Consider the following 72,089-nt stretch of genomic DNA (forward strand, 5'->3'; position numbering starts at 1 on the left):
TACTTTTTGGAGTAAAACCATTATTTCTTGGGATCCAAGGATCTGTCCAAACATTTATATTTTTCCCATCAGATATCCTCCACCTTAGTTTAGTAACTAATAGATCTCTTCCCCACAAAATACTTCTCCAGCTCCATTATCCAGTAGATGGTGTAGAAGCGTCAAGAAAAGTTGAGTGTGGAAAACTTTTGCTTTTAATTACTCTTGCTAACAACGAATCCGGGTACGACAATATACGCCAAGCTTGTTTAGCTAACAAAGCCATATTGAAAGCCTTTAAGTCCCTAAATCCTAAGCCCCCTCTTGATTTAGAATCACATAATCTTTCCCATTAGTCAAAATGCATCTTCCTTTTATCCTCGGTTTGTCCCCACCAAAAGTTAGAAAAAAGAGATGTAATCTCCTTGCACAGACCATCAGGGAGTTGGAATCAAGACAAGGCATAGGTAGGGATTGCTGCAAGTACAGATTTAAGCATTACTTCTTTCCCTACTGTACTTAAAAGATTTCCCTTCCATCCTTTTATTTGTGTCTTGACTCTATCCTTAATAAACTCTAACATCTTCTTTTTTTAGCGTCCCACGATAGCTGGTAATCCTAAATACATACCCATCTCATTTCTTTGTTGTTGTCCAAGTAAGGAACATATCTCTACTTTCTCCACCTCCGTTACATTTTTACTAAAACAAATAGCTGATTTATCTAAATTAACCACTTGCCCAGAACTTTGCTCATACTTTCTTAGAATCTCAGCTACATGGACTACATTGTGAGCGTTAGCTGAACAGAATATAAAAGAGTCATCTGCGAAAAATAAGTGAGTTAAGCTCGACCCGTGTCTATTTAACTTTAAACCTTGAATTTCATTTTGAGTTCCAGAAATCTTCAACAAAGTAGAGAAACCTTCTGCACATATTAAAAATAGATAAGGTGATAGCGGATCTCCTTGTCATATTCCTCTAGTTGTCCTAACTGATCCAACTACCTCCCCATTTATATTAAAACTATAAGTAGGGGTAGAAATACATTGCATAATCCATTCTACAAATCTGGCATGAAAACCCATTTGCAAAAGCATTTTTTGGATATATATCCATCCAATTCCATCGCCATAAATTTCTCTCTACCTCTGTGTTTATCTTTTAGAAAATACATAAATTCATGTGCTAAGATAATATTATCAATTATTTGTCTACGTCCAACGAAAGCTGCTTGAGTCGGAGATATAACCTTAGTTAAATGATTTTTCATTCTCGTAGCAAGAATTTTTGTAATAATTTTATAAAGAGTAGAACATAAACTTATGGGTCTAAATTGCGATACCAAAGTAGGGCTTTTAACTTTAGGTACTAGAGTGATTAAAGTATGGTTCCACGAAGGAATTAGGTATCTTGTAGTGAAGAAACTATTAATATCTTCATAAATCTCCTTTTATATAATATTCTAATATCTTTGAAAAAATAAAGGAGTCATTCCATCTACACCTGGGGCTTTAAGAGGATGCATAGCGAATACCGCATTCTTTACTTCCTCTTCACTAACATCTTTTATGACTCGATTTATAGAGTCACTAATCGTTACATTGACATGATTTAGAATACTTTCGAAATTTGTCGGGTTAGATGTAGAGAATAATGTATCATAATATGTCTCAACTTCTTGAACTATTTCAGTTTGATCATTCATCCACCTCCCTTCAGATGTTTGAAAACCCCTAATTATATTTCTTCTTCTTCTTTGTAAGGTTGCCATGTGAAAATAGGACGTATTTTTATTGTCATCCAGCAACCATAAGGCTCTAGACTTTTGTTTCCAGAAAATCTCTTCTTCTTTGTAAACTTGGCTTTGTTGGTTTAAGACTGTGTAAGCTTCCCCACTTCCAATCATTCTTATTCTTTTGGTTTTCACTTCAACCCCCTAGAATTACAACAGCATCGATCATTCCTAGATGGCACATGCCTTCTTTATCTCAAATGGTATTTTATGCAGAGATTCTACTTCAAATTTATAGGTTTTGAACAATAAGAGAAAAGTGACGTAGAATTGTTTTATAATTATTTTTCTCTGACTTCTCTCTATAATCTCTCTCTAAGCTACAATGCAATCTACTGGCCTACCCCGCCCACCTGCCCCACCTAACCCAATTCATAATATTTCGACAACTCACCTACTCAATCCTACTAACACCAATCTCCCACCTACAAACCTTCACGTAACGGATATTACCACCGTGACAAACCAAATATCCACCATCTCACCCAAAGCAACAGAGACCACCAGAAATAGGACCAATACAACCAATGAGACCAAAAATCACCCCACATCTTCACCTTAAATAACTTACCAGCCCAACCAAAGATTTCTTCAAACTTTGATCGACCTCCTCCACAGACTGACAAAACCTTGGAGAACACTATCGATCAACACCAGCTAGCCCCTCAAACTACCAATACACAACCGAATGAGAACCCACCAGTCCAAAATTCTTCACAGAGTAACATGCAGCTTGGGAGAGGCCCACCTGTGGGTTACTGTTCAGACGAAATTGCCATTACTGAACAACGGAAATCCACCAATCGAAATACGACAGGGCACTCATTTAGGTAAACCTGCGGGTTTTTTTTTCTACCGAGGATTACTTTGTAAATCTAGCAAACGAATGCAAACTTACTATTATAAGTAAGTTTTATAGAGGGAAACCTACAATGGAGGAAATCAGAAAAGTTTTCATCCAGCAATTCCATTTAACTGGTTCAGTTAAGATTGCTTACTTTGATCCGAAACATGTGTATATCAAATTTTCCAATGAAGTTGATTACAAACACATCCTCTTCAAGGAATACATTGATATTGTAGAGGCTCCAATGAAAATCCTAAAATGGACTCCAAATTTTAAACCGGAGGAAGAGACGTCCATTGTTCCAGACTGGATTTTAATTCACCAGCTACTATGGCATTTGTTCAACTAGCAAGTTATTTCAAAATTAGTAACAGAGGTGGGAGTTGTAGTTGCTCCTGATCAGGCGACATATTCTAAGTCTAGAGGAAATGTCGCCAAAGTAAAAGTTGAAATTAATTTGTTGAAACCAAAATTGGATCAGATATGGCTTGGTTACAAAAGGCTTGACGGATCAGATGATGGAAAATGGCTTGAAATTGAATATGAAAAGGTTTCAAGCTACTGCTTATATTGCAAGATGCAAGTACACCACGAAAGTCAATGTAGAAACAATATCAGGGATGAGAGGATAAAATTACAAAGGGAAGAACAAACCAAAAAGGAGGAGAATGTGAACAAAGATGAAGATGATTTTCAAACTGTCAAGAGTAAAAGAGGATCAAAGATAAAGAATGTAACTTCAAACTATCGGTAAGGCACAGGAGTGAATCGAAATAATTCCTCACATGATGAAGTAAAGGGGCAGACAATTCCATCAGGACAACAACACAACATGGAAGTTAACAGAGGTAGTAATGTTCAAGAAGTACCAACCAACCATAACAATAAGCAAAATAAGGGTATTACCATTAAAGAACATAGCATTCCTCAGCAGCTCCCTCGACTTGAGGAGGTGTCTGGAAAAGGAAAAGAAAAATGTGGAGAAAAAGTAAGAGCGGCCACTCAGGAGATTGTGGGTTGTACCAAGAAAAAAAGAGGAATAGAAAGAAGAAACCAGTTAACGAACATGAGATAGGTGGAGTGTTGGAACTGGAAGGAGATAAAGACCAACCAGATCCCATGAAACAAGATATGAGCACAAAGAGTGATAAAATTGATAATGTGAAACAAATGGAAGTGGCGCAAACATCAAACCAAAAAGAGAAGCCAAATGTGTTCAACTCACAAAATGTTGAAGCAACCTATGACATAGACCGCGGAGAAATCCAAAGTAATTATTTGAAGCTTATCAGTGGCACAAACTTGGAAGAGGAGCAGAATAGTAATTATGTATATGATTTAAAACATGGACAACAATCTGATTCTTCAGAAGAAGAAGAAGAGAGTAGCTCAAAAGACATGGACTATGCTGATGAAGAGAGCTCAGAAGCAAGTGAGGAGTATGCTAGTGTTGACAGTGAAGAGATATACAGTGATGATTAAGCTGATACTCTGATGGATCCTCCTCGAGATAATAGTGATGATCATGCAGACATTCTAGTTGATACATTTTGTACTCAATCATTAGTGGATATTGTTGTGACATCAGAGTTGGACACCATCGATAACAAAGCTCATCTTTCGACTAGGGGTAGAGGTAGGGGAAGAGGCAACACTAGAGGCGGCAGAAAAACAATAAGAGGAAGGGGTGGTAGACACTCTACACATCAGCTTGTGAAAACCTCATAGGAACTACACCTTTCCAAATAATTTAATGATTAAGTCCCTATTTTGGAATATCAGGAGCATCAATTCTAATGGTTCTCTTGAGAGACTTAAGCAATTGATTAGATCACAAAAACTTCCTTTTGTAGCTCTATGTGAACCTTTTTGTAAAGCTACTAAATTGGACAAATACAAAAGAATTTTAGGATATGCAAATGCTTATGCCAACAGTAATAGTCAAATATGGATTTTTTGGGATGAGCTACTGGAATGCAGGGTTATTGAAGAGAGTGAGCAACAAGTTACATGTGAAATCAAGTAGAATGAAGATATAATTATGATATCGTTTGTTTATGCTAAGTGTGATGATGTACTTAGGGAAGATTTGTGGGATAGCTTAAGGGACATTGCAGAAAGGTACAGACTACCTTGGCTCATTGTGGGGGATTTAAATTATATTGTGGATCCTGGTGAAAAGAAAGGAGGTAAGCCTCACGAAATGTCCAAAACTTATCTTTTATACAGTGTATTATGGATTGTGAACTCATTGATCCAGATTACTCTAAATCTATCTTCATATGGCGCAATGGATGGTGTCCAAAAAAGAGGATATGGAAAAGATTGGATAGGGTCTTGATCAATCAAGAGTGGTTGAACCTGTTTGATTTAACTAGTGTCAATCACTTGATCAGGACTGTGTCGGATCATTCTCCCCTATTTGTCATTGCCAAAACTACACACTGAGAACCTATTAGGTACTTTAGGTTCTTGGATTTCTGGACCGAAGAAGCAGATTTTAGCACGGTGGTAGAGCAAGCTTGGAATATGGAGGTGCAGGGATCACCAATGTGGAAGTTCTACATGAAGCTGAAAAATACTTGCAAGAAACTGTCTAAATGGTCCAGGAATACTCTAGCCAATATTTTTGATAAGATTGAAGAGCTAGAACACAAAGTAGAGGAGATGGAGACCAACATCATTGTCGATAATAATGAGGTGAATAGAGCTAGCTTAAATCAGGCTAATGTTTTATTGGTGAGAGCTTACAAGAAAGAAGAGTCCTTTTGGAAACAAAAATCAGGGGTTAAATGGTTTGTCGAAGGAGAAGTTAATTCTAAGTTTTTTCACTCTGTTGTTAAAGGAAGAAAGAAGTGGTTAACTTTGAAAAGATGAGAAAGGAAGATGGAACGTAGGTTGAGGGTGATGAGGAAATTGCTCATGAAGCAATCTCTTTCTTTCAGAATCAGTTTACAAGGGAGAACTTTGACAACGACTTCTCAGTTATAGGGTGTATTCCTAAAATTATTGATGATGCAGATAATGAAAAACTTATAGCAGTCCAACCATGGAGGAATTAAAAGATGTGGTATTTTCAATGAGCTCTCAGAGTGCACCAGGCCCTGATGGTGTCTCTGGGATGTTTTATCACTCATTCTGGGAGATAATAAAAGAGGATTTACTACTAATGGTTCTTGATTTTTTTGCAGGTAATCAAATACCTAAGGCATTTACTCATACTTGTCTGGTCCTAATTCCTAAGGTGGACTATCCACAATCTTTCACAAAGCTAAGACCAATTAGTCTTAGTAACTTCTCGTGCAAGATCATGTCCAAGTTGGTGAACCAAAGACTAAGTCCCTTGATGCAGAAGTTGGTGTCTCTTAATCAAACAGGATTCATCAAGGGGAGATCAATTACTAAAAATATCATGGTGCACAATATTGTTAAACCATCTGCAAGTGGGAATGTGGTATTGAAACTGGATATGGCTAAAGCATATGACAGAGTTTCTTGGGAATATCTTTGTCAAGTACTTAGACAGATGGGTTTTTCAGAAATCTGGATTGATACTATATGGAGACTTATGACTAATGTTTGGTACTCTATTAACATAAATGGAGTTAGACATGGTTTTTTTAAGTCTAGCAGAGGAATCAAGTAGGGAGTTCCTCTCTCTCCATCCTTGTTTGTCATTGGTGCAGAACTTTTATCTAGGCTTATGGACAACCTAATTGACTCAGGATTCATTCCATACTCAGTAGATAAAAAGTGACCTAACATATCTCATTTATGTTATCAGGATGATACTATCCTCTTTTATTCTGTTGATCCTACCTTATTAATATTAATGATGTCTAAATTGGAAGTCTATGAGAAGGTTTCAGGTCAGATGGTAAACAAAGGATTGGGTTCTATACTTCATTGAAAGAGGGTGATACTAGAATTATAGACATTTCGAGGATCACTGGTTTTTCTTATTGTCAATTTTTGATGATATATCTGGGGTGTCCTATTATGTAGGTAGGAAAAAGGTGGTGTACTTCAACAATATGGTGGCCAAAGTTTCTAATCGGATGCAAGGGTGGCAAGGAAGATTATTATCCTATGGTGGGAAGGCAGTCCTAATTAAATATGTATTGCATGCACTTCTTTTGCATCTACTATTTGTGGTTCACCCTCCTAAAATAGTGTTGAACTAGGTTGATAAAATTATTGCTAACTTCTACTGGGGAAAGGAGGATAGTAGAAACAACAGGCACTGGATAGCTTGGAGTTATTTATGCTTTCCAGTGCAAGAAAGGGGAGATGGTTTTACGTCTTTACAAGACACTTGCAATACATTCTCTGCCAAACTCTGGTAGAATTTTAGGACTCAAAACACCTTGTTGAAGAAATTCTTGAAGGCTAAATATTGCAAAAGATCTCACTCTATTGCAAAGAAATGGGTCTATGGTCAATCTCACACTTGGAAAAGACTAATGGACATAAAAAAAGATGTTGAATCTGCTATTTTTTGGAAGATCGAAAGAGGTCAAATTTCTTTTTAGTGGGACAATTGGACTGGTCTAGGAGCTTTAGCTAATCTAGTTCATGTTATTAGAACACCCAAGAATACTTTAGTGAAGGATTTCATTCAGGTGGGTTCTTGGAGACACGAGAAATTACTAGAGGTATTGCCTCTCAATGTGGTTAACGTAGTTCAGAAAGTGGATATCAATGAATTGAGGAATGATTGCCCTTACCGGATGCCGGAAAATTCTAGAGTCTTTACTTGTAAGTCAGCGTGGGATATTGTTAGGAAGAAAAGGGGGAGTCTCTGACATGTAAGAAGATCTAGCATAAAAAAATGTCATTCAAGATCTCATTCTTTATGATGAGACTTCTATAGGCTAGGATCCCTACTGATGATGTTGTTAAGAAATTTGGTATAATGATTCCGTCAAAATATTATTGTTGTAATAATCATGATGAGGAAACCATTTCACACCTTTTCAGTAGTAGTCAAATAGCAATACAGATATGGTCCTATTTTTGCAATGCTTATGGCATTAGTTCTATCAAGGATCAAACGAGGCAAACTCTTATGAATTGGTGGCTAGCTAAGGAAAGAAGCTTAGTTCACTCTATAGTTCTGTAGTGTTTACCTTCAGTTATCTGTTGGGAGATTTGGAAGAATAGATGATCAGCAAGATTTGAAAATATTCACATGTCAAGATGGCATATTATTCAACAAGTCTCTAATTTCTTATCTTTGATGCTTAACTGTCAATTCCCCAGTCTTACTCATCCATATATATGGCTAGAAAAGTGTAGGACTATAGAGAAGATTTAACATAGTATCCATTCTCAAGCAGTTTGGTGGAAGAAACCAGATAGAGGTTGGGTTAAACTCAATGTAGATGGGTGCAGTAAAGGTAATCCTGGATCAGCTAGAGGTGGAGGTATTATTAGAGACCAGTTGGGGGATATGGTGAAAGCCTTTACTGAATTTTATGGACATTGTAGCAATAACATGGCTGAAGCTAAGGCAGTTTTACATGGTATCAAATTGTGCAATAGCTTAGGACTTCAAAATGTTATTGTGGAGACAGATTCCCTGTTAATTATTTTTATTATCAATAGAAGGATGAAGCCACTATGGCGAATCAAATATATTATAGAGCAGATTTGGGAGATAACTAGTCCAGGTAATTTTAATTTTGTGCATACTTTTAGAGAAGGAAACTATGTAGCTGATCAACTTGCTAACCTGGGTGAAAATACAAAGGATCACATTATCTTCAATGAAGTTGTTTCTCTTCCAAGACAAATTAGAGCTTCTTTGCAGTTAGAACAAGATGACCTTCCGAATTTCAGATTCACAACAAGAAGGAACCAATTTACAATTAATGATGCTATTACTTGAGAGTATTTTGGTTCGGGCAGATGTGACAAACTTGTATGTAATAGCAGTTTTTGGTGTTATGTACATGTCTATAGGTAAGGAGATTGCCTCCATTCTCTGTCCAAATTGTTTTTTGCAGTTGTATAATAGATTGGCCTTAGTCAACCTACACTACGTAATCGAGGCTGAGGTTCATGTCCTCCTCCGTGTAATAGTTATTTTTGAAATATACAGGTTGGAGTCATGCCTACCTCCTCCATCTTGATGATGGACTTTAAAAAAAAGGTTTTGAACAATAAATTATTTTCTTATTGAGTTCCGAATAGATTGTTTATGCATATTAAATGAATTTTTCGTTGGATTAGTTAGTGTTTGATGGAATTATTTGAGAAGAAGGTGTTTCGTCCCTCATTGAAAGTAGAGAATTATCTTATATAATTTGAATATTTTGAAGGATGTTTTGGAGGGAAATTAAAATCTGGCTATATTATTAATAGTCAATATTAGGCCAATTAAGTAGTCTAAAATTAATATTTTAGCCACCTATTATTTTTATTAATTGATTAAAAATGTTTTTAAATTAATTTCATAAAATGTTTTAACGGTTTTTTATTTTTAAAATTCAAAATAGGTGACTATTATTTTTTAAAGAGGTGCATGTTCATGAAATGAGTCTGTTAATTCCAATAGACTCCTAAAGGTATTATAAATACTCGTATCTTCTCCGAAAGGAAATATAACTTTAGATTTCTATCTCTTTCTCTTCTACCTATTTTTGCAGCTCACAAAGCTTCTGTTCTTGTGGGAAATTCGATTTAATTGTTGATATTCAAATTTTAGTGGCTTTGTAAAATCCTGGAGGAATTATGATATTATTCCAGCAGCAACAAAGTGGGAAGCTTAAATTCCTTAAAGACATTAATTATACTTTCGAAGCCAGATTATTTTATCCCATTATTTTCTAACTTTTAATATAAATATAGAGTTTAAGCAAAAGATATTAGATTGTGAAACCCATAACTTCTATTGTGATCCGCCCTTGCTCTAGTCATTCTCTGCATTTTCAATATAAGTATTGGTAGTTTTATTTTTGTTGTTTAAATTTAAAGAGATTTGATATATTCAAACGTCCACTTGATCTCTTACCATTCGCTCAGCTCTTTGATAGACATGATTTTTAGCTTTTATCAATGAAGATAATATTTTCTAAGAATTCCTTCAACTAAAAACAACATAATGTGACTCCTGAGTCCTGCCACTTGCTTTTTTTATCAGGTAACTCACGGATTAGGCAAAATCAAGTACACTGCTTTGTCGTTTGGCTTTGAGAAATATTTTATTTTGGTTTTTTACGATTTAGTTGACTAAACGAATGGTTACGGATGTTTCTTCAGTGCAGTAACGTTTAGATTATTACTAATAATGTACTTAGGAGTTGTTGACTGGCAATAAACAAACAAATTAGCAGTTACTTCAATAAAAATACAAAAGACACAAAAAGGAGTAATCACCATTCAATGGTCAATTAGTGACCGCTTAATACAATCAGTTTAAATATTCTGCAGTTGAAAGTTACATAAACAAAATAACTTGCTTTTAAATAATTAGTTTAAATATTCTGTTTATACTTCGTATATATACGAGATTTTAAACTTATTTATCCGATTTTGTCTAAGTTTTTCTATTTACAGAAAGTAACTAAAGTTTTTTACAAAATATATACAAATCAGGTCAAAATCTACAAATTATCTACAACTTGAATACAATTTTTTTGTACAGAAATCCAGTCAAAAACTACAATTTATCTACAACTTGGATACACAACTTAAATACTTTTGGATAGAAAATCCGGTTAAAAACTAGAATTTACACACAACTTATATATAATTATATTGGTTGTATATATTTTATATGCCGTTTCTACACTCGACATACAAAATATATACAATTTATTTATGTTTCTTTTCGAGTTTCAATATGAAATTCTAATCAAAATCACCTCGAATCTTTACCAAATTCTCTTAAAATTGAGATATAAACTACAAAGGATATTTGCAATCATTTGAACTAATACCCAATCCAAATAAATAATAATTTCACAATGGGTTGAATCTAGCATACGCCTAGTTAATTTAAAGGTGATGTTTCTTTTCTTCTGCTTCACATTTTGATAGCTTCGTCTCTATTGCTTCGTCAAGTGCACTGAATTGATGAAGTTTCCTTGGCCTATTCATCCAGATTGAGAGAGACAGTATCACCGTACTTCAATGCAATCCACATTCGGGTGAATTCTCAGATAAATCTAAGCCCTTTCACCATTCCTATTTCATGGGGCATGCTCAAGAGTAGGAGTGGCAAACGGGCGGGTCGGGTCGGATATGATTCGGGTTGAAAACGGATAATGAAAAAACATATCAATTATTCGATCCGATCCGTATTTAATACGGATAAAAAATAGGTTAACCGGCGGATAATATGGATAACCATATTATCCATGACTTCTAGCATATGATCACTTTTGGGAGAATTTTTAGTCTCCCTAACTTGAGAAACCCTCAATTTGAGGCTTTATAAATATAAAAGTTAGACTCATTGGTTATCCATCGGTTACCCATTGGTTATCCATTTTCTACATGAATAATATGATTCTTATCCATATTTGACCTGTTTTTAAAAAGTTCATTATTCAACCCATTTTTTAGTGAATAATATGGGTGGTTAATTGTTTTTTTTTAACCATTTTGTCACCCCTACTCAAGAGATGTAATTAAAAAGACAAATAGAAGGGGAAAAGAATTTGATCGTAGCATATGATGGAGAGAGGAAAGACAACCAGTGAGTTTTTTCATCGGAGTATTCCAGACGCAATTTGAAACTTGGGGAAGGAAGAAGAGGGAGAAAAAATGGATAAGATTAAAGTCTAATATATTATTTTGTATATAAATAGTAAATTGTATATGCTAATATAATTAAGTAATAATCCTTTTTAGGAAGGGTGAATCAATTTATAATATACATAGATAGGAAAAATCTCAATCATATAATGGTTACTTGATATAATAGATTATTAGTGCACTTGTTAGTATATATGGGCTCGGGCATCACAGCCCGGAGCAGTTAGCTACTCAAACTGGATAATTATTGGAAAAATTACGCGACACATCAAATATTTACATTGTATTTATTATTCGTAGTTACACTTTCAGCTAATTTACCATTAGTAGCTATATTTGAATTTTATAGTTAGCGAAGGTCTTGAGTTCAACTCTCAACAAGAGTATTTTATTTTTCTGTATTTCGCCTTAGTTATATTCGAATGAATATAGCTTGTATACACCTTGTATACAGTCGATACAAGTTGTATCATTTGTATATACTCTTGTATTTCGCCTTGGTTACAGTTGGTACATGGTGTATTCATTGCGAATGAATATAATTGCGCGAACGAATACAATTGATACAGGTTGTATTCGTTGCACGAATGAATACAGTTGACATATGTTGTATTTGTTGCGCGTTTGAATACAAGTAATACAAGCTAGTAACAATTGAACAGTAGCTAAGAATAATAATTAGGCAAACTTTAGTTACTAGGTTCTAAACTATAGTGCTTTGTGAAAATTCCTCACAATTATTTGGAAGTGAGGCTCCTGCAATCTTTTGTATTTGTCAATACACTACCCTCTAAATGAACATTATTTGTGTTCAAACGTACAAAGTTAAATTTATATACATTCATAGTATAAAGGTTTTACATTATCAAATTATTTCTACTGATGGTAGGTAATCCGCCTTTTATTCAATATAAGGATAAATTTCACTTTTTATGAAGGATCATCCACAGATATCTTATACGTAACTTACATAGCCTTCGAGAAATGGAGATTATATCTAAAAAGGTAAATAGAAGAAAGGATTGGAATTTGGCAAATAGAGAACACTAAAGAATTGTCGTACTATTTGAAAAGTATAAAGACCCCGTTAAATTTGTCCAAAATACATGTTTGAACACCAAATTAAACGGGTAATTTTTTACCCCTAAACTTATTTGGAGTGAATTATTTTCTCCTTTGAAATACTAGTATCTGTCTCGCAATATGAGGTGTTTTACACCCGCACACCATGTCAAAACTATGTCAGTGCCACATCAGAACCATGTCAGCGCCACATCAAAAATCTTTTATTTTTGGTATTTCCTATTTTTCTTTTTTCTTGCTCATAATTTTACACTAATAATCTTAATTAACCATTAAGGTTTGTTTCATCTCTCAGTCAGCAGAGAGACAAGAGAGCACCAAGGGAGAACAAAGATTTGTTGGTTCAGTAGTATCTCATGAAAGATTCACCATTGTTTCCTTTTAGCTTTATTTTTTAATTACAAATTTATTACCACCAGTAAATCACCCTTCTCCGCCCAAAGAACCCCCTTACCTCTTTGTTCATGTTGGATTATTCTACGTGCAATTGTATTTGCAAAGTCTTGGGTTGTGATCATTTCTCAAGAAAAATACTGTATATTCCGGCGAAGATGAGAGATTGAAGGATGCTTTTAATTGGGGTGAACTGTTGTTGGGATGATTTTATTGGTTTTTGGGGAAGAAAAATAATAATTCTATCTTCTATAAATGGAAAGATATTAAAGAAAAGAAGTAGGAAAAAAGAAGAAGAAAGAAAGAAAGAAAGTGAAAACTAAAGGGGGAAAAGGAGAAAGAAGGGGATGGTTGAAGAGATCCGAAGAAGAGAAAGAAAGGGGCCCACTTTCTTATATTTTCATTATGTTACGTGTTTAATTTTTATTTTTATTTTTTTTTTGTCACATCAACTATTAAGGTGGAATAAAATTCACTCACAGGGAAGAAGGAAAAAATCACCCATTTAATTTAGGTGTTCAAACATATTTTCTGTTTTTATGTATTTTGCCTTCGATTATTCTATCTTAATAGTGATAAAATTCTAACTATCAATTTTTGAATTCTCCTTCTCACAAATATCAATTAGTACGAATTCACTCCTGCTCAATGTTTGGCTCTGAATCTACCCAACCATATGGTGGGGTTTAAAATGTTGGAATAAAAAGCATGGTGGGGTTTTAAATCACTTTCCAATACCCAACGCCAACAAAGCGCAAATATTTGTTATGAACTACAAAATCAAATATCTCTGTATAAAGTACTACAAGTTATCTATTTTATTAACTTTGATATAACTGAACGATTCATGAAAAGTAATACAAATACAAATACAAACTCAGTAATCAATATATATTCTTATTACTAAATTATGGGTATTTGCATATGACAAACAAAATGTAGAAAAGAAATCTTTGATGCTTATTCACTTGCTTTTATACTTCATGTAAATATTGTTTGTAAAATATTTTGATAAAAAGCGAAGTTTAAATTATAAGAACAATGTGTTGCAAAGCCGTAGCAATTATATCTATTCGTAATCAAGGAAAGAAACCCTATTTGTAATCTATACTCTTCTTAGCGTCATTTAAGTAAGCTTAATGCATACATCAGGTATAATTAATGCAATTCCATGAATACGCTAAAATAGAAAAAAATAATACTATGAGAATATATCAGCTACAATACCAACCAAGTCTCAATAACATCCATATTAATTGTCGCCTTTGTATGCTTTTAATTTTTGCTGAAACGCTGTTACAAATTGTCTCATCAACAAACCAAAAGACATGTTCTGTCTAAAAGGGAAAAGATAGAATTGGACTTACTAAGACAGCAAGGGATACATACGATTTAATGGCTCCTGACATAATTCTAATTGTCCTCTTCTCCTTTTTCTTCTTCTGTTTCTTTTACCTAATTTAATATCTCTACACCTTCCGTGCAAGTTAGATTTAAACATGAACCCTCTTAACTAATAAAGGGTGTGAGATCTTTGAATCATGTCATTTTTAATTTGAAGTTCTTGGTTCGAACCTTATGAATGAATACTTTAAGAGCCCATTTAGACATAAGAAATTTTTTTCTTTTTTGGAAAAAATTTTATTTTTTTCGAAATCAAAGTTTGTTCATAAATTTTTTAATTTTCACCTAAAGATACATTTTGGAATTTTTCGATAATTTAAAAAACTCCAAAAGGTTGTTTTTCAAAATTTTCACTTAGATCGCTCACAAAACTTAAAAAACAACCCAAAATTATATTCATATCCAAACACAATTTTACTTTTCAAATACTATTTTCACTTTAAAAAAATCACTTTTTTTTTGGAATTTTACAATTCTTATGTCCAAACGCCCAGTAAGTAATGAAGCGCTTTATTCCTACTAGTCTATGAGTACGCGCTTTGCGCGTGTAACCTGTCTCAATGAATTATATGCTTGTTATTGAGTTACAAAAATAAAATTTTATAAAAAAATAATTCTTGAGAATAATAATAGTTGATCTAATTTAGCCAATTACTCAAGAAAAAAAAATTCTACCTCATAGAGATTCACAATCATGCATCTCAATTACTATATTCAACTTAATATTTCACTCAGTTTTATAATTTTATTAAAATAATATACCATAGTTTACCTAATACTGAAAATGATAATCTTATACCTCTTTATTGTTTGATTTTGAGTTGTTTTCCTTTCGACTTTGGATTTTTAGCACTCAAAAAGTCTGTCTGTACAAACAATCTAGGCATGTATTCAGAGTTTCCATGAGGTTGGTAAGGCGAAATGAGGCTACCCTTTCGTCCATAGCTGTGCATTGGTCCTTTATGCCAGCTAGCGTAATATAAATTTTTTTTTTATGTATTCTAATAATCGCTTATAGCTTCTTACACATTAAACAAAATAAGTATAAAAATATACAAAATCGGCTTATGAAAGTAGAAGATAATAAAACTTATTGTATATATTCATATCTGTATAAGGAATAACATAAATAAAAGAATTTAATAGAATAATACTATATTCTTTATTTTATTTTTAACTAAATAGTAAATAGAATAGAAACTATAGACCCTTTTTCTAGAATTTAAATATATTATGAAAATAATTTCATATTTAATGTTATACTTTTAAAAGGAGTTGATGAAAAATATATTATATGCAAGAATAATTTCCCCCAAAGTAAAAAATAAGACGTAAGATATTAAAAATTTAAATTTAAAAAATTATATAAGGAAAAGATAAATTTAATGGTAGAATTTAAATGGGAATCAACCTTTATATAAACCAAACCTAAACTTTATATAGAACAAATATAGACGTAAGAAATCTAACGAAGACAAATTAATTATGAAGTAAATAAGGAAAGAATTTACTTAAGTAAAATCTTATTTGGTTTTAAATTCTTAAATGTTAGGTCCTAAATATTAGGACTTTTTACCTAGTTCAATAAGAAAATATTTAATAGTCAAAATTTTAGTTGATTTTAAAGTGCTAGATATTAGGAAAGTTAATTAAATTACAATTTTATCTAACGTGAAACCTATTTTTAAAGGGTAAAAAGGCGAGCGATATTTCGCTAAGGGCCTTCGTGCTTTTAATATAATATAGATTTACGCGATGCGCGTGTACCTTGTATGATGCATATAAAATTATAAAAATATATTTTTGTAATATAAGCTCTTGAAAATGACAAATATTGAGCTTATTTAGTAAAAAAAACAAAAGTAGAGGCTAAGCATGAAACAACATAACCAAGATGATTTTGAAAGTTTAGTGTTCTTTTATATTAGTTTCGTATCAAAATAATCGTCTAGATACCATGTATTCTAGACAAGTCAACTACATAAAGAAATAAATTAGCGATGAAAAAATTATGTAGTTAAATAATAAAAAAATTATCGCTAGTGACAGATCAATAAAAAAAAAGTGATCAGCTACAAGAAGAATTTCGTAACTAATTCCTATTTTTAAAGTTAAATTATGCAATAAAATTTCTTAATAATAATATTAGTTTCTTTTTTAACACGAATTTTTATTGAGGTACTTTAGGTATTTTCGTAAATTAGATTACGCTAACTAATATTTTATCACAAATTAGTTATTACTTTTTTCCAAAAATAATTACTCTTCCCTAAAACCTAATGTCGTAGAATATTTGAGAAATAAACGAATTTAACAACCAAGCTTCTAAAAAAAATACTTTTCATTTAAATTTTAAAAATAATAAATAAATTATATGAAAGGGAAATAAAGAGGCAAAATTGGTCTTTATGATTAAACAAGGACAAAGAACGGAAATTTTACACAAAATCGTAAAGTTCCCTTGTTGGGAACTAACGAAAAAATTTCCTCCTACCTTTTTGGATTCTTATATTGTCTTAATATTTTGTATCCTTATTAGGAGAAGATATCAAATAGTAAATTACTTAAAAAAAAATTAATCTATTTAGAACTCCTAAATATTTGGAAAGTTTTTTAATTTTACAATTTTATCCGATGTAAAATATATTTTTAAAAGGTAAAAAAGGCGAACCACAATTCGCTAAGCGTTTTCGTACTTTTAATATAGTATAAATTATTAGGGAGCCTACTTGACTGTAACTGAACTAGTTCAACCAATAAGCTTCGAATATTAAATTCCAAAAGAATGAAAAAAAGAGAAATCATAGAATACATATATTATATGAGGAATATGTCTCCAAGTGGACATACTCAATATAGGAAATTCAAATGACAATGCTATGAGTTCGAACTCTTACCATTGTCATTTGAATTCCCTATATATATTCTAGTTTCTTTTTCTATATTGATGGCCATCACTTACTAATTTCTTTTTCTGGTATTAATTCATATGTGCATCCTGTTGAATCCATTAAAAGGAGGAGGCACTCTCGTCCTAAAAAAAATTTCATTCCCTAAGCGTGAACCCCATTATATACGGTCGAAATCAGGTATACCCGATTTTCTGGGCTCAAGGGGTCGCCTTAAGCCCGAGTTAGGGATAGATCAAGTTCGAACTCGAGGGACCAAGATCGAGCTCAACGATAGAGTACGAGGCTCGAAAAATCAAGTGTTCGAGGAATGTCGGATCCTAATGTGACTGGCCTCGAGATAATGCTGTTATGGATTTGTAACAGAATGACCAAGATTCCTGCCACGTACGCAAGATCATGGCATAAATTCTGGAATAGATTTGTACGAATCCGTACTAGGCGGTTAGACAACTGTCCCAATAAGATTCTTTACTGTAAATAGAAATGTACCTTATTTAAGATTCCGCTATTATATAAAGGGGACCCCAATCATATGTAAACATCATCTAATCATTAGCAAAGAATATACTCTCTTACTTTTTCGCTCATTATTCATAAGAATTGTCCTTTAACTTTATTGTTCTTGATCCATCTCGAGGTCACTTTAGCTCAAGGTCGATCCTGCCTAGCAATATTGGTTTGATTTACTCATTTCTTTCATTTATACGTTATACTTCTTGATTATTAATTAGTATTGAACTAAATCACATATCTTTAAAATCACAAATCAAATTTAATTGTTACTCGCATTTTCGAGGTAAATAGTTTGGTGCCCACCGTGGGGTTAAAGATAATAGTATTTATTTCGATACTGATTTTGATAACACACGTTATTTTCACACTTGTTCTTGTCAAAGATTCTTTGATTTCAGGATAAAACATGTCAAACTCACAGAATGCACCCGTACACGGTGATGACGGTCTTGGGTTCCATGGGGAAAATGACAACATAATTGCTCCAGGGGTCGATGTACCACTGATAAACCTTGGGAAAGTGCCAAATGTGGAACCAGTATATGTTAGTTCACACATTGCTTTGAATGCAGATCTAGGCGCAGACCCTAGAGCAAGCGTACGCAAGGAAGTCAGATCTGGTGGCCCAAGAAAACTGGGTGTAGGAGATGGGGGAATCGGCCTCCAAGCAATATTCGAGATGCTACAAGCTCAACAGATTGCCATCACTCAACTTCAAAGTCAGAATAAAACTCCAAGTATAGTCGAACCAGAAAATATTCGGCGTACTGAGTCGGTGCCAGAGAGATCAAACGGGAATGGCTCTGGTACTGACCCCACAATTATGAGGATGCTCGAGTAACTCACCAAGAGGATCGAGTCCAATGAGAAGAAGATTAAGGATAATGATAAAACCATGGAGACTTATCATTCCCGTGTTGATCAAATACCGGGGGCACCCCCGGTCTTGAAAGGATTGGATGCCAAAAAATTCATACAAAACTCGTTTCCCCCGAGTGTAGCTCCGATGCCCATCCCCAAGAAGTTTCGTATGCCCATATACCTAAATACAACGGAACAACTGATCCCAATGAACATATTACCTCGTATACTTGCAGGATTAAAGGAAACGACTTGAATGATGATGAGATCGAATCAGTATTATTGAAAAAGTTTGGGGAAACCTTGTCGAAGGGAGCCATGATTTGGTATCACAACTTGCCTCCAAACTCTATCGATTTGTTTGCTATGTTAGCAGACGCCTTCGTAAAGCACACGCCAGGGCCATAAAGGTGGCGACAAGGAAATCAAACGTTTTTAAGATAAGGCAGAGGAACGATGAGATACTAAGGGAGTTCGTATCCCGGTTTCAGATGGAGCGAATGGAATTACCACCAGTCTCGGATGATTGGGCAGTACAAGCTTTTATGTAGGGTTTGAACGAGCGGAGTTCGATTGCGTCTCGACAATTGAAGCAGAATCTGATCGAGTATCCAGCTGTGACATGGTCAGACGTACATAATCATTACCAATCGAAGATCAGGGTCGAGAAAGACCAGTTGGGAGCCTCCTCGGGTTCAGTTCATACTAATAGATTGGCAGTTAAGCCCCCAAGGGATACAGACAGGGAAACAAGATCAAGCAAGGAACGGTATCAGTCGTATGTCGATCGGAGAAACAGCAGTTCGGGGTGTAACGCTCCTCGAAACGATCGAAGAAATGACCGAGGTCAAAGCTCTCGGGGACTCATGAGTAAGAATGGATTTGATAAACATATCAACCCCGTGGAGGCACCTCAATTGTCGAAGTATAATTTCAGTATAAATGCGTCGGGGATCGTATCAGCTATTGGAAGAATCAAAGACACTAGGTGGCCCAGGCCTATACAAACCGATCCCTCTCAAAGGAATCCAAACTTGATGTGTAAGTATCATGGCACACATGGCCATAGAACCGAAGACTACAGTAGCTAAGGGAGGAAGTGGCTCTTTTGTTCAACGAGGGTCATCTTCAAGAATTTCTCAGTGATCGAGCTAAGAACCACTTCAAGGAAAGAGATGCAAATAGAAAAATGAGTAGGAAGAACCGCAGCATGTAATCCATATGATCGTTGGCAGTGTTGATGTTCCACAAGGGCATTTGTTCAAACGCACCAAGGTGTAGATCACCAGAGAAAACGGACTTGGAGCTATGTGCCCGAGGGCATCTTATCATTCAATGACGAGGAAGCAGAAGGCATATCTCAGCCACAAAATGACGCCCTAGTAATTTCTATTTTGTTAAATCAAATGCAAGTTAAACGTGTTCTAGTGGATCCAGGTAGCTCAGCAAATATAATCAGATCGAGGGTCGTAGAGCAGCTCGGCCAACAAGATCAAATTGTACCTGCATCCCGAGTCCTAAATGTCTTCAACATTGCAAGCAAAACAACGAATGGGGAGATAATCCTACCAGTGAACTTGGCCGGAACCATCCAAGATACAAAATTCCACGTCATCGAAGGCGACATGAGGTATAATGCACTTCTCGGGAGGCCTTGGATCTACAACATGAGGGGTGTACCTTCAAACCTTCATTAGATGATGAAATTCACAACAGTGGATGGCGTGAAAATGGTCAACGGAGAACAACATGTTGTAAAGGAAATATTTGCAGTCGATGAAGTGACACCGATTCCAATGCCTTCGACTTCGGAAACACGGGGGCCAAAGATAAACAGATAGCCAAATAGCAATTACCGATTCCAGTCCTGATCGAGCCGGAGGAACAGGTAGTCGAAGAAGAAGAAGAGGATTTCCTTACTCCTCGAACTTCCGTTGTTCCCGAAGAGTCAGACGTAACCAAGTCAATGGTCGAGGAATTGGAACAGGTCATACTAATCGAGTACATTCCCAAGAAAAAGGTATACCTGGGAATGGGGTTAACCCCCGAACTCAGGAAAAAACTCATTCAATTTCTTATCTATAATATGGATTGTTTTGCTTGGTCCCATTTAGATATGACAGGGATCCCACCGGAGATAACAACACACTGGCTAAGCATCAACCCCAGGTTCAAATCGGTAAAGCAAAAGAGAAGGCCCTAGTCCGAGGTGAAGCATACATTCATAAAGCATGAGGTAACCAAACTTCTTAAAATAGGGTCTATCCGGGAAGTAAAATACCACGAGTGGTTAGCCAACGTTTTCGTAGTTCCTAAAAAGGGAAACAAACTTAGAATATGCATAGATTATAAGGATTTAAACAAGACATGCCCAAAAGACTCTTTTCCATTACCTAACATCGATCGCATGATCGATGCCACGGCCGGCCACGAGATCCATACCTTTCTCGATGCCTACTCCGGGTACAATCAAATTTAGATGAACCCGGGGGACCAGGAGAAGACCTTGTTTATCACTAAGTTTGGAACTTATTGTTACAACGTAATGCCCTTCGGGCTAAAAAAATGCAGGAACTACATACCAATGCCTAGTTAACAAAATGTTCGAGGAACAAATAGGTAAATCGATGGAAGTTTACATTAACGATATGTTGGTTAAGTCCCTGCACGCAGAGGACCATTTAACTCATTTGCACGAAACATTCAAAATCTTGACGAAGTACAACATGAAGCTTAACCCGAAAAAATGTGCCTTTGGAGTCACCTCAGGTAAGTTCCTCGGCTTCATGGTATCGAATAAGGGGATCAAAATCAACCCCGACAAGATCAAGACCATCGAAGATATCACAATCATGGATAGTGTGAAAGTTGTGCAAAGGCTAACAGGATGAATAGCCGCCTTGGGTCGATTCATTTCGATGTCATCAGATCGAAGTCATAGGTTCTTTTCCTTGTTCAAAGAGAAAAAGGATTTCACATGGAACCCGGATTGCCAGCAAGCTTTAGAAGAGTTGAAACGATACTTATAGAGCCTACCTTTTCTTCACACCCCGAAGGTAGATGAAAAGCTTTACTTATATTGGCAGTGTCCGAGATAGCGGTAAGTGGAGTACTAGTTCGAGAAGAGCAAGGTACACAATTCCCTATTTATTATGTAAGCCGAACTCTAGGAGATGCTGAAACTAGATACCCTCACTTAGAAAAATTAACACTTGCATTAATAAGCGCATCTAGAAAGTTAAAGTCATATTTCAATGTCATCACATATGTGTATTAACCACTTATCCTCTCCGAAATGTTTTGCATAAGCCTGAATTATCAGGAAGATTGGCCAAATGGGCAGTCGAACTTGGCGGGTACAATATCGAATATCAACCCCGAACGGCTATCAAGTCTCAAATCTTAGCTGACTTCATAGCCAACTTTAAGCCGACCCTCGTACCCGAAATAGAAAAAGAACTTCTGCTAGGATCGGGTACATCATCGGGGGTATGGACCCTTTTCATGGACGGTGCCTCGAATGTGAAAGGGTCTGGGCTCGTCATTGCTTTGAAGCCACCCACAGGAAGTACTATTAGACATTCTATTAAAACTTCTAGGTTGACCAATAATGAGGCCAAATATGAGGCCATGATTGTAGGTCTCGAGCTAGATAAAAGCCTAGGGGCAGAAGTTATCGAAGCCAAGTGCGATTCCTTGTTGGTCGTAAATCAAGTAAACAAAAGCTTTGAAGTTCGAGAAGATAGGATGCAAAGATATTTGGACAAATTACAAGTAACCTTGCATCGCTTCAAGGAGTGGACTCTAGACTATGTGCCTCGAGAACAAAATAGTGAGGCCGATGCACTCGCCAACTTGGGGTCATCAGTTGAAGAAGATGATATTGTCCCGAGGACCGTCGTCCAGTTATCGAGATCTGTGGTCGAAGAGGGTCATGCTGAGATAAATTCTACAAATTTGACTTAGGATTGGAGGAATAAGTATATCGAGTATTTGAAAAATGGAAAGCTCCCATCGGATCACAAAGAGTCGAGGGCTATGCGAACCAAGGCTGCTAGGTTCACATTAGATAAAGATGGAACATTATACAAAAGGACGTTCGATGGACCATTGGCGGTATGTTTAGGGTCGGGGGATACTGATTATGTTCTACGTGAAGTCCACGAAGGCACTTGTAGGAATCACTCTGGCACCGAGTCTTTGATTCGCAAAATTATTAGAGTAGGGTATTACTGGGATAGCATGGAAAAAGATACTAAGGAGTTTGTTAAAAAATGTGATAATTTCCAGCAGTTTGCACCGATGATTCACCAACCTAGAGAGCAACTACACGCAGTCCTATCCCCGTGGCCTTTCATGAAATGGGAAATGGACATAGTCGGCCCTCTACCAATGGCCCCAGATAAAGTTAAATTCATTTTGTTTGTGACTGACTATTTTTCTAAATGGGTGGAAGCATAGGCCTTCGAAAAGGTTAGAGAAAAGGAAGTTATTAACTTCATTTGGGATACAATCATATGTCGGTTCGGGATACCTGCTGAGATTGTATGTGATAATGGAAAGCAATTCATCGGCAGCAAGGTAATGGAGTTCCTTGAAACACACAAAATAAAGAAGATTTGATCAACACCATACCACCCAACCGGGAACGGACAGGCCGAGTCAACAAACAAAACTATCATTCAAAACCTAAAGAAAAGGTTGGACGATGCAAAAGGAAAATGGAAAGAAGTTCTACCTAAGGTCTTTTGGGCATATCGAATGACATCAAATTCCAGATCGGGGGCTACTCCGTTCTCTTTAGTATATGGCTCTAGGGCCTTAATCTCGGTCGAGGTTAGAGAACCCAGCGCCAGGTTTCGACATACATTAGAGGAGTCAAATCACGAGGCTATGAATACTAGCCTCGAGCTATTAGATGAAAAATGAGAAGCCGCACTTGTTCGGGTGGCCACACAAAAGCAAAGATACTATAATAGAAGGACCAACCTTCGACACTTTGGAATCGGGGACTTAGTTCTACGGAAAGTCACCCTTAATACTCGAGATCCGAATGAAGGAAAACTGGGCCCGAATTGGGAAAGGACCGTACTGAGTCATCGAAATTGTCGGTAAAGGATCTTATAAGCTTGGCGTGATGGGAGGCGAACAACTGCCGAAAAATTGGAATGTATCACTACTCAAATGATACTACTGCTAAGGTATGATTTTCTCCCTTTATCCATTTAAATCTAAAACTAACTCATTACAGGTGTTCGATCGAGGACATCTAGGGCAACTTTTTACACGAAGACCTTAGGTTTTAAAGTACGCGATGCACTCTTTTTCCCTTAGACCGGATTTTGTCCCAAATGGATTTTATCGGCAAGGGTTTTAACGAGGCAACAACTATATGCCACTTAATGAGAACTCAACAGTATCCAAGGCTTCTTTTCAATCAACCTCGAATACTGGGGGGCATCACCCTCAGAGATTATATTTTCGAGGAAAATACTTCACGCAAAAGAGGGCATCGATAAGAAAACTTTGTAATGGGCCAAACGGTCAGATAAACCGTGTCCATATAGAATAGTTGAGCCCCGATGGAAAAACATGCATGGATGTATCGATTATTCAAAGAAGCATTCCTTCTATATCACAATACTTCATGTCTCAAACAAATTTGCTACTATACGAACATCATACTTCTGATTTTGCAAGAAACGGCTCAAGGGCCAAAATGCGAATACAGCTAGAATAGTCGGGGACTATCATCGACAATCAACGTATTTGAGTCATCTAAACTCGAATTCATACGACCTCAAAGAGGAATCCCCTGGACATAAAGGCCAAGGCCATCATACTCGAGGAATTACCTTTCGACAAGTTCGAAGGGTTATTGGGAAACAATTCCAAGAGACATACCCGAAGGCTACGACCAAAATAATACGGCTCGGGGATGTCTGACTTCCGCCATAAGTTAAAGTCCTTCTAATACTTTGAAAAAACCGGTTAAATTAGGCTACCCTCGGCAAAAACAAATAAAAAAGGGCTTCGATACAATCAGTCCTCGAATAACTGAAAGGCTTCGATAACATCAGCCTTCGAAAAAGTCTGAAAAGGTATTCAATTATCGAACACAACATTACGAACGAGGTTTTGATCGATCGAACCTTCAAAAAACCCAATGGGTACAAAAATACATGCTAAGGCATAAAGAAATTTTCACTAAGTCTTTTAGCCGAAAAGAGGGAAAAATTATAGCCATCTTAGAGGCTGAATTGGCCTAACTTAAAGAGCCTAAGGGCCGACCTAAAAGAGCCTAAGGGCCAAAACATGCGGAGTTCGAGACCTCACTCTCACTCAGTTCAGACTCAAGAGTCCCGTCATCCCGAGCTCGCGTCAAATCAACTTAAACATAGCTCGAGGATTAACAAAAAACCTTAAGAGGTATTTTATTATAAGTTCTAAGATCGCCCATTGACCACTAAAAAACCTAAGGGTTTATTCTACTCTGAGTTCGAGCTTTTGCTCACTCGATCATTGAAGTTATAACATAAAATTCTTTACAAATGAAGATGGAGAAGAATTCAATACAGAGATGAAGCGAAAATAAAGGGAATTCCTTATATTTATAAAAGATATTTATAGTGACCACGAGGGGCCTTACACAAACAAAAAACAAAAAAAATACTAAGAGCCTAATCTACTTTGGGGGTCGCATCCTCGGGAGTCGCACCCTCGGGAGCCTCATCATTAGGAGCCGCATATTCGGGGACTTCTCTCTCGGGGACTTCATCCTCATCTCCTCCGCTCTCGGAACCACTAGTTGAGCCTTCATCGTCGGAGAGTAAAGAGGCAGCCTCGTCCTCTAGAGCTTTTGCATTTTCAATATCAGCTGAGAGGTCAAAGCCACGAGCGTGCACCTCCTTGAGAGTTCCTCTCCGAGATTGTTGCCTGGAGTGATTGAGAGCACAAGACAATTTTTGACTTCAGCAACAATGGAGATCTCCTGTGCCCGAATATTGGCAGCTTCGACGTCAGCTCGATAAGAAGCCACAAATGCCTCTGCCTCGGATTTAGCCTTCGCAAGCTCGGCGGCCGATTTAGCTTCGAGCTCCTCAATCTTTAAGCTCCGGGCCAAGCTTTCCCCTTGTGCATTTTGAAGCTGGCATTCCACCGAAGCTAACTGGGCCCGAAACATCTTTTTTTCCGAGGCAAGACGGTCCATTTGCTGCTTCCACCCCAGGGTCTCAGCTTCTTTCAGCTTGATCTCCTCTCGAAGCTGCTCCACTAACTCGCCCTTCAGCTGAGCCTACAAAATTAAAGGTGTTAGTCACTAAATCAAATACGCATGTAGTTAACTCCCAAAAAGAACTTACATTACCCGCTCAATAAGCTCAATATGTTCTTGATGGGCCTTTGCCAGTTCGGTTCGAAGATCGTTGATCTCCCCCTCTTTTTTGACATAGAGGATCTTAAGGCTGTCCCTCTATTCCGAGAGCTTCTTAAGCTTAGCCTCACATCGAGCAAGCTCGGCTCGAGACTTGGAAAACGCTTCTCGATGGAGCGTCATAACCTTCAGAAAAGAAAAAGTTAGACTCAGAATAACAAGGATAAAACACAGGAATAATTTTAAGGGCAAAAACTTACTTGTTTGAAGAGCCGCTGGGCCTCATCAAAAATAAATGAAGCATCTGGGCCGGGACCATCTTCGACCCCTGCAAGGCACTCCCGGAAGATATCATTCCCTTCGTGGGTCGTTCCCACATCAGGAGTTCTCATGTTCTGGGCATCTCGGAATTGCCCCTCGGAGAACTCAGGACCAGACGGTGATTCATCTACGTTGATTATCCCAAGTGATCCACTTGGGACATTCTCTTCTCTTTGAAGGGCCTCAGAACCGGGACCCTCGGTCTCACATGCCAAATGACCTCCAAGATGAGGTGCTCTTTTGTTGCCCGATGGCTCGGGGACTTTGCTCGAACTCCCCTCCTAGATTTCTTCAGTTCGAGAATGAACCACATCAGCCACTATCGGTTCAGCACTCTTCGAAGTGTCACTGCTTCGTCTTTTCCGAGCTACCAATAGGCAACTGTCATCTTCTCCCTCCTCATCCCTAAGGCGTTGGGCCGTTTCTGGAGATAGGGCCACGGTATCGACCTTAGGCTTTCGAGCCTTGCTTTTCTTCGGCTTCGGGGAACTTGGAGGTGACCCCCTTTTCCTCTTCTTTTCCTTGGTAGGCTTTGGGATTTCTTCTTCACCGGGAGGGGGCAGCCGCATAGCAACGACGTCTCCGAGACCTGCATAATGATAAAGTAAGTATTTCACTAAGAAACACGAATATGTGAACAAGAGAACTCATCATGGTTCTTAGCTTCCCACCGACCCTTGACCAAATCACGCCAATTACATTCTGCGTATGAAGAGGTGAAGGGTAGTTGTCGGACCCAACCTGCGAGGTCCGGGACCGCGCCGGGAAACCAAGAAATAGCTGCATCATCAGAAATGGATTAGATCGAGTAAAGGATGAGATCAAGAAAGAGTAGGAAAAGCAAAATATTAAGTCACCATCGATAAACTTGTACTTACGTTTCATGTTCCACTCTTCGGGGAATGGCATCCTCTCAGCAGGAATCAGATCGGAGGTCCTGATTCGGACAAATCGGCTCATCCATTCTCGATCTTTGTCCTCATCGATGCTGGAGAAGAGAGATTTTGTGGATTGGCATTGCAACTTTATCAGACCACCTCGATAAAGGCGAGGGATGTATATCCTGATCAGGTGGTCGAGGGTAAAAGGCATCCCCTCGACCAGGCCCGAGAAATATAGGATCAGATTGACGATGCGCTAGAATGAAGGGTGGATTTGGCCAAGCGGCACCTGGTATTGTTGGCAAAAATCAAGAATTACTGGGTCTATGGAACCCATAGTTGGATCTACAAGACCTAACGTGAATGGGTAGTATACACGCTTAAGTACCCCGCTATATGGGTAGTGATGTCTTCTTCAGGGGAGGGGATCACAACATCTTTATTCTCCCAGTTGCAGTCCTTTTTCACCTGCTCAAGCTCACCTTCAGTTGTCAAGCAGATGTATCAAGACATGGGCTCACAACGGCCTGGGGTCGAAACAGGTTTATCGTTTTTAAAATCGGAAGTTATTTCGCACGGTCCAGGAATACACTATTCGATACGAGGTGGCACCACCGTTCTACCTCTGGCCGGCTGAGAAGATAAAGAAGCTTTTTCTTTCTGAGGAACGGTTTTAGATGTTTTAGCCATTGCGGTTTATAAATTCAAGAGAGGAGAAAGAGTAGGTGTTGTAGTAAGAGCAAATTGAGAAGAGGGTGAACTCAAAGAAGTTGAAGGAGCTAAAGAGATTTTAAGAATGATTTGAGAAGTAAAGTTTGCAAAAATTATGAAGTTGGCCTATTTATAGAGCCGCTTAAGCGTTTTGGGGAAGCCAAATAGCCGACCATCAGCCGCCTCCAATTAATGACCTTGGGAACTACGCGGAAGCGACTTCTCAATCACTTCAGCCGCTAACATCACAAGATTGACATCATGGTCGAGGCGTCAGAGCATCGAAGTTCAAATCGTTTCTTATTATTTTACTCTAAGAAATGCGGGGACTATCTATATACGGTCGAAATCAGGTATGCCTGATTTTTCGGGCTCGAGGGGTCACCTTAAGCCCGAGTTCGGGATGGATCGAGTTCGAGCTCGAGGGACCAAGATCGAGCTCAATGACAGAGTACGAAGCTCGAAGAATCAAGTGTTCGAGGAATGTCGGAGCCTAATGTGACTGGCCTCGAGATCATGCCGTTATGGATTTGTAACAGAATGAGCAAGATTCCTGCTACGTCCCCAAGATCATGGCGTAAATCCCGAAATAGATTTGTACAAATACGTACTAGGCCGTTAGACAGTTGTTCCAATGAGATTCTTTACTGTAAATAGAAATATACCTTATTTAGGGTTCCCCTATTATATAAAGGGAATCCCAATCATTTGTAAACATCATCTAATCATTGGCAAAGAATATACTCTCTTACTTTTTCGCTCATTATTTATCAGAATTGTCCTTTAACTTTTTTATTCTTGCTTTATTGTTCTTGATCCATCTCAAGGTCACTTTGGCTCAAGGTCGATACTGCCTAGCAACACTGGTTTGATTTACTCATTTCTTTCATTTTTACGTTATACTTCTTGATTATTAATTAGTATTGAACTAAATCACGTATCTTTAAAACCACAAATCAAATTTAATTGTTACTCGTATTTTTGAGATAAACACTCATACCTATGATTAAAGCTGAAGGGATCTCATCCATCCAATTACAAAAATATCTACCGGTATATGAAAATCACAAAAAGGATAAATTTTCCACATCCATCATATAAAACTAGACATTTTATTATTTATGTGACAAATTATGTTAGTTAGGCATATGTTATATCAGAAACCCAACGATATGTAAGTAATATGAAATTTTATACGAAATAAAACCTCATTATATATTTCAAACCAAACGACCCCTTAAAATTAAGAGAATCGTTGTTCTGTGAAAAGAAAAAACAAAGACAAGAATAAACATGCCCATTGTAATCCATCTTGTAGCTTGGTCTTAGTGCCGGGCTTTATCTATTAGTTATTATTTTGTTTTTTATTTATTTTCTGATTCTTGTAATATTGTTATTTTTTTAATGGTTTTTATTGATGGTAATGATATATTGTCTCTTTTCGTCTTTTTGAGCTGAGGGTCTTTCGGATATAGTGGCGGAATTAGAATTTTCGTTAATGGGTGTCAAAATATAATAAGTAAACATACCAAGAAATTAAGGGGTGTCAATACATAGTATATATACATATATTTTTTTTGACCAACCTACACTGTATTTTTTCCGTAAAGAGATGTCATTTGACACCCCTTCCTGTAAGGTGGCTCCACCACTGTTCGAAAACAACCTTTTTATCCCTTGGGATAGAGGTAAGGTTTACCCTCCCCGGACTCCACTAGTAAAATTTTACTGATTGTTGTTATTGTATTACAAATAGAAAATCATTTTTTGTATGATCATGTGGCATTTGGTATCTAGCGACCAAAAAAATTCAAATTTTTATCATGTAGGGCGCTTTTTATTATGGATTTCTTCATTTCAGAATTTGAATTCGAGATATCCGATCAAGAATAGAGACACCACTTTCCATCCAACCACGCCTTTAACGGTAACATTAAAAAATCACAAGAAATATTAAATTTTCTATATCCGTCAAATAAAAGCACCAGCAAGTTAAAGAAACCTTATTCCATGCCAATATCACAATTTTTCGGGTGCGGAGGTGGGGGGGAAGAAGACCATAAGCCCCAATTGAACATATCAAAATTTTGAATGTATTCCCCTTCAAACTGAAAGTTGAGTTTTAATTGGATAAAAATTGAGGTATACCACTGTGAGCCTCATATTAATACCCAAAAAGAGGAGAAAATTTTAAATTAAGAAATTATGATCCTGGTTTTGAATTTTACATTAAGATTCTCATATGAAGTCCCTAATAAATCTTCGCCCTTTCCCATCCTCATGTGACATGTCACTCTCATTTTTCTCTTTGACTTTTCTAGTATTAAATAAATAGGGGCATGAATGATTCTTGCTCCCTACATTCACTTTTACTAGTTATTAGCAAATAATAAATAACGTGCATAATTTACTATGGTCTTAATTAATTGATATATAGTTTTAATGGATTTGAAAACTGATTTGAAATAAGTAATTAATGCTAAGGGCAAAATAGAAAAAAAATTATTTTTCTCTTAATATGCGAAAAATAATATATAAAAATAATAAATTATTTTAAAAATATTTGACAACTAAAAGTGAGCGCAGAAAATATAACTTATAACTTACAAGTACCACTAAATAATTAACTAAACTATTATTGACTGTCATTATTAGTTTCATATTTTTTCTATATTTAAGCTCATTTACATATATGTACCGATTCACTTCATTTTGAAGAACTTGATCTTATCCTCTTCTTTTTCTTTTTATATTTTTATTTATTAATAATGCATCTATTATCTCCATTAGCTTTAATTATAAGATAATATAGATTCTCTTTAATCGAACGTACATATATGCTTATTTGAATAATTGAATGATCAAACTAGACTAAAAAATTACTCTATGATTAAAATTATTACTTTTTCAGAAAAAGGAAGAAATTATATATTCTCTCTGTTTTATGTTATGTGGCAAAATATAAAGTATGAGATTTAAACTATTTATTATTTGATATAATTTTTCAGATAATTTCTTTAAGTTTTTTAATAAATATACATATATACATATTTGAAAGCAATATATATAAAAGTAATAATTGTGTCACCTAAAAAGTATAGAGGAATAGTATGAAGTTACTGTCTACTCACCCAACCACAATCCTCCATATCCGTGACAACCCTACCATTTAACCGTATCAAAGTATTAAAAATAACAAAGCTAAAACGAAAAAGAAAAAAAAGGATTTAAAATCTGAGTTTTCCTTTATTCCGTACCTCAATTCTCTGATAGGGACTTTGTATTCTTCCCAATTAAATTGCTTTATTCCCTTTGATATATAACTAGTAATATCTCTCTCTCTGTCTTTTATTGACTATTCTAATGGGCCCCACTTTCCACCACCCACCCAAACTCCTAGGGCCCACTAGAATAGCCCAATTTTTTGTAGTCAGCAACAAAACCGGGTCCACATGAATCATCTACGTGCAACAATTGGTCCACATAAAGCACCTCACGTATAACTTTGTACGTATTTTTATTTAGATACAACCCCCTAGTCTAGTTTATATGAATAAGGATACTAGTTTTAAATGGAGTTTTTGATTTTTTTCTTCTCTCTTTCCTCTCTTACATTTAATAATGGCTTAAGAGAGAGGAGAGAGAGAGAGAAGTGAAGAAAGAATACAAAGAGTTTGTGTTAAAGATGAGTTGTTTTTTTGGAAAAATCAAGAAAAATACCCTTTGGGTAAGTGTGTTGGTACACGGATCTTGTTTTTATGGAAAATGGGTATTTTTAAGGAAAATGGGTGTTTTTTATTCTTTATTATATTTCTTGATTAGTTTATCGATTTGTGATTTGTATTTGGCGAAATGATTACCTGAGTTGGTGGGTTAATGGGGTTTATCATGATGTGTATTTCTTTATCTTTAATCCAATTAAGTATGCTTTTTTAATGTTATTTCATTTGGCTTTTTCTTTTTTAAACTTATATATTTATAATTTTTTAATCTGTTTGTGGGATCTTCCAGGTTTTGAAAGAAGCTGGTGGGGGTGTTTGACTTTGGAGCTGAAGAGGGGTTGTTTTGCTTTTTGAGGTAATAGTTTGGTTTTTTGTCTGATGATGGGTATGAAAGTGGCATTTGGTAGGCCTACAAGTTTGATGGTATTATTTGCTGATAACTATTGTTTGTTAGAGGTTAAAAAGTTTTGATCTTTGGCTTAGTTGATAGAGATATTGGGATTTTTTCCAGCTTTAGTTTTGGTGTTGAAAAGGTTGTTTTTAAGGTGATTGATCATTTATGGTTTATCTGCACATTGTATGAGGGATGTTTACACTGAATTTGAAGGTTGGAGTTTGATTTCTTGATTTACTACCACCCTTTGATGGACTTGAAGAAATTGTCAGTAGAAAACTTGGTAAATTTCATAGGGGATTTGAAGGGAATTCTTGAATTTGAAACTTCTTCTGAGCTAAAGGAGGAAAAGAACAGATTTTTTACTGGTTATCAGGTGTTCTAGGCTGATTAAAGAAAATGGATGAAGAGGTTAATTCTTGGATTAGGAGAACAAAGTTTTCTCATACAGTTTGTCATAGGTTGGATTCTGCAAGATTGGCCTCTATTCCTTTTACTATTCAGTCAGGAAGAATTGCTGGTGCAAAAACTAGACCTGGAACTGCTTCTCCTAATCCAAGAACTGAGCCGGCCGTTGCGCGACTTCAGCGCAACCCAACTACAAACAAACAGAGGACTGAATCACCTCATCCAGAAACAGCAATTTCCGATACCTTTAAGGAAGCTCGATCTAGTCAGAAGAGATTCTCAACTCCACATCCACAAAGGAAGGAACATGAGAAGAAAATTATGAGCAAGTCGTTTCACAAAGATTCCCGCGGAACAAAGTCGCCTATGTTAAGGTCTCCTGGTTCAAGATCTCCAGCAAATACAAGCCCCCTTCGGCATTTCACATCAATGAAGTTCCATGATAAATCAAAGAGCCGGAAGGATTCAGCATGGAGTAGGTACTTTGATCATGGTGGTGGTAGGGTCAGTTCTGTAGAAACAGCAGATGAGTATACAATTGATCTTTCTAAGCTGTTTCTTGGGCTAAGATTTGCGCACGGTGCGCACAGTCAGCTTTATCATGGGAAATACAAGGATGAGGCTGTCGCGGTGAAAATTATTAGAATAACAGATGATGACGAAATTGGAGCTTTAGCAACTCGATTGGAGAATCAGTTTATTAGAGAAGTTACTCTCTTGTCTCGTCTCCACCATCCAAATGTTGTAAAGGTAGTAAAATGGAGTTAAATTTCTTATCTGGTTCATTTCATTTAAGTATATGGTTGCATCTATTTAACTGTGTCTGATTATCTTGCCTAAAAAATTTCATTCCATCATATGCCTCTATAACTATAGTCTCCATTTTTAGAAAATAGAGCAATTGTGCTAACTTGTTTTCCTTATAAAACGTCTTTGTGATTTGGTTCATATGACCCCTTGCAGTTCGTAGGTGCATGCAAACAACCACCAGTCTTTTGTGTTGTTACTGAGTATCTATCGGAGGGTTCTTTGAGAGCATACCTGCATAAGCTTGAGCATAAATCCCTAGCCCTGGGCAAATTGATAGCACTTGCCATGGATATTGCTCGTGGAATGGAATATATTCACTCACAAGACATTATTCATCGGGACCTCAAACCAGAGAATATACTTATCAATGAGGAATTTCACCTGAAAATTGCTGATTTTGGAATTGCTTGTGAGGAGGCATACTGTGATCTCCTGGCTGATGATCCAGGTACTTACCGTTGGATGGCACCAGAGATGATTAAGAGAAAATCATATGGCCGGAAGGTTGATGTGTATGGCTTTGGACTCATTCTATGGGAAATGGTGGCTGGAACCATTCCTTATGAAGATATGACACCAGTACAGGCTGCTTTTGCTGTCGTAAACAAGGTAAGCTCCAAATTTCGGTGTTTTCTTATTCATCTATTTCTGGCACTCTTGTAATATTGTGTTATTTTGAGCTTTATAATCAATTATCATTGAATGGTAAAGTATCATTCACTAAACGCTTTATTTCCTTCCCAAAGAACTTGTTGGCGCAAATAACTTTGACCTCTGCATGGCTGAATATTTTGACGTAATAACAACCCACATACCCCTCGGGCATCCTCCGTCCCTTCCAGCAAAAATCTTGTCTTTTGATGCCTCTTCATATTCTGCGAATTAGGGTTATATGTAATCCTAAAAGTACTTGTCTTTTTGGCCTTCAGAATATGCGACCACCTATTCCTGGGGATTGCCCTCCAGCCATGAAAGCTTTAATTGAACTGTGTTGGGCTCTGCAGCCAGAAAAGAGGCCTGAGTTTTGGCAGATTGTGAAGGTACTGGAGCAGTTCGAGTCATCAGTTGCTCATGACGGAACTCTGAATCCTGTGCAAAAGTCAATGTTGCAAGATCACAAGAAAGGGCTTCATCATTGGATCCAAAAGCTTGGTCCCGTACATCAAAATGCTTTGTTACATCAAACTGCTTCATCAATGCCAATGCCAAAACCCAAGTTCGCTTGAATTTGCTGGATGATCTGACATTTGTGGTTTTACCAGGTCGTTGTGTAATTAATCTGCTTTTGGGTTACATACTGCTGTATATCTCCTCCCCGCCATTAAGCGAATGTGAATGTTTAGGTTGTAGGTTTGCATTGGGTGGCCTCTGTAATTTTATATGATAGGTAAACAAAGTATGATCATCAGATCTTGAATGCAAGTGCCATCTGTAAGGCTTGGTATAGCCTTTGTAATTTTACATGATAGGTACACAAAATATGATCATCAGATTTTGGATGCAAGTGCCATCTGTAAGGCTAGGTTGAGCTGAATGCAATAAATTCCAAACCTTTTTTAAAGGGGTATATTATATATTTCTCAAGACAAGACGACCTTTGCTAATAATTATATAGTGGTTTTACTTGCATTAAACAGTTCTCCTGAAGCTTTCAGCTGCCTGTATTGCAAGCATAATGTTGCTTGTTTAAGTTTCCTTAAAAATGCATTGCCTGCTTGCTGTTTGGGGTGATTTTTGGGTCGACGATAAGGTTTGTGATTTTTGGATATGTAGTTTGTTGAAGCTTGGCATCTGCACCCCCCTGCTGCTGATTGTTGGTGACATGACTAATGCATATTGTTAATTGTAGATGTATGTTTCTGTACCCTTATTTTGCATTTTCGTGTCGGGTAATATTAACTGAAACATAATACAGTGCTCATCTGAATGTAAAAACTGGTAGCATTTATCAACATTGGATTTAACATGGATCTTTAGTTGGAGAAGCCGATTGGTCAGCTTCTATGTTGCACGGACTCTCCAAAATGTAGCCGCACCCGTATTGGATCCTTCAAAAATGCACTACTTTTGGAGGACCCGACATGTATCCCGCTACATTTTCGGAGAGTCCGAGCAACATAGGTCAGTATTTTATTTACTTAGCCACTCAATATATGTGTGCAGATTTTCTTGAATGAATACATTTGACTCCCAGACATATTTTGCATAGTTGAGATGGTTGTGGTTGACACAGAGGACACAATCTAAAGATTGAGATAGCTCCAGCATTGACGAGGGTTCCTTTTGAAAGGACTAACAGTTTAGAAAGATGAATCTTTATAGTTTTCCCCTTGGATGCACACGATTAACGTTGGACCTTAAAGGGAAAACATATGTGAAGATGATAGGTTGCTAAGGTGCATCACTTGCCTTGTTTGTTCAATTGTTTTCATTTAACAATTGTTTCCAACTAGGCCAAAGTACATTAGAATGAAAGCAAGTTAACACCCTCTTTCACCCTTCATGTTTTGCCAGAGTTTTCCTTTGCAGGGTGCAGGTCAGAAAATATAGCTGGGTCAATGGTTCCGTACGTTTTAAAGGAAAGAAGATAATGTGATTACTTCACTTGCTACTTGTTTCATCAACTTGCAGAGACTTGGTTTTCTTTCTGTTGGTATCAAGAGATAGGTATGTAAGCCCATCTACTCCACTACCTCTTGAATGGAAATTAAATATCTTCTCATTTATTACCCATATTGCTATATCTACAATGAATATAAGGACCACAAAGTGGGTACTGAACTTTACTAATGTTGCACTTGCATGTTATACATGTATCGACTGGTTCCTGGAAATATTGTAATTCATTTCCTTTTTATTTGAATAATGAAAGGAAAGACAACTAGTAAGGTTTTGTATGTGTGCATGAATCTTGGAAGAGACTATATCAAAAACCAGTGGCTGCATCGATTAGTTTTGTGACGTTCAATGAACCATCGTTTGCATCATGGTATCCGCGATACTTGTAATGTGATTAGAATCTGTATAGATGTATTCTGATTCCTTTTGACAGTGAAATTCATGTTTTGTGTGTTACTTTGGAGTTTCACATGTTACCTATTCTGGATATGTTTAATGTTGTGGTTCATGTGAATGGAAGCTTTGAGAGGTTATGGAGGGACTTCAGAGATGTGGTCCTTCCTTTTATCTAACACCTACTACAATAATTGAGAAGATTTTTCTGTCACATTTTTAAGTTTATGCAACATTTTAAAGATATTACCACTCTCATTCCTATTTTGGGATAGGATTATTATACAACATGTCGTCTTGTAATCAGAGTGATGGGTAACTAAAGTTCAACATATTCATAAGACGACTGTTGTTAATGTGCAGATAGTAAGATGGATGTTTGGATGTACAAGATTAGAAATGATCACATTCGCGCAAGTAGGACACATTAAAAAGTTGCTTGATTTTGAAAACTTTTCTAGGGAAAAATCTCTAAAGCTACAAAGCATTCTAGAAGTTTTTTTTTGGTTGAAAAATCACGAGAAACATAAACTAAACATGTCTGGTTTATGGTTGAAAAATCACGAGAAACATAATCTAAAACATGTCTGGTTTTGAAAACAAGACATTCTTAGTATACTTGGTTTATAGAAACCAGTCTCACTGGTGTTCGAATCGGCTCTCAAACCAAACATGTGATTTTGTTTGTAGAGTCAACATATGCGTCTTATTTATTGGGACTCAGCTGGAACAATAACAACAACGACGACTAATCCCACAAAGTGGGGTCTGAGGAGGATAATGTATATGCAGATCTTATCCCTACTCCGATGGAGTAGAAAAGCTGTTTCCGATAGATCCCCGGCTCAGGAAGACGGAAAGAAAACAAGAAGAGACAATTTATCAGTATCGTCAACAGAAACCATAGAAATAGTAACAACATCATAAAAACCATAAAATATATGACATGCAATAACAATAACCAGTAATTCAGGCCCGGAGCTATGAAAAATAGAAAGGATACTGTGGACACAACATTAACTACTAGCCGTTTAAGATCAATCCTATCAAACCAGCCTCATCCCCGGTATGAGGTCGAAAAAGCTGGACTATTTCCTAGCCTACAACCCTAATGCACGATCTCTAGACCTTCCTATCAAGGGCCATGTCCTCGGAAATCTGTAGTCGTGCCATGCCCTACCTGATCATTTCTCTCTAATACTTCTTAGGCCGCCCTCCAACTCTTCTCGTATCCATCAAAGCCAATTGCTCACACCTCCTCACCGGAGCATCAAGGCTTCTCCTCCGCATGTGCCCGAACCATCTGAGCCTCGCTTCTCGCATCTTGTCATCCACAGAGGTCACGCCCACCTTCTCCCGAATATCTTCATTCCTAGCCTTATTCATCCTTGTGTACGCGCACATCCACCTCAACATCCTCATCTTTGCTACCTTCATCTTCCGGTAATTTTTCGATTTTTTTTTTCTTTCAGAAAAACAGCTTTTGCAATAAAGAAAACGTGTATTGAAAATTTATAAGTATACTCATATGGGTGGAAGAAAAACTTTTCTGGGAGATATCCCAATGCCACTTCTTCAGAATAACAGTTCTGAAAAGAAAGATCTTGCAGAAGTCTTTAAAAAACTTTTAAAAAAAGATTTAATTAAAGAAATTTGAGAAACAGAGTTCAGCATTTCTGCCCTCTGCTATGCAAGAAGCGTTTCTTCTTCTTAAATAATTCATTTAATTTATACAATAATGAGAACCTTTTTTTCTTTATCTTTTTTCGGTTTTGAGTATTTAATATTCAACTAAAATAAAGAAATTAAATCGATTGAGATAGAATTTCTTTATACATAAAAGCAGAAAAGGATATAAGCTTATCATAGATATTGTTAAAATATAAAATTAATATTTAATACTATAATAAAAGAATTTGTTTGCAGAGGCAGCCCTTCCATAAAGCAAGTAAAGCAACGACTTTAGGCCCCATATTTGCGGGGGCCCCATTTTTTGTTATACCTAATAGGGGGAGAAATTAAAAAATAGCCAGTTACAACTGGTCGTTCAAAAATAGTCCAGTTTCAAAAGTAATCGAAATTTAGCCACTTTTCATGTAAAATAAATCTGAGCAAAACACTGTTCAAAACTCGAAAAATACGCCAGTATATTATATTGGAGTTCAAGCATACTTATGCTTGAATTCCAGCATATTATACTGGAGTTCCAGGATAAGTATGTTGGAACTCCAGCATAATATGATGGAGTTCCAGCATAAGTACACTAGAACTCCAGCATAATATACTGGAGTTCCAGCAAGTATAATTGTCCTGTATAATATACTGGAGTTTGGAGCACCGATGCTCCAGTCTCCAATATATTATACTGGAGTCAGCAAAGTATACCGGTCCAGCATAATATGCTGAAGTTCATACACAGGTGCACCGAACTCCAGTATATTATGCTGGACCGGTCTCTGTTGCAGCAAAATAGTGGCTATTTTTTATTGACTTCGTAAACGCTGACTATTTTTGAATGACCAGTCCGAAAACTGGCTATACCGTGCTTTTTTACCCTAACAGGCTATGTATAAATTTAAAAAAAGGTTATGTGAAGTGAAGAAGTTTAATTTCTTTCTTTAACAAGTATAGAGAGGATTTGCAACTGCTATGATTTTTGCCAAGAAAATTACACTTGAAATGAATATCAAACCCGAATTTCGTAAGAAACGTGTGATATATAGGAAGTAACAATTTGATGAAAATGTGGATATAGATGATTTAGATTTATTTTCGGAATTAAAAGTATTATGAAAAATAGAACTATTAGAAAATAACAGTTTAATTGATACATTTGGTCAAATAAAAAGATTTGATTCTTTTTCCAATGCCTATATTGCTTATGGAATAATGTTAATTATAGCATGTTTGGCTAAGCTTATTTTGAGGCAAAAGCGCCTTTTTAGCTCAAAAGTGTTTTTTTCTAAAATTAAGGTGTTAGACCAAGTTTTTGAAAGGAGAAAAAAGTACTTTTGAAGAGAAGTAGAAGCAGTTTTGGAGAAGCAGAAAAAGTAGCTTCTCTCCAAAAACACTTTTTTGAAAAGCACTTTTAAGAAAAATACACTTAGAAATAATTTTTTAAAGCTTGGTCAAACACTAATTGCTGCTCAGAAGTGTTTTTCAAATTAATTAGTCAAACACAAACTGCTTCTCACTAAAAGTATTTTGAAAAAAGCACTTTCTCAAAATAAGTTGATTTTTACTAGACAATTATACTTGCTGAAACTCCAGTATATTATGCTGGAGTTCTAGTGTACTTATGCTGGAATTCCATCATATTATGCTGGAGTTCCAGCATACTTATCCTAGAATTCTTGTATAATATGCTGGAGTTCAAACATACTTATGCTGGAACTCCAGTATAATATACTGGCGTATTTTTCAGGTTTTGAACAGTGTTTTCGCTCAGATTTATCTTTACATGAAAAATGACTAAATTTCGATTACTTTTGAAACTGGGATATTTTTGAACGACCAGTTGTAAATCTGGCTATTTTTGAATTGGAATTTTTACATTCCTATGCCATATAGGAAACTATATTACCCTCAATATTTAAGGTTTGATTTAATTACATTTAGTATAACTAATTACCAATTTTATACCATAAGGTGTTTTAACTGTATATTAATTGTACCTTATATCACTCCCAACTTAATGGTACCGTATATTCCTCCATATTCCCCCCACACGTTTCTCTCTCCTAAACCCACAACCTCACCCACGTATCACAACACACACACACACGATTCTAGCCATTATTCCCTCTGCTAAAACCAGAAAAACAAAGGTAACCATCTACCATTAACGTCCAAAATCAAGGTTTTTCTTCTACAAAACCAGTCAAAATTGAAGTCAAATCTTCAATTTCGTTCATACACATATTTACCTACAACTTCAAAATTTCTCAATGAAGAAGAACAAAGCTTCAAAACACAGCCCTAAAAAGATCTAGAATCAGATGTACCTTCTTTCGATTTGGGTGTATTATCACCACATTCACCCCAAAAGCAAGGGAAATCTGCACATGCAATTGTAGATATGAAGCATAGTGTTTCTCTGCGTCAAATCAGGGCTGAAGCTAGAACTAAACAAAAACATGATTACGATGTTGGAGAATCTTCGAGGCTAATCAAACAAGCAGATAGGAAATGAAAAGGAATAGTTCTAGATGATGATTTTGTAGAAGACGTGCCTATCAGTAAACCTGGAAAGAAAGCTAAGGTGACTCCCAGTTCAAAAACTCCCAAAAAGAAGAAAAATTCAAAAAAAATCCCTAGTGTTAAAACTCCTAAAAATGTTTGAAAATACTCATTGGTGAAGGTAAGAATTTTTTAATTTCTTCACTACTTATTTTGCCTGTTTTAGCTGTTAAAAATCTACATAATCTGTGGTTTTTTTGATTTGTAGATTTTTGTAGAAATGTTGTATATAAATTGCATATGTATTTTTAAGCAATGAAATTATGTGAGATTATTTGTCTTAATTTTGTAGTCTAATGGTAGATTTGTTGATCTATTTAACATTGTTGTTATATTATATATTTTTGAAGTTATTTTGTAGAAACATACAAATGTATCAGTGCTTTTTAATTATTGTATTAATGTTAGATTACATTTGTTGAATTTTGCAGAATGGACATTTTTTTGCATCCCATAATGTTGATTATGAGGTGCTTAGATTCCAGACATTATGTGACCCTAGCATTCCTAGCCAAATTAAAGCGTTTTTGTCTCCAAATGGTTTGAAGCTGTTCAAGAAGACATGCTTTGGTTATTAACTGTCATTTCCCAATTTATGCATGCAAAATCAAGCTATTCATCTTCTTATGAATTGAAATCATCCGATGCTTCTTATTTTACAGGTGAGTTAAAAGGTGAGAGGTTAAATTTTGGATTGAGAGAGTTTGCAGTAATAACTGGTCTTAGATGTCATACTGAGGTGATAGACTTTGGTTACACTTCTAGTTATGTCAGTAAGATAATGAGCAGTTACTTTCCAAACAAGGTAAAAGTGGAGAAGACATACCTAAAATAGATAGTAACCACCAAAAGCTGGATCAATGATGATGATGCAGTCAAGTTATATATTTTATATCTCATAGAATACTTCATTTGTCCTTCAGAGAGAGACCATATTAAGTTGATAGATCATTTTAGGTTTTATTTGGTTGAATACGGTCAGTACGACTCATTTCCATGGAGTGTTCAGTCTTACAGACAGTTGATTGAATCTGTTAGGCACATGCTAAATCCTTTCGTTCATTCTTATCTCATTCGAGGATTCTCACTAGCCATGCAAGTATGGTTGTATGAGTGTTGCTCCTCTGTCAACATTGATATAGCTACAAAGATTTCTAATTAAATGCCTCACATACTAAACTGGTCAGCTGCTAAGGGTCAGATTTGACTAGCTGCAATTGAAGACAAAATGATCAAGCCTGAATGGATGAAGGTAAATGGTCTTTATTTATGATAATACAATTTATCTACAAAATATCTATATTTTGTATACATATTCTGCCTCAAACAAGCTAATTTATTTTTTTCATCATTCAGTTCACCAACATAAATGAATCACCTGAAGAGCTTTCAGTGATGTCTTTGCCTGATAAAGTTGAGTACACAATTGAAGAGGTTGAACATGTTTCTGAGAATCCACAAGTGGATGCTCCTCCATTGGAACCCAAAGAATCAATTGGAAAAGAGGAAAATGAGTCTATTCTTTGTAAAATTAAAAAGTTAAAAAGAGGTGTTGAGAAGGTAATATGTAGTCCTAAAAAGCATTCTGATTTTTATATAATAGTGTATCTGTTTTTTAATGCATATTTCTGAAGGTAACTATGTATTTTTTTTATTATGTAGGTCGATGAAAAGCTTGAAAAATTTAGGAAAGATGTATTTGAAGAACTAAGTAGCCTTCGAGACCTAATAAAGGATTTAGTCAAGACTGTTTTGCAGGTGATAAACAATCCAAATGATCAAGTTGATGCAAATGTAACATTTGATTCTTAATCATATTAACAAAACTATTTATGTCACCTCTAAAATATATATCCTAACTAATATAAAACTTATAGTTTGCTGGGAGTTCAACAAAAAATACTGACCAACCAAAAGATAAAAACAATCAGCAAGTTCAGTTCAATAGTGGTGAAACAGTGCAGGTCAGCCCCAACAAAACAAGTATCTACAATATATCTCCAGTATATCTACAATTACATACAAAATATGTACAAAATAACTACAAATTATCTACAACATAACTACAATTTGTCTACATTATATATACACAATATATACAATTAAATCCAGCTTATTTACACAGCAATATAGATTTATGTAGATATTATGACACGCTTTCATATCTTCATAAGTTGTCAAGACAATACTATCCAGTATTATTTAACATTTTTAATGAAAAAAACAGAACATGTTGAATGTGCACATGGTGAAGAAAATCATCCAGCACGTGTAGATTTATATACACATTTTGAAGGGGTTGTTGATGAAGAGAATGTAGGTTTGAAATTGTTTTCAGAGATATTTTCTTTTTGTTTCAATATTTTTACCATTCTATTAAGTTATATATACATGGTGTTTCAGAGAGGGAAGATATGCATGTACAATCTCCAATTCATGGAGTGACAGTAGCAGATCAAACAAAACAGCAGAATTCGGAAGATGACAATGTAGGTGAAGAGGCAGAGTATGTGAATGTAGGTGATTCAGAAGAATCCGGAGGTGAGAAGATGTCACGACCCGAAATTTCTATCCTCGGGAGTCATGATGGCGCTTACTTATAGAAGCTAGGCAAGCCACGAACTTAGAAATCTTTAACTTTTCTGTGTTAATCCTTTTTACAACTCATTTTAACAAGTGATAAACACCTACATGATAGCGGAATATGAGATTTAAGCGGAAGTCTTAAATAAATATAAAACCAAAATGTTTCGAAAGTCAACACATGCCTCTACCCAGAAACTGGTATCACAATATCCACGGACTACTAAGAGTACTACATACAACAGTTTGAAGGAAAAATAACACTGTTTGCCTCGGATACATGAGATAACAGAACATAATAAAAGATAGAGGAGACGCCGGGCTTGCGGACGCCTACAAGGCTACCTCGGTGTCTCGGTGGACTGAAGGCTGGCTCCCCTACTGCTGCTGATCAAGTGCCGCTCCGGTATCTGCACAGAGTGTAGAGTGTAGTATCAACACAACCAACCCATGTGCTGGTAAGTGTTTGGCCTAATCCCGACAAGGTAGTGACGAGGCTAGGACCAGACTCCAGATAAACCTGTGCAGTTACATAATATATAACAGAAATATAAACAGGTAATAACAGTTTTAAAGGGAGGGGGAAACATGCTTCGGGGACACATATCAATTATATCAGAAACTTAATAAAGTATGGAAAACACTCGATGTCTACAATCAATACAATAACAATACTGTTGCAGCGCGAAACCCGATCTATTATCATTTAGCATTGTTGCGGCGTGCAACCCGATCCATATATATAACTGTTGCAGCGTGCAACCCGATCCAATATAATATCTGTTGCGGCGTGCAACCCGATCCACATATATAACTGTTGTGGCATGCAACTCGATCCAATATATTATCCGTTGCAGCGTGCAACCCGATCCACATATATAATTGTTGCAGTGTGCAACCCGATCCAATATACAACCAACAATAATCATAATTAACCATCTCGGCAAGGGATCAATAATAGACTACACTATCCCGACAAGGGAACTCAACAGTACAAGTATATACGTCCCGGCAAGGGAGAAACAACCATAACCAAACTTGTTTCAACATCTAACTATCTCAACTATAACTCAACTAGTTTCAATATCTAACTACCTCAACTATAACTAAACTTGTTACAACACCTAACACGAAGAATCATCAACCTAAGCATCCGTAATATCAATTAAGAACACAATGCAAGGGAACCTCAACTCAACAATAGCCCGGCAAGGGGACAACATAATGATCTCTTCTCTTTCTCACTTTTACTTCACAATTCACTTCACAACTCGAGCCAATGCCCTAGAGTTTCGATTATCACTTATACTTTCACAATTCATTATACAACTGGAGCCAACGCTCCTCAATGTTCATAGGTCACAATTCTTTCCACAACTTTACACAACAAATAAAAATCTTCGCCAAGACATGAATAATACAACGAGATCATGAAAATCACAATATAAGACTCACGGTCATGCTTGACACCAACGCATAGATACTCGTCACCATGCCTATACGTTTTACTCAACAAGAAACAATTAGCAAATAGGACACAACTCCTAATCCCTCAAGCTAAGGTTAGACCAAACACTTACCTTGATGCCTCGAACACAACTCAAGCTTCAACTATAGCTTTACCCCTCGATTCCTCCGCCAATTCGCTCGTATCTAGCCACAAGTTACTTAATTATGTCAATAAACGCTAAATGAATCAATTTGAATGCATGAAAATGAGTTCTTAAAAGTTTTACCCAAAAATTCAAAATCGCCCCTGGGCCCACGTGGTCAAAACCCGAGGTTCAAACCAAAACCCAATTACCCATTCCCCTACGAGCTCAAATATGTAATTTATTTTGAAATCGGACCTCAAATCGAGGTCCAAATCCCCAATTTTTGAAAAACCAAGGTTCTACCCAAAACACCCAATTCCCCCTATGAAAATCATTGATTTGAAGTTGAAATCATGTTAAAAGATGTTAATGATTGAAGAAAACTAGTTAAAAATGACTTAAAATTGATTTGGAGAAGATATGTTGTTTGAAAAATCGCCTCTTATGTTTTTGGGGTTTTTAAAAATGAAAAATGACTGAAAATCCTGTCTATTTATACCCCTCTCACACCCCATGTGCGGACCGCACAAAGTCGACTGCGGCCGCATAGCAGGGCCCTGTGCGGATCGCACAAAGTCGACTGCGGCCGCATAGCAAGGCCCTGTGCGGATCGCACAAAGCCGACCACAGCCGCACAGCCTTCACCGCGCACCGCACAAAGTCGACCGCGGACCGCACTGGTGGGGTTTAGAGACCTACAATTTCTGGTTTTAAGCCTAAAACATCCCGAAACTCACCCGAGCCCTCGAAACTCCAAACCAACTGCACACAAAACCTGAAGAACATCCTACGGACGTATTCGTGTAATCAAATCATCAAAATAACATCAAGTTAAATCTCAAGATCAATGAAATCTTCTCAAAACTTCTTTAACATCAACTTTGCAATTTAAGTCCAAATCACGTTATATGACATTCGTTTTTCACCAAATTCTACAGAAATATCTTAAATCATATATAAGACCTGTACTGGACGCTGGAACCAAAATATGGGCCCGATACCATCATGTTCTAATCAAATTTCATTAAACAATTTAAGAAAACAAGTTTCTTTGAAAATTCATTTCTCAGGCTCGGGACCTCGGAATTTGATTCCGGGCATACGCCCAAGTTCCATATTTTCCTACGGACCATCCGGGATTGTCAAATCACGGGTCCAGGTCCGTTTACCCAAAATATTAACCGAAGTCAAATTAGCTTATTCTATAATCAAAAGTTATCATTTTTCACAGATTATCATATTTAAGCTTTCCGGCTACGCACCCGGACTGCGCACGCAAATCAAGGTGACTCTAAATGAGGTTTTCAAGGCCTCAAAACACGGAGTTTCATTTTAAAACAAGTGATGACCTTACATTCTCCAGCTCTAAAACAACCGTTCGTCCTCGAACAGACAGAAGAAGGAGGTACCTGAGTCGGGGAAAAGATGGGGATAACGGCTCCGCATATCGGACTCAGACTCCCAGGTCGATGCCTCAGGAGGCTGACCTCTCCACTGAACACAAACAGAAGGAAAAATCTTCGACCTCAACTGACGAACCTGCAGGTCTAGAATAGCTACCGGCTCCTCCTCATAAAACAAGTCCTTGTCCAACTGGACAGTGCTGAAATCTAACACGTGGGATGGATCGCCGTGATATTTCCGAAGTATGGACACATTAAACACTGGATGCGCGACTGATAAGCTCGGCGACAATGCAAGTCTATAAGCCACCTCGCCCACTCGATCAAGAATCTCAAAGGGCCAATGAATCTAGGGCTAAGCTTGCCCTTCTTCCCAAATCTCATCACGCCCTTCATAGGCGACACTCGGAGCAATACCCGCTCACCGACCATAAAAGCCACATATCAAACCTTGCGGCCTGCATAACTCTTTTGCCTGGACTAAGCTGTACGAAGCCTATCCTGAATAATTCTGACCTTATCCAAGGCCTCCTGAACCAGATCTGTTACCAACAACCGAGCCTCTCCCAGCTCAAACCATCCGACCGGAGACCGACACCATCTACCATACAATGCCTCATAAGGAGCTATCTGGATACTCGACTAGTAGCTGTTGTTGTAGGCAAACTCTGCTAAAGACAAAAACTGATCCCACGAGCCTCCAAAGTCAATGACACAAGCTCGAAGCATATCCTCCAAAATCTGAATAGTCCGCTCGGACTGCCCGTCCGTCTGAGGATGAAATCCTGTGCTCAACTCAACCTGCGTACCCAACTCTCGTTGAACTGCTCTCCAGAAATGCGAGGTAAACTGCGTACCTCAGTCCAAAATGATAGATATAGGCACACCATGAATACGAGCAATCTCCCGGATATAGATCTCAGCTAACCTCTCGGATGAATAGGAGACTGCCACAGGAATGAAATGCGCTGACTTGGTCAGCCTATCAACAATGACCCATACTGCATCGAACTTCCTTCGAGTCTGCGGGAGTCCAACAACGAAATCCATAGTAGACCCGCTCCCATTTCCACTCGGGAAGCTCAATCCTCTGAAATAAACCACCAGGCCTCTGATGCTCATACTTAACCTGCTGACAGTTCAAACACCAAGCTACATATGCAACGATGTCCTTCTTCATTCTCCGCCACCAATAATGTTGTTGAAAATCCTGATACATCGTTGCAGCCCAGATGAATAGAGTACTGGGAGATACTGGCCTCATCTAAAATCAACTCCCGAAGCCTATCCACATTTGGCACACACACTCGACGCTGCAATCTCAAAACTCAATCATCATCTAGGGTAACCTGCTTGGCACCTCTGCGTTGCACCATGTCTCTAAGGACACACAAATGGGGATCATCATACTGCCGATCACGGATACGCTCCAATAAAGAAGAATGAGCGACCGTGCAGGCCAATACACGATTAGGCTAAAAAATATCCAACCTTACAAACTGATTGGCCAAGGCCTGAACATCCAAAGCAAGCGGCCTCTCACCAACCGGAATATAAGCAAGGCTGCCCATACTGGCTGACTTCCTACTCAAGGCATCAACCATCACATTGGCCTTTCCCGGATGATATAAGATAGTGATATCATAATCCTTCAACAACTCCAACCACCCCCTCTGCCTCAAATTCAACTCCTTTTGCTTGAACAAATGCTGAAGACTCTTGTGATCCGTGAACACCTCACATGCCATGCCATACAGATAATGTCTCCAATCTTCAATACGTGAACTATGGATGCCAACTCTAAATCATGAACTCGATAGTTCTTCTCATGAATCTTCAACTACTGCAAAGCATAGGCAATAACCTTGGCATCCTGCATCAACATTGCACCAAGCCCAATAAGGGAAGCATCACAATAAACTGTATAAGGCCTTGATCCTGTGGGCAATACCAACACCGGTGCCGTAGACAGAGCTGTCTTGAGCTTTTGAAAACTCGCCTCACACTCGTCCGACCATCTAAACTGGGCACCCTTCTGGGTCAACCTGGTCATCGGGGATGCGATAGATGAAAATCCCTCCACAAATTGGCGATAGTTGCCTGCCAATCCCAAGAAACTCCGAATCTCTGTAGCTGATACTGGTCTAGGCCAGTTCTTGACTGCCTCAATTTTTTTCGGATCAACCTGAATACCCTCTGCGGACACAACATGACCCAGGAATGCAACTGAACTCAACCAGAACTCACACTTCGAGAATTTAGCATATAACTGACTATTCTCAAGGTCCGAAGAACCACTCTAAGATGCTGATCGTCCTCCTCCCGGCTGCGGGAATATATCAAAATATAATCAATAAAGACTATCATAAACAAATCCAAATAAGGCATGAACACTCGGTTCATCAAATCCATAAAAGCTACAGGGGCATTTGTCAACCTGAATGACATAACCAAGAACTCATAATGCCCGTACCGAGTACGGAAAGCTGTCTTAGGGACATCAGATGCCCTAATCCTCAACTAATGGTAGCCAGATCTCAAGTCAATCTTCGAAAATATCCTGGCACCCTGAAGTTGAGCAAACAAATCATCAATCCTCGGCAATGGATACATATTCTTGATTGTAACCTTGTTCAACTGCCAGTAATCAATACACATTCTCATCGATCTGTCCTTCTTCTTAACAAACAACACTGGCACACCCCAAGGCGAAACACTCGGCCTAATGAAAACCTTCTCAAGCAAGTCTTGCAACTGCTCTTTCAACTCTTTTAACTTAGGCAGGGCCATACGATACGGCGGGATATAAATGGGCTGAGTGCCCGGAGCCAAATCAATGCAAAAGTCAATATCCTTGTTGGGTGGGATACCCGGCAGGTCTAAAGGGAAAACATCAGGAAACTCTCGAACAACAGGCATAGAATCAATAGAGGGAACCTCCGCACTAGAATCACGAACATATGCCAAATAGGCCAAACATCCCTTTTCGACCATACGCCGAGCCTTCACATAAGAGATAACACTACGGGTAGAATGACTAGGAGTCCCTCTCCACTCTAAACGAGGCATACCTGGTAAAGCTAAGTCACAGTCTTGGCATGACAGTCCAAGATAGCGTGGTAAGGTGATAACCAGTCCATCCCCAATATAACATCGAAATCGACCATGTCTAAACGCAACAAATCTACAGGAGTCTCAAGACCCCCAATCACCACAATAGAAGAATGATAAACTCGATCAACTACAATAGAATCACCCACCGTTGTAGACACATAAACATGAACACTCAATGAATCACTAGGCATAACCAGATACGGTGCAAAATAAGATGACACATATGAGTAGGTGGACCCTGGATCAAATAATACTGAAACATCTCTATCACAAACCAGAACCGTACCTGTAATAACTGCATCTAAAGCCTCAGCCTCGGTCCTAGATGGAAGAGCATAACATCGAGGCTAGGCCGCACCACCCTAGACTACATCTCTGGGATGACCTACAGCTGGCTGGCCTCTACCGCTAGCGGCCTGAGCTCCACCTCTAAAGCCTCTACCTCTACCTCTAGCACCTCTACCCCAACCCCTAGCTGGTTGGGCGGTCTGTGGAACACCTGGTGCCTAGACCATAGCACAGGAAACCTACTACTGCGATTGAGTACCCACCAACCTCGGACAAGTCCTCCTGATATGACCATACTCACCACACTCAAAACATTCACCTGAGTGTTGTGGCTGAGGAAACTGAGACTGACCCTGGCAACCCGAATGACCACCCCGAAAACTCTGGAGTGGCGGTGCACTGATAGGAGCTGGTGGTGTACTGTAGGACTGCTGATCGGAATACCGCTTCTGCAGACCATAATTACCTACAGCGCCGTGAGAGACCTAAAGCGCTGACTGAAAGGGCCTAGGAGGATGGACTCTACCATATGAATCCCTACCTCCAAATGAGGCACCACTGAATCTACTTGAATGACGGGGCCTCTTATCCGACCCATGACCACCTCCCTACGACAGGACCATCTTCACTCTGCGGGCCACATTGGCCGCCTCCTGAAAAGTGATCTCACTCCCAGCTTCCCTAGCCATCTGAAGGCGAATCGGCTAAATAAGACCATCAATAAACCTTCTCACCCTCTCTCTCTCGGTAGGAAGTATGACAAAAGCATGGCGGGCTAAGTCGATGAACCTGGTCTCATACTGGGTAACCGTCATGAAACCCTGCTGGAGGCGCTCAAACTGCCTCTGATAAGCCTCTCACTGAGTAATGGGGAGAAACTTCTCCAGAAATAGCTGTGTGAACTGCTACCAAGTAAAGGATGGCGATCCGGCTGGTCTAGCTAAGCAATAATCCTTCCACCAAGTCTTGGCGGATCCAGACAAGCGAAATGTAGCAGAATCGACCCCATTGGTTTCAACAATACCCATGTTCCTAAGAACCTCGTGGCAGCTGTCTAGATAATCCTGGGAATCCTCAATAGATGCACCGCAGAAAGTGGAATTGAAGATCTTGGTGAACCTATCTAGCCTCCATAAAGCATCGGCAGATATAGCCACTCCATCACCGATCTGAGCTACCACACCCAGCTGAATTGCTCCAATTTGCTAAACCTCTAGAGTCTGAATCTGAGGGGCTACCTACTCCGGAGTGCGAGTAGTAGGAGTTTGGACCCTCCTCCAGCCTAAGAGATGGTTGGTGCTATAGGAAGCAAGCCCGCTCGGGTGACACTCTCCATGAGGCCCACTAATCAAACAAGAGTATCCTGAAGGACTAGGGTAGCAATAAACCCCTCTAGGACCTGACCTGGGCCCACCAGAGCTGCTGGAGTTGGAACCTCATCATCAAAGTCAACCTGAGGCTCCGCTTCTGGGGATACTTCTCGGGGCTGAGCTCTACCCCTACCTCGGCCCTTAGCACAGCCTCGGCCTCGCCCTCTACCCCTCATAGGAGCTACTGCTGGGGGCTCGGGCTGTTGAGCGGTAGATGAGGAAGCGCGTGTTCGCGCCATCTGTGAAAGAACAGAGTAGAAATTCAATTAGCATTGAGAAACAGAACCGCACGACATGAAAGAACAAATGTGAAGTTTTTCCTAACTCTGTAGCCTCTGGGGATAAATACAGGCGTCTCCGTACCGATCCCTCAGACTCTACTGAGCTTGTCCGTGAATTGTGAGACCTATGTAACCTAGAGCTCTGATACCAACTTGTCACGACCCGGAATTCCTACCATCGGGAGTCGTGATGCTGCCTATTCGTAGAAGCTAGGCAAGCCACGTACTTAGAAATCTTTAACTCTTCTGTGTTAATCCTTTTTACAACTCATTTTAACAAATGATAAACACCTACATGATAGCGGAATATGAGATTTAAGCAGAAGTCTTAAATAAATATAAAAAAAATGTTTCGAAAGTCAACACATGCCTCTACTTAGAAACTGGTATCACAATATCCACGAACTACTAAGAGTACTACATACAACAGTTTGAAGGAAAAATAACACTGTTTGTCTCGGATACATGAGATAACAGAACATAATAAAAGATAGAGGAGACACCGGGCCTTCGGACGCCTGCAAGGCTACCTCGGTGTCTCGGTGGACTGAAGGCTGGCTCCCCTACTGCTGCTGATCAAGTGACGCTCCGGTATCTGCACAGAGTGCAGAGTGTAGTATCAGCACAACCACCCCCATGTGTTGGTAAGTGTCTGGCCTAACCCAGACGAGGTAGTGATGAGGCTAGGACCAGACTTCAGATAAACCTGTACTGTTACATAATATACAACAGAAATATAAATAGGTAATAACAGTTTTAAAGGGAAGGGGAAACATGCTTCGGGGAAACATATCAATTCTATCAGAAACTTAATAAAGTATGGAAAACACTCGATGTCTACAATCAATACAATAACAATACAATTGCGGAGCGCAACCCGATCCCTTATCATTTAGCATTGTTGCGGCATGCAACCCGATCCAATATAATATCTGTTGCGGCGTGCACCCGATCCACAAATATAACTATTGCGGTGTGCAACCCGATCCAATATAATATCTGTTGCGGCGTGCAACCCGATCCACATATATAATTGTTGCGGCGTGCAACTCGATCCAATATACAATCAACAATAATCATAATTAACCATCTCGGCAAGGGATCAACAATAGACTACACTATCCCGGCAAGGGAACTCAATAGTACAAGTATATACGTCCCGGCAAGGGAGAAACAGCCATAACCAAACTTGTTCCAATATCTAACTCTCTCAACTATAACTCAACTAGTTTCAATATCTAACTACCTCAGCTATAACTAAACTTGTTACAACACCTAACATGACGAATCATCAACCTAAGCGTCCGTAATATCAATTAAGATCACAATGCAACGGAACCTCAACTCAACAATAGCCCGGCAAGGGGACAATATAATGATCTCTTCTCTTTCTCACTTTTACTTCATAATTCACTTCACAACTCGAGCCAATGCCCTAGAGTTTCGATTATCACTTATACTTTCACAATTCGTTATACAACTGGAGCCAACGCTCCTCAATGTTCATAGGTCACAATTCTTTCCACAACCTTATACAACAAATAGAAATCTTTGCCAAGGCATGAATAACACAACGAGATCATGAAAATCACAATATAAGACTCACGGTCATGCTTGACACCAACACATAGATACTCGTCATCATGCTTATACGTCGTACTCAACAAGAAACAAATAGCAAATAGGACACAACTCCTAATCCCTCAAGCTAAGGTTAGACCAAACACTTACCTCGATGCCTCGAACACAACTCAAGCTTCAACTATAGCTTTACCCCTCGATTCCTCCGCCAATTCACTCATATCTAGCCACAAGTTACTTAATTACGTCAATAAACGCTAAATGAATCAATTTGAATGCATGAAAATGAGTTCTTAAAAGTTTTACCCAAAAATTCAAAATCGCCCCGGGCCCACATGGTCAAAACCCGAAGTTCGAACCAAAACCCGATTACCCATTCCCCCACGAGCTCAAATATGTAATTTGTTTTAAAATCGGACCTCAAATCGAGGTCCAAATCCCCAATTTTTGAAAAACCTAGGTTCTACCCAAAACACCCAATTTTCCCAATGAAAATCATTGATTTGAAGTTGAAATCATGTTAAAAGATGTTAATAATTGAAGAAAACTAGTTAAAAAATGACTTACAATTGATTTGGAGAATAAAGGTTGTTTAAAAAATCGCCTCTTATGTTTTTGGGGTTTTAAAAAATGAACAATGACTGAAAATCCCGTCTATTTATACCCCTCTCAAACCGTCTGCGCGGACCGCACAAAGTCGACTGCGGACGCATAGCAGGGCCCTGTGCGGACCGCACAAAGTCGACTGCGACCGCACATCAGCGCCCTGTGCGGACCACACAAAGCCGACCGCGGCCGCACAGCCTTCACCGCGCATCGTACAAGGTCGACCGCGGACCGCACTGGTGGGGTTCAGAGACCTGCAATTTCTGGTTTTAAGCCTAAAACATCCCGAAACTCACCCAAGCCCTCGGAACTCCAAACCAAGTGCACACAAAACCTCAAGAACATCCTACGGACTTATTCGTTTAATCAAATTAAATCTCAAGATCAATGAAATCTTCTCAAAATTTCTTTAAACATCAACTTTGCAATTTAAGTCCAAATCACGTCATATGACATCCGTTTTTCACCAAATTCTACAGAAATATCTTAAATCATATATAAGACTTGTACCGGGCGCTAGAACCAAAATACGAGCATGATACCATCATGTTATAATCAAATTTCATTTCAAATTTCTTTAAACAATTTCAGAAAATAATTTTCTTTGAAAATTCATTTATCGGGCCCAGGATGTCGGAATTCGATTCCGGGCATACGTCCGAGTCCCATATTTTTTCCAACGGACCCTCCGGGACCATCAAATTACGGGTCCGGATCCATTTACCCAAAACGTTGACCGAAGTCAAATTAGCTCATTCTATAATCAAAACTTATCATTTTTCACATATTATCATATTTAAGCTTTCCGGCTATGCGCCCGGACTGCGCACACAAATTGAGGTGACTCTAAATGAGGTTTTCAAGGCCTTAGAACACGGAGTTTCATTTTAAAACAAGTGGGGTCATCACAGAAGAAGGAGGTTACGCTTGATGATTTCGAGCTGCCTGATAACTTCTCCCAGTTGGTTAAGTTCGACAAGCCTATACAAGATGAAACAACACCCGTGCATCAAGGTAGAACAAGGCAGTCGGGAAAGTATGCCTAATTACCATTTCTCCCTTTATACAGTTCTGGTGGCAGCACCTCGGTTGGACCTCAAATATTTCACCTCAAGCACCCATTTACTAGTGTTATTGGTCAAAATGTAGACCTTGAGTTGTTGGATCAATTTCACAAGTGGTTATACAACGGTACCGACACAGGTCCAAAGAGGTTAGGTTGCACAATTTGATACTTTTATTCCAGTATTCATCTTTTACACATCCACTTCATTCAACAATTATATTTTAATTTCTATTTGTTTATATAGGAGGAAGGCCCTGTATTCTATAAATGACAACCAAATTAAGCCATGGTTGGATCTTAGAGTTGAAGAGGTTGACAAGAAGGAGTGGTTATTTTCCCTTGCATACCCAGGACAAGTCCTTAATGACTCGGTAAGATTCAGTGTATTTAATTTGTAGATATTTTATAGATAAATTGTAGATAATTTATTTTCTGAATGAATAGATGCTTTTGTATTTCTGATTGTAGATGTATTGTAGTTATTTGTAGTTTTGTGTAGAATATTTTGAGATAACATGTAGAATAAATGCAATCTCTTTTTGTTGCAGCACATTAATGTTATAATGTATTACTTGAGAAAAACAGGCAAGTATGGCCCCCACAACAACACCAGATTTACTACAACAGATGTGTTCAAGACTAGGATTGATCAGATTTATGAAAAGTTCAAAAATTCTCCTCAAGAAAAGAAGTTTTCTGTTGTCAAACCCCAGGATGTTGTAGCAGAATATATATTGGGGTATAGACTACTCACAAATGTTGCATGGGATGAAGTTTATTATGTCATCATGCCCATCAACATTGTAGAAAAATTCCACTGGGTGTTGGTTGTTTTTGACATTGCAGAAAGGTGTCTTTATGCGTATGATTCCATAGTCTCTTCACACAATCACTCTATTATTGAATCTTGTGTCGCAAGTTTTCTATTATTATCCCTTTGTATTTGTCATGCACCAGGTTTTATGGGATGCATAAAGACATCAACTTCAAGAATACAAAAGCATATATTAAGAAAACTGTTACCGACCCTCTTATCATTCAGTGGATCGTCGGTGAGATACCACAGCAAAAAGAAGGATCACTGTAATAAAAATCTTCTTTCTTTCTTTACTTTTAACCCTTTTTTTCTGATGGTTTGGTAAATATTGACATTTATTTTTATCTTTTGTAGCGATTGTGGTGTATTTGTTGTTGTCTTTGCAGAGCATATTAGTATTGAAGAATTATCAATTCCGACAGAAGACCTTTATGATATTGACCAACACCGTAGACGCTATGGAGCGCTACTTTGGGACTATGCTAGAAAGAAGCAGGGGATTGGGGAAATTAGTGATAGTGAGGTGACAGGAAAATTAGCAAGGAGGAAAGGTGCACCAGCTTTGAATGAGAAAACACGAGTCCAGAGGAAGAAGAAGAAGTAGTTTGTAATGTTTGGAATGGAACATGTATTACAATTGCGTAGTTGATGATAGTTTATAAGACAGATGGTAGACAAGTTTTTGAACAATTTATTATGTTTTAATTGTAGTAGACTTGTGCTACAATTATAGTAGCCTTTGTTTGTTTTTTCTTATCCAGTATAGTAGTACAAATGGTAATAGTTTATATTCACTTGTTGAATATGTACAGTACTTGATCTTCATTATTTTTAGCATTTAAATCCTTTGCAACTGAAATTTTATACATTTATTCTAATCTACATTATTTTCACTATAAAGATTCTTTCTACCTGAATTCTAATCTATATATTATGTTAGCTACAGATATAGTAGTTTTTTTGTAGTTATATTTGTAGATAATTTGTAGAATATTTTAACAATGTGTTTTGTTTCTTTTATATTTATTTTTTCAATGTAAACAATACTTCATCTACAATATTTTAAGTTTTTAACTACTTTTCTACAGATTTATAATGTATATACTCTGTAAATTCCAGATAATGTATTTTTTTGTAGTTTTATTGTAGATAAACTGCAAACACACATTAACAACTATGCAAAGGATTCCATATATAGTAAAAAGTTATAGATTATATATATAGAAAACATTCATAAACAAATCAATCTATGAAAGTATTATCTCAGTATAGAAACATCCTAACTAACTACATTATGATCTTATAAAAAACCAACGATTAGACATCAAAATCTGTTATCCAGAACTAACTAACAAATTTTATGAAATATTCTGTTAAATACATAAAATTTAATTTCATTTTTGGGTGCATTCTTGCAAGATCTTTTGTTATACCCTTCTCCTCCGCAGTTGCCGCATGAAACCTTGTACTTCTTTGAATTTATTTCATCATATATTTTGTATCTTTCTTTTTGAGGTCTTCCTGGCTACCTTTTCCCTCCTTTAGGTAAATTTCCTACTTCTTCAGTTAAATTGTGGCACATTCCATTTGCTCTCATCAGGTAGCAGATTTACTAGTATTTCATACGTACGCAAGAGGTTCGCCCTTGTGTAATAAAGAGAACAATATTCTTCAAAAGACTCATCTTTTTGTCTTAAAGCAACCAAAGCATGTGGACAAGGTAGTTCATCAAGCTAGAATTGCCCACAACTACATTTCTTGTTTTCAAGACAAACAATATAGCGCCTCACACCATCTATTACTGTATGGATATAGTCTATTGAAGCCCTCACCTATGAGTACATGACAAACAAAAAAACAATTCATATATGGTTAAAATCAAGCTATATACAAAATATCTACAAAAAATCTACAAAAAATCTACATTGTGCTGTTTATGAATTTGATTCAATAAATAATCAAATCTTACTATAAGCTTGTGCGACAATGTTCTGTTGTCATCTAACTCTTTGTTGAATTTGTATCCAAGGTATGTGAATGTACCCTTTGCTTTCAATAATTTTTCTTTCGTCCAATGTTCAAGAAGGGTTCTTATATACTCTAATAGTTCTACTATTGGCAACTCTCTTGCATATTTTGTTACAACATTCAATGACTCTGCACTGTTTGATGTCATAGTCCAAGTTCTGTTCACCGTAGCATGTACTCGAGACCATCTATGATATCCAATATCGTATAAGTATGCTTTAACACGGGGGTCAATCTCCTCAATATTTGACATCCTTTCATTAAATTCATCAAGTGTGTATGACCGCGCCGTGACAAAGTATAATTCACTTAGCTTAAGATGTCCCTTCTTGAACTTTGCACGTATATTTGTCCAAATATGCCACATGCAAGAATAATGTGGCATGCCGGGATAAACAATAGATGTTACCTTCAAGATACTCTCATTTCAATCCGAAACAACACACATATTTGGTCTTTCACCATACGCGAGCTTGAATTGCTCAAAAACCCACTTCCATGATATTCTCTGAATCAACAACAACATATGCCAATGGTAATATGGTACCTACATTATGTGGTAAGAAGTAATAATTGGTTGCAGTAAAAATGCAGAAGAAAACATATATATACAAACTACAATTATTCTACAATATATCTACAATTAATCTGCAATCTGCAAGTACTACAAAAAAACATACAAGCTACAATATTTTTACAAATAAAACTTCAGTACCTGCTGCATCCATTGTACTGGCTGTTAGCATTATTCCCCCGTATGCTGACTTTAAAAAGGTCCCATCAACTACAACAACTGGCCTACAATATTTCCAACCACTGATTGACGTACAAATCGCAACAAATACATACAAGAAGCAGTCATCGTCTGTCTTTTTCAATTTAACTACATACCCCGGATAAGTCTTCTCTAGAATATACAAAATAACTAGGCAATTTGTCGTATGAGTCAGCAGGATGACCTCTCAAAAACTGTAAAGCCTTTTCCTTTGCTCTCCAGGCTTGCATGTAGGTTAGATTCACGCCGTGTTCAGACAACATGTCAAATTGAATGTATTTTGGGGTGTAAATTGTCTTAGGATCAGAATATTTTGGAATAATCATGCTACCAACTACCATGGCAGTAGGTTTGCGTTGTATGCATGTATTGTCCACTAAAGAGCATGGGTGCTTGTTGTTGAAATTTCTGACCTTGGACATTGCAGAATCGTTTATGCTAGTTGCCTTGAAATGTCATGTACAGTTTTCACCAACATATATCAGTAGCTACAAAATAAATACATTTTAAACAATGGTTTAAAATTTAGATTAAAAAAAAACCTTTTGTAGCTTAAACAATCACATTATACAATATAAATACAACATAACTACAATTCAACTACAATTCTGTTAAACATTATCACAAAGAAAGCTGAAGAACTAAAAAATTACAAATAAACTACAAAATTATAAAAATAATAATCTTTGACTATTCATATATTCATACCTTCTAGCACTAGATCTTTTAACCCTGAATTGGAACTTGTGCATGACAGAATAGTGCTTCATTGCAGTTGCAATTGTTTCCTTGTCTTGGTATACTTGTTCTACTTCAATAGAACTTGGTGTACTATCTATTATTATTATACTTTTATATTCCTCTATAACGGGAGATGTTGGCATATCAAGTAACTTTAGTATTCCAGGAAAACCTGCATGAAAATAAGTATAAATATTGTTATCATATATATATATATATATATATATATATATATATATATATATATATATATATATATATATATATATATATATATATATATATATATATATATATATATATATATATATATATATATATATATATATATATATATATATATATATATATATATATATATATATATATATATATATATATATATATATATATATATATATATATATATATATATATATATATATATATATATATATATATATATATATATATATATATATATATATATATATATATATATATAATAAAATATAGATAATTTGTAGTTCATTTACAAATTACCAGAATTTCATAGAAAAAATAACATCACACACCTGCAATTGTGTTCTCATTTGTGATACTCAATTCCATATTGAAATCGCGAACAGTTATGCATAGCGGATATGATCCTAAGTTTTTCTTTTCCTTTTTTGTCCCCATGTATACACGAAGATCCATATAGTTCCTAATTTCCATTGGAGGACAATGTATTTAATTTCTATAATTTTTTTGGATGTATCAATCATTAATTGATGTGATATTGTAGAAATCAATAGACTATAACTCGCATCGTCATCGACTACAATGCCATCGACCTCGAATTCTCTAAATCGACCAAAGTTATCCCAATTCCCATTCGATTGTAGCATAATTGGTATTTTTGCCATAATTGCTTTTGTTGCAGAAGTATTGTAGAAGATTTTGTCGATTTTGATTTGTGAAATCAGAGAAAAAGTTGAAACAAAGTCTATCTCTAAAACAGAATAAGGAAATTTTGTAACGAACTCGACGATAGTTATTACTGTGCGTGATTTGTGTTGTGGAAGATCTGGAAAATATTAAATTCTCCTTGCTCCTAAATAAGGAATTCTACAGCTACAATGATTCCTTATTTAATGCATTGTATATATTATATAGAACTACTATTAGCATGAAGGGCAATATGCAAACAATGAACATATTAGGTAATATAGTTTTCTATATGGTATAGGAACGAAAATTTCCCTTCTGAATTTCTCACCCACAAAACTCGTTGGGCCGCCCCTGTTTGTTTGCATATTGAAAGTTTGATGTCAGTTGACGAATTATATTCACGAAAAAGGGATAAATTGTATCAAAATTTATAACTCTTAATATCCAAATTGACCGTAAAGTTTTTTTTCCCATCGTATATGTATATATGTTTCCGTGCAAAAGATATTTTGTCACATTTATAAGTGATTTTATTCCTTTAATCAATCCTCATAAGAATAGTATAGATACTCGGGCAATCATTAGGAGATAAGTTGCTTTTCCGAAGATTTGTTATATTTGGGTTATTGCTTGTATGATGGACGGATTGGTTTGTATGGAGTTTCATACGGTATTTGGTGTGACTTGTCAGTCAAATTTAGCTTTTGGGTTTGAGTTAGGTACAAGGTATACTTCTTATTATGATATTAGAGGCAGGTTTAACGGGACGAGTATGATAAATTGGTGATCGATTGCCATAATTACTCTAACGATGTAGATAGTACACAGTCACGTGAAATTTAGTTCGTGGGGGAATGGGTGTGAGAGGCGTGAGTTGAAAATAACACTCGTCCTATAACTAGGGGTGTCAATGGTTCGGTTCGACTGGTTATTTTATAAAATTTGTATCATACCAATTTTTCGGTTATTCATTATACATAACAAAAATTAGACTTTTCGAAACCGTCTCAATCATGTCGGTTTCACTTCGATATCGGTACAGTTCGATTAATTTTCAGTATTTTTTAAATGTCATGTAAAATTCACCAGTAAAAGTAGAATGCAATAACATGCGTTATTTTATAGGACTTAACAAAACTCTCTAGACATTTTTACTGTTTAAATGATGATGAATTAAAAAACATGAAAGATGGCTAGAGTATAAATACATCAACTATTCGACAGCAAAAACAAAGAAAATATAAATCACACAAGTGGAAAGATATTAACCAAGTTAGGACTCAAGAATAAAGTCTATATTAAGTATTAAAAAAGATAAATCTAAATTATATGAAGGGAAACATATTCAATACATTATAGTTTGCTGCTCATAATCGCTGGAATACTTTGTGTCTTGCTAATAAAGATACTTGAAATAACTTAGTTTAAGTATAAGTAGGATAATATATTTTCGGAACTAGTATTTTGAATTTAATTATTTGTTGGCTTGTAACAGTTTTTATAATTCCAAGGCCCAATAAAAAATTTAATACTTTATTAGTTTTAAGCTTACTGTATAAATATATTTTTCATATGTAAAATTTATTCGGTATTTTTCGGTTTATTTTATAAAATAAAAAACTTACCCTAATTATCGGTACGGTTATAAATTAATATAAAAACCTATGGTTTCTTTAAAAAGAACCTAAAAATCAGTTCGGTGCGATACGGTTCGGTCGGTTTAATCGATTTTCAAATATCCATTGACACCCCTGCCTATAACTCTAAATTCTACTCGCCTCTTTGCTTTGTTCATGATTTGATTCAATAGAATTATAGTGACTGTACTTCAGATTATTAGTCATGTTCCTTTCACGTGTTGCAAAATTTCCCTAAATGCCAACCAATCTTTAGCTTTCTAATTCCAAAATACCAAATCCAGTAAATAAAAGGAAAAGAAGAAAGAAGAATTAACTCAAATAGTCGTCCATCCAATATAAATAAGGGATCCTAGACCAGTGCATGAAATTGGGCCAAGAAGGTATTTTACTTGCATAAACGGGCTGAATAAGAACTATAGTCTGTACATAAGTTTGGGCCTAACAATTACTGGAAGAAATTCAAAAATAGCCAGATTTATAACTGGTCGTTCAAAATAGCCCAATTTTAAAAGTAATCGAAATTTAGTCACTTTTCATGTGAAGATAAATCTGAGCGAAAACACTGTTCAAAATCCGAAAAATACGTCAGTATATTATACTGGAGTTCCAGCATAAGTATGCTTGAACTCCAATATATTATACTGGAGTTCGAGGATAAGTATGCTGGAACTCCAGCATAATATGATGGAGTTCCAGCATAAGTACACTAGAACTCCAACATAATATACTGAAGTTCCAGCAAGTATAATTGTCCAGTATAATATACTGGAGTCAGCAAAGTATACCGGTCCAGCATGATATGCTGGAGTTCATCCACAGGTGCACCGAACTCCAGTATATTATGCTGGACCGAGTCTCTGTTGCAGCAAAATAGTGGCTATTTTTCATTGACTTCGTAAACGCTGACTATTTTTGTATGACCAGTCCGAAAACTGGCTATACCGTGCTATTTTACCCGGATACGATGTCCATAAGTTCCTACCTACTCAAATATTTAAAATAGCACGGGCTAGCCAGTTTTCGGACTGGTCATTCAAAGATAGCCAGCATTTGCCAAGTCATTAAGAAATAGCCACTATTTTGCTGACTTTGCTGGAACTCCACCAGCAAAGTATACTGGAACTCCAGTATATTATACTGGAGTTCCAGTATATTATACTGGAATTTCAGTATATTATGCTAGAGTATTTTTCGGATTTTGAACAGTGTTTTCGTTCAAATTTATCTTTACATGAAAAGTGGTTAAATTTCGATGACTTTTGAAACTGTGGTTATTTTTGAATGACTACTTGTATATTTTGCTATTTTTGAATTTCTCCCGCTCAAATATCATACGAATTGAGAATTATGATATCAGTTCTCATTCCCAAATACTGGCATTGCTCTTTAGCAAATAGTAATAATTAGAGACTCAAGTTGCTCTACAACTCAAAATGTTTTTCATCTATAAACTTTTGGCTCTTTTATGATTTGACCTAGGTCTGTAAACACCTGATTAATGACTTTTCTGGTTCATGTTTTCTCTAAATAAAGGCTTATAGCGTATGTTAAGTTGTCAATATATTGTCACTTATCTTGCGACTCCTATTTCACCATGTTAGTTTAATAGCTAAGCTTATTGCAGGTTCTTATATAGTAAGTACAAGTCCTTAATCTTCTTCGTATGACTATTTGGACAACATAAACAAACTGGCCCCCTCTTATAATTTTTCTCCACCCCCTCCCCCATCCCCCCCCCCCCTTAGGTACATATTAATTAAATCCTCGTACTATTTCTCCAAATACATTTGGCGCCTCCTTTAACAGAGTATGACCAGGGGTGGACGCAAATAGAAGGGATTGGCTGAAGGGATGGCAATGGGGCGGTGCGGGTGCGGGTTTTTACCTTCCTATGCCATATAGGAAACCTTATTACCCTCAATGTTTAAGGTTTGATTTAATTACACTTAGTATACCAAATTACCAATCTTATATCATACTTAATTAAGGGTCTAATTAATGGGCAATTTTTACTCCTTAATTAAAGGTGTCCATATATCCCACGTTTCTCTATCCCCTAATTCCTAAGACCTACGCAATTTTTCCCCTCCCCTTTCTTCCTCTTCTCCATTCCTTCTTCTTCTCAAAAAATACAGAGATGGAAATTGCAATTTTGTTACGTACGAAATAGTAGGGCCCACGCTTTCCTATTTCTTTTCGGATTCAAAATCATATTCTTATGGTTTTACAACATAGAGCTACTGTCTTTTTGGTTCTTTACAGAACAAAAGCTACCCACGTTCTTCATTATTCTCCATTAAAATTCACCAAATATTGAAGATAAATCTTCAAAGTTCATACACACATTTACCTTCAGCTTCAAATTTTCTCAATGAAGAAGAACAAACCTTTAAAGAGAAAAAAGACCAACAATTCCATCATTGACAACCATTAAAAAGCTTTGAATCTTTGAATTCAAATTTGGGTTTTCAAAAATCATTATTTGTTTTGATTGGGTGTTGTTGTAAATAATTGGGAATATGTTTTGGAGTTTATATCTCAATTTTGAGGGGTTTTGGTGAAGATTTAGACTTGGTTTTGGCTGAGTTGTAGATTGAAACTCGAAGAAGAAGAAGAAGAAGACATATTGCACAAATTGTAGATAAATTGTAGTTACAGTTGGATTGATCAGAATTTGAACTAAATACATCTTCGCACATGTTGACTACAAAATTTTTCTCTTCATCTACAAAATTCTACAAATATACTACAAATCAATTTTAAGTATGTATAAAGCAGTATTATTTGTAAGGGTATCTACATAATTACTACATTTATACTACAATTAAACTACAATCTATGTTGAAAATCTACAAATTATCTACAAACTGGGTACATTGAATTTTAATATCCCAATTTTCATTCAATTGTAGCATAATTGGGATTTTTGACATAATTGCATTTTTTCAGAAGATTTGTAGAAGTTTTAGTCGTTTTTGATGTGTGAAAACAGAAAACAAAGTACCTACAATTAGAATACAAATAATCTACAATTTATCTACAAAATATCTACAAACTGGGTACATTAAATTTTTATATCCCAATTCCCATCCAATTGTAGCATAATTGTGATTTTTGACATAATTGCATTTTTTCAGAAGATTTGTAGAAGTTTTAGCAGTTTTTTATTTATGAAAACAGAAAATAAAGCATCTACAATCAGAACACAAATAATCTACAATTTAACTACAATTTATCTACAATTTCTGCAATATGTCTTCTTCTTCTTCGAGTTTCAATCTGAAATTCAGTCAAAACCAAGTCTAATCTTCACCAAAACCCCTCAAAATTGAGATATAAACTCCAAACCATATTCCCGATTATTTTCAACAACACCCAATCCAAACAAATAATGATTTTTGAAAACTCAAATTTGAATTCAAAGCTTTCAAGCTTTTTAATGGCTATCAAAGGTGGAAAATATATGGAAGAACAGATGAAGATGAAGAACAGAAATCTCCTTTCCGTTTCAAAACTTGAATTTAATGTAGACTCAATCAATCGCAAGATTTTTTCCTGATTTTTAGCGCGTTAATTATGGAAGATTTTGCCCAATTAATTGTGTATTAAACAAATGGTACAGAAATTATAGGAAAACTGTGGACTGGGCGGGTAATTTACATAGTATGCACATATTTGATAATAAGGTTTCATATATGGTATAGTTAGGAAAAAATCCCTTATATTTATGCGAGGCAGGGCGGGGCGGGTTAAAATAATTCTTTCTATAATTCATAGCGAGGCGGGGCGGGTTGCGGGTTTGTGATTAAGCTGCTGCGGGTTTATGTATTAAGCTGTTGCGGGTTTGTGATGAAATACTAGGTGTAATGTCTTGGTTCATCTGAATGCTTTTTAATTTGAACATCTGTCTGCGCGTGACTTAAATAAAAATTAATCTTTTTCTTCATATTGATATAGTTTAATATACCAAGCAAATTTTGGATTAAAATAACATAAACTACTGCTAGAAAAATCAATCACCAAATTTCAAGTTCTCCCTTATTCACTTCTGTTTTTCATTCCGTTGTCCTAGATTGCGTCACTACTCATTTGTAAAATTTAAAGTAACTGCTACTTGAATTTTTTGAAATTTAAGCATATAACTTTAGTAATACCAGATAATTATTAGTTGGCCTGCACAAGAAAATGGACCATTGATGCTAGATTTCTTTTCTTTTTGGTTAGGAAAATGGAAGAGATACTTTCTATTTTACTTTTACCGGGTATTTTTACTACTTGATGTAAAGAGTTTGGACTTTAGATAGTTTTAAAAAAAAATTCTTTTTTTATTTTTATAGCAGTATTCAACAACACAGTGAAATTGCCATTTGAAATAGGTACGTACCAACAAAATATAATGAATTTAAAATTTTTATTTACATTTAAATTTATGAATATATAAATAACAAAGTAGAAAAAAGAGGGCAAAAGATTATGTGGGGCGGGGCGGGGCAGGTTGATGCGGGGCGGGTTGATGCGGGGCGGGTTGAAAATACTAAAAAATGGCATGCGGCCGGGCCGGGGCGGGTTGAAATTTTTGCGGGTTGAGCCAAACCTGCCTTGCAACCGCACCACTACCATCCCTAGTGGGCTCACTTGAACCCATCCTCCTCGGTCCTCTCCTTAAATCATGTATAACACTAGTGAATTTCAGCTCAAATATTTAAATTAACATTAGTGAACTTAAGCTCAAGTGTAGGGGTGTTCATTATTCAGTTTAGATAGGTTTTTCCTTAAAAAGAAACCAAACCAAGTAAGTCGGTTCTTCAAACATTGGAACCAAACCATGCCAATTAAGTCGATTTTTTATCGACTCGATTTTTGTTGGTTTTTCGATTTTTTTTAATATGAGACATACACTACCAAGTACATATTCCGGTGACTACATTTCAACCTAACACTATCAAACCAATTGCTCTTTGAGAAATCTATCATTTACCAGGATATATTGATCAAGATATATTGGTAATAGTTAATTCAAATAGTGATGAATAATTTAACATGAAATAAATTATTATTTTTAGCAAAAGAAAACTACCAATCAAACTAGAATGTAAAGTCAAAGAATTAGATATTAAAAGGAATTTTTACCTTCCTATGCCACATATGAAACCTTATTACCCTCAATATTTAAGGTTAGAGATAATTACATTTAGTATACTAAATTACCATTTATATACCATAATTTAAAATATGGATATAATTAATGGGGCATTTATATGAGGCATAATTATAGGGCCGTATATTCTCACGTTTCTCTTTCCTTTCAGCTCAACCCCGCCCCCTCCCCACGTTTTACCTTTAACCGTAACTCCACCCCCCCCCCCCCGTTTTACTTTTACCCTTCACTCCCTCACGTTTAGCGTCTGTTTTCTTCTTTACAGAACAAAAGCTACCCACTAAATATTGAAGTTATCATTCTACAAAATTCGTTCCCATCTTTAGTCAAGTTGAAGTTAAACCATGAAGAACATCAAATCTCCAAAAAAAATACCTAAAAAATTTATAGTAGGTGATATCCCCTCTTTCGATTTGGGTGTTTTAACACCATAATCACCACAAAACAAGTAAAATCTACACATGCAATGGAACCTACTACTCACAGTTCATCTCCTAGACAAATCCGTGCCGAGATGAGAACAAAGCAAATGCACAATGTAGATGCTGGAGGAAGTGCTACACCAGGCGGCAAACAACTCAAAAGAAAGGGGAAAGAGGTATGCGTAGATGACGACTTTGCTGAAGATGTCCCTAAAATTCCAACAGTTAAAAAACCCAAGTTGTCTCCCGCTTCCTCAAAACAAAAAACAAAGAAACAATCCAAAAAACTCCCAAAATTGGTTCAGAATTTTTTTTTGGAGAAGGTAAACATTTATATTTTCGTTTCCAGTTTTTTAGTTTTGTTTTGGATGTAAAAATCTCTGTTTTAAGTTTTGGTAAATTGTAGATTAGTTGTCTTAATTTTGTAGAATTTGTAGTTGTGATTTTCTACCGTTTATAATTGTAGTTATTTTGTAGTCGTTTTGTAGTTATATTGTCGTTAGCTTTTAAATTTTGAAACAGAGTTGTAGTTACTTTTTTCTTCCTGCATTTTTGTAGATAATATTTATATCTGTAGATGTTTTGTAGTGTTTTGTAGTTATATGTGTGGGTAGGCTGTATTTTTTTGAAGCAGATTTGTATGTATATTTTCTTCCTGATTTGTTTTTAGCTATTTGTGTAGTGATTGTGTAGTTATATGTAGATAATATGTAGATTAATGCTTCATTTTTATGTAGTTTACTAATGTGAAATAATTTATCATTTTGTGCAGAATGGACATTATTTTGCCCCACATAATATGGATTATGGGGTATTTAGATTCCACACTTTATGTGATCCTAGCATTCCTAGCCAGATAAAAGAGTTATTGTCTCCAAATGCTTTAAAGCTTTTTAAACATACTTGTATTGGTTACTTACTATCTCTCCCCTCCATTTGCATGCAAAACCAAGCTATTCATCTTCTGATGAAATATGAACTGTCTGAGTCTAATGAATCATTTTTTTCAGTCCACTTAAAGGGGGAAAAATTGAATTTTTCATTGAGAGAGTTTGGTTTAATTACCGGTTTAAATTGTGTGAATCAGTTTACAGATTATGGATATACTTTTAGTTATGTTAGCAAGTTAATGAATTGCTATTTTCCTAACAAAAAAAGAGTAGAGAAGTGGTATTTAAAAAACATAGTAACAAATAGATCTTGGGTAAATGATGAGGATGCAGTCAAGTTGTGCATTCTTTATCTTTTGGAATTTTTTGTTTGCCCTTATGACAAAGACCATGTGTCTTTTATAGACCACTTTAGGTTCTATTTGGTAGAGTCTGGTCAGTTTGAGTCATACTCATGTGGTATTAAATCGTTCAATCAGGTTATGGAATCCGTTAGGCATCGTCTAAATCCTCGCGTACATTCTTATCTCATACGGGGATGCTCATTAGCCTTGCAAGTGTGGCTTTATGAGTGTTGCTCGACCGTCAGCATGGAGCTTGCTACGAGGTGTTCTGACTCAATACCTCGCATATTAAGATGGTCAGCTACTAAGGGGCAGATTTGGTTAACTACCTTTGAAGAGAAGATGATCAAGCCTGAGTGGATTAAGTTATTTTTTTTTCCAGTTTTGTATGTTGCTACATTTACCTTCATAATATCTATAATTAGTCTACATTTTCTGCCTTAGTGGAACTAACTGTTTTTTTTCATCATTCAGTTCTCAAGCATGACTAAATCTGGAGAAGAGATTGGAGTGCTTACTCTGCCAAACAAGATTGAGTATGAAGATGAACAAGGTGCACAATCATCAGAGGTTCCAAATGTTGATTCTCCAACATTGGAACCCAAACATACAGATCGTCAAGAGGACAAGAAATCTGTGGCTAAGAAGCTCAGGAATCTAGAAAAAGGAATTGAGCAGGTAATATTATTAACTACAATATTTTTACATATTTGCTACAATTTATCTACATTTCATCACAATTTATGTAGTATACATTGTAGTTAAATTGTATTATAATTCTATAGTCAGCCTTGTTGGGATTGCACACATTATAGTTAAATTGTAGTATAACTACAGCAATCTATAGGCAATTGTGAAAACAATACTGCCTCGTACATAATTAAACTGATTTGTAATTTATTTGAATAAAATTACCAACTAACTATATTTTTAACTTTTAGGTTGATGGAAAGTTAGAGGATTTTAGGAAGACTGTATTTGAGGAACTTCATGACCTTCAAGTGTTTATAGATGATTCTGTGAAGAGTGTTTTGAATTTGATAACATGAGATATGATGTGGATGAGGCAAAGGTAAGAGTTGACATGTATTTATATACCAAAACAAATTATGACATATGAAACAATATACTCAAACTAACATAAAATCTTTAGTTTGCTGGTAGTTCAACCAAAAACAATGACCAACAACAAGGAGTGAACAACCAGCAATTTCAGTTCAATATTGGTGATCAAGTGCATGCAAGCACAAGCAACACATGTATCTACAAAATACCTACAAATATATACACTTAGTATAAAACTTTATAGAGCATAGTTTTATTATTCACATTTTATCTACAACTTCTTACATATATCTACAACTTTCAAGGAAGCATTATCTAGTATTATTTACCTTTTTTTAATTATAAATTGAAGCTGCAGTTTGTCCAGAACATGTTCCAGCACATGTTGACTTATATTCAGAATTTCAAGAAGCAGCTGAGGTAGAACAAGCAGGTATAATATCATACTGTCATTCAGAATAAATAATTGTTGTTTATACAATTTTACATTCTTGTTAAGTAAGTTATGTTTTATGTAACAGATATTGAAGATATCAATGCACAGTCCCCAATTCACGGAGTGACTGTAGCAGCTCAGACAGAACAAGTCACTGAGAAACAACTAAATGAAGGTGAAGATGCACAACATGTGGATGAAGCTGTTTTTGAAGGATCAAGCATTGATAAGAAGGGTGTGACATTAGATGACTTTGAGTTGCCAGACAACTTAACACAATTGGTTAAGTATGGCGAGCCCATACCAGATGAATCAACCCCTATTCATCCGGGGAGAACCAGGCAACCGGGGAAATATGCACGATCACCTTTCATACCTCGATATATTTCTGGAGGCAGCAACTCTATTGGACCTAAATTTTTCTACCTTAAGCACCCCTTCACAACTCTTATAGGTGAAAATGTAGATTTTGATGTGTTAGATAAGTTCAACAAGTGGTTATACCACCGTAGTGACAAAGTATCTAAGAGGTATGAATGCTTAATTTGACACTTTCATTTCAATATTTTAAAGTTTAAATATGTAATTCATTCTGTGATTTTTTTTATTTGAAATTTATTTGTTGTTACAGGAGGAAGGCTCCCTTTTTCCATAAAGGATAACCAAATCAAGTCTTGGTTAGACCTTGGAGTTGAAAAGGTGGATAAGAAGGACTGGTTTTATTCCCTTGCTCACCCCGGACAAGTCCTCAATGACTCGGTAAGTATCAAAGAATAAATTCACAAGATATATTTTGTCTTCTGTTTTGTAGTATAATTGTAGTTATATTGTAGATATGAAATATATGTGACCATGTCTTTTATTATAAATTGTAGATATAATGTAGACAATTCTTATAAATAATGCTCTTATTATTTATAGTGTGATTGTATTTAGGTTGGACCTTATGTATCATATTTGATGATGAATTGTATGTAAAAGTTGTATATTTGGTAATTTGGACAGAATTGGTATATCTGTATTTCATGATTGTAGTTAATTTGTAGTTAAATTTAGAGCAAGTTGAAGACTTATAATATTAACTGTAGTTTGAATGTAGATATTATTGAGACCTTATGGTAGTTGCTGTGTTCCATGTGTTGCTGTGTATAGCAGCTAAAGTGTAGCTATTTGTTAGATTATTTGAATTCTAGCTTTATAGTTTAAAGTGTAGCTGCTTTGTTGATAATTGTAGTTACACTGTAGCTTATAATAGATTTTATTTTATTTTGCAGCACATTGATGTTATTATGTATTACCTGAGAGAAAGAGGCAAATATGGACCCAAAAACAACAACACTAGGTTTAAAATAACCAATTGCTTGTTCAAGTCAAAGATTGAACAAATCTATGAGAAGTTCATAAGTTCTCCGCCAGAAAAAAGTATTCGGTTGTTAAACCCGATGATGATGTTGCAGAATATATTCTTGGGTATAGACTTCTTGCTAATGTTGCCTGGGATGAAGTTGACTATGTCATCATGCCCGTGAATATTGTAGAGAATTTTCATTGGTTGTTGGTCGTTTTCGACATAGCGGATAAGCAACTTTATGTGTATGATTCCATGGTGTCTTCACGCCTTCATAATGTTGTTGAATCATGTGTTGATAAGTTTTCAATCATTATCCCTCTGTATTTGTCTTGCACTGGTTTCTACGGGAAGCGTAAAGACATTGACTTCAAGACCACAAAGGAATACATTGAGAAACCAGTTATATACCCTCTCAACATACAGTGGATGGTTGCGGAGATTCCACAGCAAAAGGAAGGATCACTGTAAAAAAACTATTCTCTCTTTCTAGATGTTTAATTATTTTTTTTATAATCATTTGTTAAATAATTAAAAAAAATTGTCTTATGCAGCGATTATGGTGTATTTGTGGCTGCTTTTGCGGAGTATGTTAGCCTTGGAGATTTGTCAATCCCTTCAGAAGACCTTTCGGATATCGACCAACACCGTAAACGCTATGGAGCTCTCCTATGTAACTATGCTACAAAGAACCAAAAAGATGGGTCAATCAGTGAAAGTGAGGTTACAGGCAGGCTAGTAAGGAGGAAGAGTGCTCCTGCTTTGAATGAGAAGACTAGAGTCCAGAGAAAGAAGAAATAGTGTCCTGTTTTCCTAGTTTAGTTGATGCCAATTTGTAGTTAAAGGAGAATACACTACTTTATGAACAAATTTTTTATTTTTTATTGCAGCATACCTTTTTGTTTTGTTATTTTATCTTTCATTATTAGTTGTTCACTTGAATATAAATTGGTTGTTTACAACACTATATCTTCATTATATTAAACATGAGTATTTTGATGTTAGAATATAATTTGCCTACAAATAATCTTCATAATATCTACATTTTGGAAACACTCAATGTAGTTATTGTATATAATTTTATAGTTGTATATGTTCATAAATTTTATGAAATACCTTCAAGTTCTAGGTAATATCTGTATATAACTGTCAGTTGAAGTTAAATTACACAACAAACAGAAGAAATAAATACTCCAATCATAGAAAT

At 36.4% G+C, this 72,089-nt stretch overlaps 3 protein-coding genes across 4 annotated transcripts; all 3 read left to right on the forward strand.

Moving 5' to 3' along the window:
• The first annotated feature begins 3,595 nt into the window (after positions 1-3,595).
• LOC138884163 (uncharacterized) lies at positions 3,596-4,102 on the forward strand. Its single transcript, XM_070165133.1, has one exon. The coding sequence runs from the start codon at positions 3,596-3,598 to the stop codon at positions 4,100-4,102; it is 507 nt and encodes a 168-aa protein (XP_070021234.1).
• A 559-nt stretch (positions 4,103-4,661) lies between these two features.
• Positions 4,662-5,497, forward strand: LOC138884166 (uncharacterized). The gene is made up of 3 exons (XM_070165136.1): positions 4,662-4,809; positions 4,881-4,983; positions 5,080-5,497. Exons 1-3 carry the CDS (start codon positions 4,662-4,664, stop codon positions 5,495-5,497), a joined length of 669 nt encoding a protein of 222 aa, XP_070021237.1.
• A 25,897-nt stretch (positions 5,498-31,394) lies between these two features.
• LOC104239802 (serine/threonine/tyrosine-protein kinase HT1) lies at positions 31,395-34,740 on the forward strand. Of its 2 annotated transcripts, none has more exons than XM_009794549.2 (4): positions 31,395-31,561; positions 31,846-33,108; positions 33,322-33,777; positions 34,098-34,740. In XM_009794549.2, the coding sequence occupies exons 2-4, from the start codon at positions 32,350-32,352 to the stop codon at positions 34,392-34,394; spliced, it is 1,512 nt and encodes a 503-aa protein (XP_009792851.1). In that variant the 5' UTR covers positions 31,395-31,561; positions 31,846-32,349; the 3' UTR covers positions 34,395-34,740. The 2 variants fall into 2 exon arrangements, with proteins under 2 accessions (XP_009792851.1, XP_009792912.1); XM_009794610.2 differs by lacking the exon at positions 31,395-31,561 and adding an exon at positions 31,658-31,756.
• Positions 34,741-72,089: the final 37,349 nt, after the last annotated feature.

This window comes from Nicotiana sylvestris, chromosome 2 (genome assembly GCF_000393655.2).
Source record: "Nicotiana sylvestris chromosome 2, ASM39365v2, whole genome shotgun sequence".
NCBI classification, from domain to species: Eukaryota; Viridiplantae; Streptophyta; class Magnoliopsida; order Solanales; family Solanaceae; genus Nicotiana; species Nicotiana sylvestris.

Coding starts and splice junctions, on each gene's coding strand:
- LOC138884166 (XM_070165136.1), top strand. CDS start 4,662: ATGATATCGTTTGTTTATGCTAAGTGTGATGATGTACTTAGGGAAGAT. Junction 4,810..4,880: donor TCCTGGTGAAAAGAAAGGAG/GTAAGCCTCACG, acceptor TCATTGATCCAG/ATTACTCTAAATCTATCTTC. Junction 4,984..5,079: donor AATCAAGAGTGGTTGAACCT/GTTTGATTTAAC, acceptor AGAACCTATTAG/GTACTTTAGGTTCTTGGATT.
- LOC138884163 (XM_070165133.1), top strand. CDS start 3,596: ATGTGGAGAAAAAGTAAGAGCGGCCACTCAGGAGATTGTGGGTTGTAC.
- LOC104239802 (XM_009794549.2), top strand. CDS start 32,350: ATGGATGAAGAGGTTAATTCTTGGATTAGGAGAACAAAGTTTTCTCAT. Junction 33,109..33,321: donor ACCATCCAAATGTTGTAAAG/GTAGTAAAATGG, acceptor GACCCCTTGCAG/TTCGTAGGTGCATGCAAACA. Junction 33,778..34,097: donor CTTTTGCTGTCGTAAACAAG/GTAAGCTCCAAA, acceptor TTTGGCCTTCAG/AATATGCGACCACCTATTCC.